The sequence below is a fragment of the Asparagus officinalis genome, chromosome 4, assembly GCF_001876935.1.
Source record: "Asparagus officinalis chromosome 4, Aspof.V1, whole genome shotgun sequence".
Classification (NCBI taxonomy): Eukaryota; Viridiplantae; Streptophyta; class Magnoliopsida; order Asparagales; family Asparagaceae; genus Asparagus; species Asparagus officinalis.
The window spans coordinates 100,759,085-100,831,173 of NC_033797.1; the positions used below are offsets into that span (position 1 = coordinate 100,759,085).

The following is a 72,089-nucleotide window of genomic DNA, read 5'->3' on the forward strand; positions in this document are numbered from 1 at the left end:
AGGGGGTTCCATCTCCACCTTCACGAGATCTTTCCCAGGTCTCCGACTTGCGTGAGCTATTAACAAGAGGCAGGCTAACACAACAAGTAGCCCATTCATGCCAGTGTGAATGGCTCATTTCCGCTGTTCTCTCTGAATGCAGTTGTTGTTCACCTACGCCTAGGCAGTCGGTGTTTAATAGATTGACGAATGTCGCTAGACCTGCTAAACGACAGCGTCGTCACAAAAAGAAGACCTCTGAAATCGAATATCCCGAGGTCACCATCAACATGATCGGTAGAGGAAAAGCCTCACGTTCCGATTCTGACGAGTCACAAAGAAGTAATTCCCCAACTGTTAGGGAAATTTGTGATCAGTTCGAAGGAGTATATAAGCATACTCGGACCCGGACAGGAGCTATTCGCCCGGTTGACTATCAAAAGTTAGCCAAAGGGATTACAACAAGTGATGAACATTCGGCAATAGCCGAATCTCAATCTTCGAGCTCGGTCGGAGCACGAGAAGTTTCTGCGTATATGGCAGGAAACCCCGAGGATATAGCCAAAAGAGTGGACGAACATCACGTCATGCTCCAGGCGCAACAGGAGACACTTCTCCAATTGAAGGACATGTTGGCCCAACTTATTGCTGAAAAAGGTCACAAACCTGAATCTTCCCGGAGGACAACCTCCAAAGGAAAACAAAAAGCGACCGAACATTCGGATCGTGAGACTCTCAACCTGGGATCCTCTTCTGAAGGTGAGAAGGATGTGGAAAAAGAACTGCATCCCCAATACACTAAAATGGATGAACTGGAAGCTCGCCTCAATGCAATCGCCAACAGAAGTGAGCTCCGCAAAGAAGGAGTAATGAGGCCTTATCCTGCTGAGTGGGATATAGCTCCATACCTACCGAAGTTCAAAGCTCCAACCTTGCAACCGTTCGATGGCACAGGATCGCCAAATCAACACATCTACTATTTCAAATCTCAAACTGGAGATGTGGTGGCGAACGATGCCATCCTGACGCGATTGTTCATTGGCACTCTTAAAGGAGTGGCATTTGAATGGTTTATGAAACTGCCTGCTGGATCTATTCAGAAATGGGTAGATTTAGAAAGGCTTTTCCTGGCCAGGTTCTTCGAGGACGATACAGAAGTTTCGGTCCCGACTCTTCTCGCTACCAAACAGAGGAAAGGAGAATCCATCAAGGCCTACGTGGAGAGATTCCGCAGCATGGCATTGCGATGCCCCTCAGGTATGACTCAGTCAACCCTGGTTGAAACTTGCAGGCACAACTTGCAGACTCAACTCCTCGCCCAGATGGGGGTAGCAGAGTGTCGTTCCTGGAGACAATTGGTGTCGCAAGGAGAACAAGCCGAAGAGATTGTAGCTTGGGTGAAAGCCGAGGAAGCTGCACAGCCCAAGCCGCAACAGCAACAACAACAACAACGCAACCAGAATGACGCTCAGCGGACTAAGGGAAAAGAGACTCTAACAGCCGACTACTCTCGAGTACCACCGCCCACGAATCAGGGCAAAGCTCCCAATAAGTAAAAAGTGCCCAAACAGTATTCCTTCAAGGAGGAGCATGTGGACACCTTGTTCCAGCTACTGCGGAAGAACAACAAGTTACAGCTTCCCGAAATTAGGAAGCCAGAGGAAGCAGGAAAGGTAGATGACCCTAATTACTGCCGCTATCACAGGTTTCTGGGGCATCCTACCAGAAGATGTTACATCTTTAAGGACATCCTCCAGAATTTGGTGGACGCCAAAGTGCTTACTCTGAAACCTGAGCAAAAGACTGTCTCTACCAACATGATAGCAGTCCAGTTCGGTGACTTCCCTCCGGTGGCGACCGCAGATGGCGTTGTCCCTATCCACAAGGGAGAAATGCGTCTGAAGAATACTGACTTACACAGTCAGAAAGACAAGGGGTTGATACCCCTCACCACCTCAAAAGGAGAAATCATGTGGGTTCACCCTAATCTAGTGGGAGACCAACAATGGACGAATACCTCGTCCAAGAAAAAAGGAGGCAAAGCTAAGTCTTCCAACATGATTAGCCCCTCCATTACTGAGAATGATGATCACCTCAAGACCCTCACAGATTCAGAGGAAGAGAGGATTGCCCTGGCCGCATACCCAGGAGACAACCCTGGTACGCGGTCTGGAAAGAATTACTTGAAAGACTACGGCCAGAATGTCCAAGAAGTTGAGGAACAACCCCAAGACGCTGGGGGTTTCCCCAAAAAGCCAGTTGATAAGGGGAAACAAAAAGAACTCCGGTTCAACAGGAATCTCCACCAGGAACTCGGGGAGTCGAGCAATCCATTCCAATTCAACGTCATGGCACAGTTGGCCAACATACCGGCCAGGATTACTCTATACGAGCTCCTGAGGTTGTCCAAAACCACCAAAGAAACTCTATACGAGCTCCTGAGGTTGTCCAAAACCACCAAAGAAGCTCTGATCGAAGCGTTGAAGAATACATAGAGCTTCATCACCCAAGTCATTCCAATTCCTGAAGCTTCGGAAGATCAAACTTGTCGGCAATGTCTGCAAGCGACAAGAAGTTTACCTTGTATATCGTTTACTCAAGAAGATATGCAGGTTAAACACAAACACGACAGACCTTTGTACTACACAGGGTATATCGGATCTTCTGAAATCAGTCGTGTCCAGGTTGACCCGGGCTCCGCACTCAGCATTATGCCTTACAGGGTCATGCAGGTTTTAGGGATCCCTATGCACAGGTTGCACACTACCCAGACCACCATCTTCGGGTTCAATGCAAACAGCACTCGACCTCTAGGGAAGATCAAACTCAGATGTCAAATTGGAGACCTCAAATCCGAGGTGACATGCTACATCATAGATGCGGACACGTCTTACAATCTGTTGTTAGGACGACCATGGATACATGCAAATCGTATTGTCCCATCTACCCTACATCAGGTCATGAAATATGCCAATGATGATGGAGAACTTCGAACCCTAATTGCGGAAAAGTATCCTTTCCGAGGGGTGGAAAACTTTCACACCGACTCTGTTTTCTACTTGGAATCTCAGGAGAAAGAAGATGTTGACAGTGGTAATGAAGCTGATGTTGAACCAGATCCTGAAGAAGATTGTCCCTGGGAATTGAACTTAGATGTAATGTGTCAGGATGAGAGTAATAATAATGTACCGAGCGAGGGTGAATGGTGCATTAATGAAGACTTTCTTTTAGCGTACTTGCCTGATGTCTCCTCTAAAAATAAATCAGTAGAGAATGATTCTAATGCAGGTACCAATCCATGGCACACACTGTGCATAGAGGCATCACTTACATTGCCTGTCAAATCATTCTTTGCTTCAGATGAAGAAGCAGAAGACGTACAGAAGGCTTTCTTCAAAGTTCCATCTAAAAGGAAAGAGCAGAAGCCGATCTGTTTTGGTAAAGTCAAACCCGAACAACTCAAACGAGGAAGTTCAGAGGAAGATGACAGAGTTCCCCAATTCCATTACCATGAACCCAATTCTATATACTTAATGAAACAAATGGGGTACAACTTTAATGAGAAACATGGTCTGAACTTCGGGAAAGGTAGGCGAACCCCAATCCGGATGTCTCTAACCCCTGAAGGAAAACCTCCGGATTATTATCAAAAAACCGGAAGGGGCTTAGGTTATGTCACAACTCCCCCTGCCTCAGAAAATGAAACCAGTAATTATCTACATCAGGATCATTCGTCCGGAACCTCTTCTTGGGAATCCGACGTCAGTGTTGGACCTTTCTTTAAAAGTTTGACTGTGAACATGGTTTCAACTAGTCACCCTGATGAAGATGCAGGGGGTGATGAAGAGTTAATTGAGTCAACCAACGATCCTTGGATCAAACGTCTTAACATCCTGTGGGATATGCGTTTCGAACAACGCGAACCACCCACTGAAGATAAGGTGATCCAGGTCAACATGGGAGATGAGTCTGACCCCAAGCCTATCTTTATAGCAGAAGACCTATCATCATCCGAGAAGGAAGACCTTATATCTCTCATCCGAGAATATATAGATGTCTTCGCTTGGAATTATGAAGATATGCCTGGCCTTGACCCGAAGGTGGCCATGCACCGTCTCAACATCGATCCGGATGTAAAACCCGTTAAACAACAACAACGCAGGTTTCGTCCAGAGATCATGGAATCAATTGAGTCAGAAGTTAAAAAGCTTATAGACTCAGGTTTTGTTAGGGAAGAACAACACCCTGACTGGGTGGCCAACATCGTCCCAGTTCCTAAGAAGAACGGTAAAGTCCGGATATGTATCGATTTCCGCGATCTCAATGCCGCCTGTCCGAAAGATGAATTCCCACTCCCCATCACGGATGTTATGATTGACAACACCTGCGGATATGAAAGGATGTCTTTCATGGACGGATTCTCTGGGTACAATCAGATAAAGATGCACCCGGACGATGAAAAACATACTGCTTTTAGAACACCACTGGGGGTGTATTGCTACACAGTGATGCCCTTCGGCCTGAAAAATGCAGGTGCAACTTATCAACGTGCAATGAACACAATCTTTCACGAACACCTACGAAAGAAGATCGAGTGCTACGTTGATGACATAGCAGTAAAGAGCCAATGTAAAGACGATCATCTTGCAGATCTGAAGACAATGTTCGAAATCATGCGAGCACATCAGCTGAAGATGAACCCGACAAAATCGTTCCTCGGAGTTTCAAGTGGAAAATTCCTGGGATTTATCGTTACTTCCAAGGGAATCTCTCTTGACCCAGAAAAAGTGCGTGCCATCCAAGACATGCCACCTCCGAAGAATCTCAAAGAGCTCAGAGGTTTGCAAGGCAGACTGGCCTACATTCGAAGATTCATATCAAATCTTTCAGGGCGCTGCCAACCTTTCTCTAAGCTCATGAAGAAAGGAATATCCTTTGTTTGGGATGCTGAGTGTCAAAGAGCATTCGAGGAGATTAAAAAATATCTCACTCAACCGCCAGTTCTCGTGGCCCCGATATCAGGAAAACCATTCCTGTTATATGTGAGGGCCATGGATCATTCTCTTGGTGCTTTGTTAGCTCAGAACAATGATCAAGGTCAAGAGCAAGCCATCTATTACCTGAGCAGGACTATGATGGGAGCCGAACATCGGTACAATCCGGTCGAAAAAGAGTGTCTCGCCTTGGTATTCGCAATCCAAAAGATGCGACATTACCTAGTTGGACAGACCATTCAGGTCATCTCTAAGGTAATTCCTTTGAGAGTTCTGATGACAAAACCATCATCTCTAAATTGCCGGCTTGCAAAATGGGCCATTCTCTTGTCGCAATACGACATGCAGTTCATGCCTCAAAAGGCGGTCAAGGGCCAAGCACTGGCAGACTTCTTAGCCGATCATCCAGTATCAGGAGCATCTAAGTTGTACGAGGAATTACCTGACGAGGTTGCTGAAGCTTGCGCTACCCAAGAAGCTACGCAAGTGTGGAAGTTATTCTTCGACGGTGCATCTAGAGCAAATCCTCATGGAGCAATCACCGCGGGAGTAGGAGTAGTGTTAATCTCTCCGAACGGCCACGTAATCCCAAGGGGATTCTCCTTAATCGAACCTTGCACCAACAACGTAGCCGAGTATAATGCTCTGCTGTTAGGAATGCAATGTGCGAACTCAATGTTCGACACCTTGAGGCTTACGGTGACTCCCAACTCATCGTTAATCAGGTCCGAGGAGAATACGAAGTTCGTCATGAGGATTTGATCCCGTACTACCTCGCAGTGCTAGAGCAAGCTCAAAAGTTCGAAGGCTTCTTTATCGAATACGTGCCAAGAGCTCAGAATGCATATGCCGATGCTTTAGCCTCTTTGGCAACTTCCCTAGCCTTGCCACCAGAGGTCGAAACAACGATTCCGGTCATGGGACGTAAGTTATACTTTTCCAAGATTCCTACAGAGGAAAACTCAGACGAGACGACGTCAGGAGAAGTCTGTACGACATTTATGGAGTTCGAATCTAGGGATTGGCGATTCCCGTACATCGACTATGCCCCTAAGGAAGCGGCTGCAATCAAACGAAAAGCCCTCCGATTCTATTACGCTGCAATTTCTCAAGTCTTGTATCGTAAATCACATGATGGAGTCTTACTTCGGTGCCTTTCTCGGAAGGAAGCGAAAGAGGCCCTCAAGGAAGCTCACGGCGGAATGTGCGGAGCTCATCAACCTGGAGCTAAATTAGGGGATCGCCTTCGACGAATCGGCTACTATTGGCCGAAGATGTTTTCAGACGCGGTTAACTACGCTAAACGTTGTCACGCATGCCAAATTCATGGGGACTTCATCCATCAGGCGCCAGGAAACTTACACCCTACATCAGCGACTTGGCCATTCGAAATGTGGGGCATGGATATCGTCGGACCGATCTCCCCTCCGACGTCCAAAGGACACCGGTTCATTCTAGCCGTGACCGACTATTTCTCCAAGTGGGCGGAGGCAATCCCGTTGAAAGAAGTCAAGACTTCAAACGTGATCAAGTTCATCAAACATCACGTCATCTATCGTTTTGGAGTCCCAAGACGAATAGTTCACGACAACGGGACACAATTCGTCAGCTTTGGGTTTCAGAGATTTTGTGATAAATTCAGAATCCAAAGTGTTGCATCTACGGCGTATTACCCACCAGCAAATGGTCTTGCAGAAGCTTTCAACAAAACCATAGTAAAGCTTCTCAAAAAGTTTGTTTCCAAGAGCCGGCGCGATTGGGATGAAAGACTCGGTGAATGCCTGTGGGCTTACCGCACAACGGTGAGGACCCCTACAAGGGCTACTCCATTCTCTTTGGTATACGGCTGCGAGGCTGTACTGCCATTAGAAATCCAGATCCCTTCTCTGAGAGTTGCTATTACAACGGGATTAACAGAAGAAGAAAAGCATCAACGACGTCTGCAAGAACTTGAAGCCTTAGACGACAAACGACTTCAAGCTCAACAACAGATCGAGTTGTATCAAGCCCGTATTTCCAAAGCCTACAACAAAAAGGTCAAGGAACGGATTTTCAAGAAAGGCGATCTAGTTTTGGCCAACAGACGACCCATGGTGATGACACACAAAACCAAAGGGAAGTTCAATCCTAATCAGTCTATTCGAATGGAGCTTATCGTCTCATCAACCAAAAAGGAGACAGGCTCATGATGCTAATTAATGGGAAGTTCCTTAAGAGATACTTCCCGTAAATCATGTAGCCCCCTAAACCCCAGCTAAATCAGGCTGGGGGTTGCCTATTTATAATGTAACTGTCTTATATTTCGTCATGTTAACATTAAACCTCTGACGATTGAAATTTTCTAGAATTGTTCTAATAAAGGGAATTTCGATTTCATGCCAGGTTAACACTATACTATACTCATGGCACTTGTTTTATCTTTCGTTGTCCTGAATCATATTTCAACAAAAGAGATGATGAAAGGCAAAATGATATCATTTTCATTCAATATTGTTAAATGTGTATACAAAATGAAGACAATCGAAATGAAAATGATACAAAATTATTCCCTAGCCAAAAAGCGTCCTAAACATCGGGGCTCATCAGTCTAAAAGACTTGAGTTTAGCTTTCAGCGCCAATATTTTCTCCTCACGAGCCTTTTTGACTTCCTCTGTTATCTTGCTCTTGAGCTCCTCTTCATTTGGCGCTGCTTCTGCAATCTCCCGCCTAACTTTGTCAGCAGCAACAAGCTCATCACAATAGCCCTTGAAAAGCCCGTCACAATAAGCAATTAACCCTTTTATGACTTCCATGTCGCCCGCTAATCGAGCAGTTATCTGAGCTTGCTCGATACCAGCACGGGTAAGCTCAATCGCAGTATCCCGAATACCTGCAGCAAAAGTGCCCAAGTCCACTTGCACTTGAAGATGTGCCCCGCGCAGGCGAGCAATACGAGAATCTTCTTCGTTTAGACTCTTCTGAAGAGCTTCTTGCTGCTGTACCTTCAAGGCTCTGGCCTGAGAAAGAGCCCGATCCACTTCTGGTTCGATGGCATCACGTTGTAGCATTGAAAGGAATTCCAGTTCATATTCCAGAACAATAATGCTCTCGCGACAATGTTCAGTCCACAATGTATCCCCCTGGTCCCTAATCTTGGCAAGACACTCCAACAGATGGGGTTCAAAGACTTTGAAACTCACGTCCCCGAGACTAACGACATCAATGGTCATCTGCATCCAGTACTCTAATTGCTCGACGAGCTTCCTTAAAGTTTCCGAGCCTGGGGGTGGAGCAGTCGGCGGATAAATAAAGCAATTCTCATAATCAGTGCGAATGGGAGTGCGCGTAGCTTCAGATGGTGCCGACTTTATGGCGTCCCCCATCAACTTAGCTCTCTTGGAATTCTTAGCTGCAACGGGTTTTCGTTTGCGAATTCTTCTATCGTATTCGCCTACCTCTTCAGCGGTAAGAGCCTTCTTCCCTGAAGATCTCAAGGGGCGGGGTCTAGAAGGAGGTGCTCCCTCAAAAGCCTCTTTAGTGTCCTCTTCTTCAGAAGGCTTAGCACCTCGATTCCCGACGCCTCTCGCTCGCAGGACAGATAATCCTCTATCCCTGGTAGTCGAGTCATGCCGGAACCACTTCTTGATTTATAAAGTTCTCGGATTTCGTTTATACATGAAGTATAAATGTCATATTCTGGGATTAGAGAAGCTTTATCAAACCAATTGCGGAAATCTGCTACAGTGGAACAATTAGGTGGCAGATTAGGCAGAGTAAACTGCGCATGAGTTCCTCGGGCAATAAAGAAACGCCAAGCACGAGCTCCTTCATACAGATTCCCGATGTGAGCTAATTGTGGATTAGGATTACCATTACCAACGTAAAGCTGGTCATATCCGAACTGTCGGGCAAAACGTGAAGGAACGTAAGGCTCAATTATGCATCTTTCACCTATCCTAAAAACCAGGTAACCCACTCTGATAGTGAGAAGCCACTGGAAAGTCCCTGTATTTAAAAGCGAGGACCCTTCAAAGACTACATCGCCAAACTTTGGAACGTCTTCTTCGACCCCATCGAAGCAAGGGCGACAGCAAAAGAGATCATAACTGGCTTCCGAAGACAAAAGTTGCCTAGCCCGGACTATGAAGAGATCATAACTGGCTTCCGAAGACAAAAGTTGCCTAGCCCGGACTATGTATGCAGTCGTCCATGTGACTGGCTCAAGCCGTTGCACGAAAGGAATGGAGGTTTCGCTATCATGTATGATCCCTGTCATCAAAAAGGGACAATGCAGCACAAACCAAGCCACTAAATAAGTATAGGGCATTGGTGTGCGGGGTTGGGGAGTTTTCCAAACCTTCCTCCCGGCAACGTTCATCTCCTTGACTTCTAGGAGTTCAGAAATCAAATCCCGCAAGCCTCTCTGCAGACAACCCGTCATCGCAGGAAGAAGACTGAGAGGTCTTCCGTGAGCCAGGAGAACGGCTGGGTAGACAACCTCCACCAAGATTGATTCAGCTGGCTTCGTCGGCACGACACACCGCTTCAACCATAGCATCAAGAAACCAGCAAGGAGGGCTGTTTCAGAGATAGGAATTGCGGCTTGATGATGAAAACTTTCGAATTCACTGTCAGCTTCAAATCCATCTTCCAAGCACGTGTTCCTATAAATGGCGTTAGGAGTTTTGATGCGAGCTTTTATACTCCTAGCAGAGCTTACAGCAAGACGGGTCACCTTTAAACCCTTCTGACCCAAGTTCTGGAATAAGTAATCTGCCCAAGCAGTATGCATGAGACCACCCCCACGCATCCCGGCGACCTGAGCGCAGATGTGGAAATGACACAGCAACTCCCAAAAAGTGCTGTATATCTCTGGATGAGCAGTCTTTAGGAGGGAGAGTTCCTCGGTAGTGGGAATAAATTCTTCATAAGGCGTTTGCCCGAAAGATAGCCCTGATATTGCATGCATTTCATGGAGAGCAAATCCTAACTCCCCAACAGGTGTGAAAAAGGTGCAGCTATCCGGATTATACCGCTCCAGCATAGCGAAGAAGCAGGGATAACTCCGAGTGATCCCACATCTAGTAGCCTGTACTGGTATAGTAAGGCCAGACTGAGCAAGAGGTTCTTTGAGCTCCTTAAGAACAAAATCTACCATCCGAGTCCACCAGCCATCCTCTCCGGAGAATAACCAGCCAGGAGAACGGAAGGCTTGTGTAGGAAATTCGCCTCGGGCAGCAATAAACTGACGCATGAAAATGTTCACTGGAAGAGGGGTCTCCTGAGCGAAGCCCTTTTTCTCAAAACAACCAGGTCTCAGACCTTTGAGTTGTCCGCCAATCTGAACACGAGAGGATCGACCAGATCCAAATGAGATGTTCTCTCTCTCCTTGACGAGATCGAAGGCCAAGCCCCTGTGACCACCAACACTCAAGAAGTAGGAAAGCGGGTACATTCTCTTCATGCTTGGAAGGAAGAGTAAACGATCATCGACTCTTCGCAGCATCCGGGAGTCTTCTACATATCCGACTCGTCCATCAGCAGATATATGGTCACCAAATAAAAATGAGGGTTTGACAAATTGATCCAAACCCGCAGGAGTTTCTAGATCCAGATCGGTGATCAAAGCCCTAAGGGTGGAACACTCGGCAAATCTAATTAAATGTGTCCGCTCCAAGCTCGGGAAAGTGCATAAAGGAAGTTCTCTGCGAAGACCAAAAGCTTTCCCCACTTCTGGATCATCAGTGTAGTTGAAATGCTGCTCCGGCAGAAGGGGCACATTGGGAAAAAGCACTGTAAAATCAGAAGCAATAGTTAGTAGCAGAAAGAGGTTGCTAACATGAAATAAAAACGAAGAGTAAATTCTACGTGTTAAGCTCTAATACAAGAGCCAACCCTTGTATTAATACTGGAACGCAGAGGTCAAACCATGCGTTACAACACTTGAACGCAGAGATCAAATCCTGCGTTACAACATTTGAACGCAGAGATCAAATCCTGCGTTACAACATTTGAACGCAGAGATCAAATCATGCGTTACAACACTTGAACGCAGAATTCTAAGCCTGCGTTTCCAATTTTTAACACGGAGTCCTAAACTCTGCGTTCCCAATTTTAACATAGAGAATTAACTCTATGTTTCCTAAACGCAGTCTTAAGTCTGCGTTTCCAATTTGTAACACAGAGCCGTAACTCTGCGTTTCTGATAGAGAACGAGTCATCTTCCTCGTTGAAGAGAACCCATCTAGGGTTTTCAGAAAACTTATCGAAACAAGTTGCCATGGCCACTGCTTACCACAGCACCGAGGCCCATGTGACAGCGACATCAACGCTGAAGCACTTGTCAGAACGGCAACATCGCCGGTGCTCTCGGTCGGCGACGTCTCCACAGCAGCCTTGCCAGACTTCTTGGAACCCACACTCATCCTCCTGGGCACCATGCGGATGGTTAGTCGTAGAAGATGGAGTTCTTCGGAGAATCAACCGAAATTAAAACGAGAAATCTCGTTCTTGGAACCAAGCAAGGCAAAAGAGTCGAATGACTCTTGATGTGACCTTACGAGTTTATTTATAACAGCCGTCGGGCTGTTAAATCAGTTCGGGACTCTAAGAAATAATCCTAACTGAATCTGAAACGTGATTTTCCACGTTAAAGAATAAGGTCGGTTAGATTTTAACGCAGAGTTACCTCTGCGTTCAAATTTTTCAAACGCCAAGTCTAGACCTGCGTTGTAATGGTTCTCAACTTTATGTTTCGAACCCCCAACGCAGAGGTCGCCTTGTGCGTTGTGATTATCCTAAACAAAGGATCCACCTTTGTATTTTTGAACATGATACTTATTCCTAAAGTTCATGAACTCTTTTTGTATGGCATCGTTAAACTTCTGTATTTCCTCAGCAGAGTTTAAATCCCCGTCAGGTTAATATTACACCTCAGACGGATGTCATCCCCCACAGAGCTTGAATTTAGTTTACATCGTTGTAATAGTAATTCCTCTGTCAAAATCCACTTATTGATTCTCATCAAGGGAACATAGGTATCCAAAATCATTCAAATCATGATCAATTTACTAATTCTCCCTAACAGAGTAGTAAGTGTTCAATTTATCGGCTCTCCTTAATAGAGTGATGAAATTCTCAAAATCTTGTTCGAATCACAAGTATCACAATTCAACGCTCCGATGGTAAGATATTTAGCAGTCCTCCCTAGTGAGACGCTACAATATTCTTTCCCCCACAGATGTCACGTTAACACTACACCTCTGACAAAAATCGACTTATCGATTCTCTCCAATAGAGCGATAAGTCCTCAAAATTGCTTCTATAGCAATATTCTTCTTGTCACGTTAACACTACACCTCTGGCAAAAATCCACTTATCGACTCTCTTCAATAGAGCGATAAGTCCTCAAAATTGCTTCTATAGCAATATTCTTCTTGTCACGTTAACACTACACCTCTGGCAAAAATCCACTTATCGACTCTCTCCAATAGAGCGATAAGTCCTCAAAATTACTTCCATAGCAATATTCTTCTTGTCACGTTAACACTACACCTCTGACAAAAATCCACTTATCGACTCTCTTCAATAGAGCGATAAGTCCTCAAAATTGCTTCTATAGCAATATTCTTCTTGTCACGTTAACACTACACCTCTGGCAAAAATCCACTTATCGACTCTCTTCAATAGAGCGATAAGTCCTCAAAATTGCTTCTATAGCAATATTCTACTTGTCACGTTAACACTACACCTCTGACAAAAATCCACTTATCGACTCTCTTCAATAGAGCGATAAGTCCTCAAAATTGCTTCCATAGCAATATTCTTCTTATCACGTTAACACTAAACCTCTGACAAGAATCCACTTATCAACTCTCCCTAATAGAGTGATAAACCCTCAAATTACCCTGATTGCGGATAAACCCTCAAATTACCCTGATTGCGATTGCTCGCATGTCAGAGTAAAATCATACCACTTACAAAAATTAATCTATTGACTATTCCCAATAGATCGATAGATTCCTAAATCTCTGTTATGTTAACAGTCCATCTCTAACAGTTCAAACCTATTTGAACCAGTTAATTCTTATGCAAAGGAATAACTAGTGTTCATTTCCCCCCCAAACAAGTTAAAATTTTTCAGAATTATCTTAGATGATTGTAAGGGAAAATTTAAAGAATTGGGCATTTTCCATATAGTTGCATTGTTGCAAATCAGAACACGACACATGCAATGAGAAGAGATAAACCAGAATCACTCTCTTATATTATCATCAAAAATATTGAAGAGTGATACAAAAACCCTGTTCTTATCAAACAAAAAGAACATTACATGATTAAGCCTCAGTAAAAGTGAAATACACGAGCCGGGATTTAATAGCAGATAGTTTTTCTTCGTGAGCGGCCTGTACCATCACTTCGGCTTTCTTCCTAAGGGTGCTTTCATCCAGCACAATCGCATTAGCCTGCTTCTGGATAAGTTCAAGGTCCTGCACCGCTGAACGATATGTGGCATAAGTCTTCACACTTTCTAGTGTGAGCTTTTTTAATATCTCTTCCTCCCGCGCAAGTTCAGCTTCGTGTCGAGCCAACTCTACCTTGAGACGATCAATTTCCGCACGGGATGTCTGTATGGCAACTCCAGAAGCGTCCACAGCATGTTGCTTCTGCATGCATTGCCCCTGTAAGGATGCAATCTCAAGCTCTCTTTCAGTGATGGCCTCTTGGAAGGTTTCGTGTTGGCGGGCCGCTTCAGCTTGAAGATTATCAAAGACTAAAGCAGCCTGAGTAGTAAGACCAGCTCGATGCAATTCTTCCAAAGCCCTCAGATCTTTTTCCAACCGAGAGACGCCTTCAGAGCAATGCTGGAACAATCGAGCGTCATCCAAATATCGAATGCCGTTCAGGGAGTGCATGAGTAGTGGTTTGAAAGAATCGAATGTAGCTCGTCCAGCACTGATTTCCTCAATCGCTATCTTCATCATATCTTCCAATGGTCTTATAAGAACCTTTAGGATGGAGGGAAGGGCCACTGGACTTAGCGTCTTCACCGGAGATGACGGTGGGGAACTTAAAAGCATAGACCCTGATGCAGAAGCAATCGGTGATGATCGTGAAGAAGTGGGAGAAGCTATGGTGATATCCAATTGTGAGGGACTGGAAGGTAGAGCCATAAGTGCCCCTGTTTGGGTTGAGCTTAGCACAATCTCTGTCCCCACAGATTTAAGAGGAATCGTCAGCGAAAGAGGTTCCTCTGGTAAAGAGCTCGTTGTCACCGGCATTGATTCAGAGGGAGGAACATCTACTGCTTGCGGGTGGGGAGACGACGACGTGCCAGCAGCCTCAGGAGTTGGAGAACCTACACAATAGAGCAGTAAGTATAAAAGAAAGAAACACCAGAGAAATTAAAGTGTGTAATTTCTACCAGTAGGGTAAAAAGGAAGATAACCAGACGCCTTGTCAGAAGGTGATGGTGGTTGATCCGCCCAATTATAAAAATCATCATCATCGCTTTCATCATCATCAGCATCCCCATGGTGAGACGAGCTCCCATAGTCTAATGGTTCGTCATCGTCAGCAGCTGAAAGTTCAGGAGAGCTCGCGTGAGTATCCACCTGGGTCAGTCGGCCAGTCGTGGGACTGGGAATAATAGTCCCCGAAGGTGGCAATAGTACAGAGGAAGCGGGAGACTGACTCTCATTAAGATTAGCAGGCTCATCTATCGCCAATTCATTTGTAGGCAGTTTATCCCCTTCAGATGGAGACGTTGCAGGCGGTACCCTTGTAGGCGAAACAGCAGCACCAGGAGTCTGATCTGGAAATGGTGAGATATCGGGATCCATTGCAGAAGAAACCCCCGTATCCCCAATTGGGAATTCATCTCCACCCTCTGCTTGATCTAAGGGATGGTGAGGGAAAAATTCTTCAGAAAACGTAGATCCCCCAGAGTGAGGATCGGCGCGATCAGGACAACTTGCAACAGTTGATTCCTGCTCTTCTCCTCCACCGACAGATTTAAAAGCATCCGCCATTAGCCTCTGAGCAGGAGGATCTACCAGCAGCTTTCTACGAGTACGTTTCTCGTAGTGAGCTTCTTCTGTTTCAGAGAGAGCCCTCTTTCCAGTTGCTTTGGCTCTCAAAGCTTCAGCAGCCGTAGGGCTCACTACCGGGGCATTCTCTAGTCCCATTTCTTCTTCTCCTTCTTCAGCTGCATCCTCAAAGTGTAAAAACTCGTCTATCCCTTTCAGACGAGATACACGACCACCTCCTTTCCGAGAAGAATACATCTTCCTAATCGCACGAAGGCCTGAGGTGTACAGTTTGTAATCTGGCATCGTAGAAGCCGTATGATACCAGTTACAGAAAGCCACAGAAAGAAGAGAATTAGGCGTTTTGTGGGGTAATCTGAAGGTAGCCCCAGTACAACCTGCGGTGGAATAATACCAGGCTCGAGCTCCTTCGTATATGTTGCCCATAACTGAAAGCTGGCTCCTCGGATTCCCAACATACAGTTGGTCGTATCCGAATTGGCGAGCAAATCGATATGGTTGATAGGGCTCAATTATACATTTGTCATTTTGCCTGAAGAGAAGATAACCAGGTCTAATATTTAACAGCCAGTGGAAAACTCCCCCGTCCAAACGGGTAAAACCATTAGGACCAGCGGTATCTTGAAAGACCTGTCCATATCCTCCACCCTTAAAATCCGGGAAGCAGCGGAAGATGTCGTAGCTGAGGTCTCTCGACAGAATCTGACGGACCTTCACTACGTAAGTGCCTATCCAAGTAGCTTTTTCTAATCTCTGCACGAAAGGGATGAAGCCTTCATCCGTAGCAGAGGGAGCACTCATCAGATGTACACAATGTGAGACGTACCAAGCCATTAGATAAGTATACGGCAAGGGTACTCGAGGATTGGGAGTCACCAAGCTTTTCGTCCCTTCAGAATCTATCTCTTTCACTTGGATAAACTCGAGGCACAGTTCCCTCAAACCATGTTGTAAACAACACGTCATGGCGGAAAGTAGATTTATGGGTCTCCCATGTGCTAAGAGGACAGCGGGATAAGCTACTTCAATCATCACAGCATCTATGGGCCTGGTAGGGACCACACACCGCTTCAGCCACAGCATGAGAAAACCCGCTAATAATGCCATATCAGAGATGGGAGTGGCTGCCTGGTGATGGAAGCTCTCGAATTCAGTCTGTGCTGGGAAGTCATCTTCTATTCCCTCGCTGACATAGTGAACGGTGGCGTCATTGATCAGAGCCTGGATGGTCTCAGGGGTGCTCGCCTCCCGACGAGACACAGCGGCATTCTTGTCAGACAAATTTTGGAAAAGATACTCGGCCCAGGATAGCTGTTTGATACCACGTCCTCGTGCCCCCGTCAATTGGCCGCAGATTTGGAAATGACACATCACCTCCCATAGAGTGTCATATACCTCGGGGATCGTCTCCTTCAAGATCTTCAGCTCAGTTGATCTAGGAATAAACTCTTCATATGGTAGGTCTCCAAAAGGAAGACCTGAGACATCAAACATCTCATGCAGGGCGAACCCTAATTCTCCTTCTGGTGTGAAAAACGTACAAGTCTCTGGATTGTACCGCTCCAGAATGGCAAAGAAGTTATATGGACTAAGAGCTATTCCATGTTTAGTAGCCATAATAGGGCAAGCAAGCCCAGATTGAGCTAATGGTCCCTTCAATTCTGCCAACACGAATTCTATCATTCGTGCCCACCATCCTGCTTTGGTGGAATGTACCCATCCAGGAGCTCGGAATACTGCAGTTGGGAATTCTCCTTTGGCAGGAGCTCGGAATACTGCAGTCGGGAATTCTCCTTTGGCAGCCAAAAACCGTCGCATGAAAGTGTTAGCTGGACTAGCTGTTTCTCCCAAAGGATATCCTCGTGAGAATAAGCAGGGTTCCAAAGCCGACACTTGTCGATTATAACCAGCGGTATTCACACCCTTGTGAGTCAGAACCCCAACAGCTACCCCATCTTGCTCTCTCACCAAGTCCCAATTCATGTGACGGGGAACAGAAGCACATTGGTAGTAGGAGATGGGAAACATCCTGTGCATGTCAGGGAGGAAGAAGCGACGATCACCGATCTGCCTAAGCCATTTGTAGTGACCGCCGTGCATGATCCCTTTTGAAATACTGACACGATCTCCAAATAAGAAAGCTGGCTTGGTGAGTTTCTTGCGAGACCCAGTCTCAAACTTAGCGTCCGTAACTAAAACCCTGAGTACATCTGTATTTGGATCTGAGATCAGGGTGACACGATCTTTGTCGGTGTCTTGGAATATTGGGAGTTCTTGACGCAGATTGAATTGCATATTAAAGTCTGCACCTCCCCCATGCCCAAAGTGATGGCGAAGATTGAGAGGTTCGCGGGCGTAAGGCACTGCAAAAGAAAGAAATATTCAATCAGTCAAATAAAGGAAATTTTATTTGAGCCCATAAGAAAGAGAATTATCAAACGCACAGTTCAGATCTGGCGTTAATTTTCATCAACGCAGAGGTCAAACTCTGCGTTAAGTTTTCGAACGCACAGTTCAGACCTGGCGTTAATTTTCATCAACGCAGAGGGCAAACTCTGCGTTAAGTTTTCGAACGCACAGTTCAGACCTGGCGTTAATTTTCATCAACGCAGAGGTCAAACTCTGCGTTAAGTTATCGAACGCACAGTTCAGACCTAGCGTTAATTTTCATCAACGCAGAGGTCAAACTCTGCGTTAAGTTTTCAAACGCACAGTTCAAATCTGGCGTTAAAATTTCATAAACGCAAGGGTCAGGCCCCTGACGTTTCGAATTCAAAACACAGAGTCCTAACTCTGCGTTACAATAACAAAACGAGTCATCTTTCTCGTTTGCAAGAACCCATCTAGGGTTTTTCAGAGAACTCGCCGAAGCAAGTTTGACGACAGTACATCCAAGGCTTTAAAGAACTTGTCGAAGCAAGTTTGACGGCCAAGAAGGGCGACACTTACCACCGACGGGTGGAACCTGAAACGGCGGCGCTGCTGCAGCAGGAGATCTGGGGCGAGGAGTGGCCTTTTTCTTGGAACCCATGGAAGAGGGTCGGAGAAGACGAGCGGGGTCACCGGAGTTGAAAACGAAGAGGCTTCGTTAAAAATCTTCCGAAAGAGAGGAGACAAAAAGTCGAGTGACTTTTGATTTGACCCTTAGCGGTCTATTTATAGACAACTATGAGCTGTCAAATCGGGTCGGGATCATAGGCCCAAATGCCCGCCAAATGTGGCCTGTGCGCCTGTGATTCTTGAGCTTCTGAACGCAGAGTTCAGCTCTGCGTTATAATCCGCCTGTGCGTCTGCATTAATGGAATTCTTAAACACAGAATTTAACCCTGCGTTTCGGTTCGATAACGCAAGAAATCTATCTGTGCGTTCTAATTCAATCAGATGAATTCCTCTATGTTTATAGCCAAGACATGGCTTCAAATAAATAGAGGGAGGCTAATGTCAGCCATCAAGGCGACTAAAGCCAAGAAGAAAAAGGTGACTCCACTGAAGAGTCCATTGGATGAGTACAATTAGATTACAATTAACCAAGTCTGACAATGTCTTCTAAATTTTGGGGTCCAAAGTATTCCGAAAATTCGTCCCAGTCAACCGCGAACTTTCGAAAACTTTGGAGGGGGTTCTGTAGGCTGTCTAAAAATCACAATAGATAGCCGATCCCTATCAAGCCCTGATAATGGAAGTTACAATCAGACGACTTTCTAATCACTACATCCGCAACCCTACAACCGCTACAAACACGGTCTCATTTCTGAGATGATTGATCTTGATGGCTGCGACAACAGCATGACTAATATTATATTAGCAACTATTAGAGATGCTGATGAGCAGTGTAATGATTTCAGAAATAAAAGGTTGGACTTAGTTGGTGAGTCGCTTGGTAGAGAGCTGTGGGCAAATATTCACCTTCAAAACACTATGGATGTTGATTCCCGTCAAGCTCTCGCAACGAAAGCTACAATCAAATAGCTTTCGGGTCGACAGTCGAAAGGGGCAAATAGGAGATTTTTCGCACAGAGTGAGAAGAGTTACAATTGGACGACGCTTCCGACAGCTGATGAAAACCCTATTCAGTGGCCTTCACAATCGATGGTGAGAGTTACAATCTGACGACTCTCATATCCTATAACATGCAAAGATCAATAAGCAATGGCCTTTGCAATGTCATAATAGACGAGGTTACAAGTCAACAACCTCTATCAAACGCAGAAGGTCACTTCTGCGAAACGCACACAACTTGTGCGTTCGCCAGCAAATATCTAACTCTGCAACGCAGAGTTAAAGCACCAAACGCACACATAACGTGCGTTCTTCAACAGACTCAACTGTGTGTCCCAAACTCTGGACGCAGAGTTGAACTTCAACGCACCAGCGACTTGTGCGTCTTAAATCTCTAATAGAGATTTAACTCTGCGTCTCAAGCCTTGGACGCAGAGTTAAAGCCCAGAACGCAAACTGAGGCGTTTTGACTTGTTCAAACGCAAGCTGAACGGCCTCAAAACCGTTATCCCACGTTCTGAGGGATCTTCGCCCACGCAGGAGTGGATTTAGGGGTTGGTTACAACCCTAACCCCCCTATAAATAACCGACTTACTCAACTGAGTAAGGGGTTGATCAGTTTCTAGCAGAAAAACCGCATAGGGTTGAGGTAAGCTGGCATCAAAACCACCTAAGGTCAACAAATCTCAGCAGTTCAACAGCAGGAAGAAGGAGATCTTTTGAAGATCAAAGAACTGATCAACGATCAGTTAATCAAATCTCGGAGGATCCCTTCATCAACGTCATAATACACTTGGCAATTAACCGAATTTTCGGTTCCAACAACTCTTTCACAGAGTTTTAACTCGCTCTGAGTTTATTTCTGAAACTCATTTAAGAGTTCGTGATTCTCTCTTTTGTAATCGGAATCCAAATTGTAATCGATTTTGAGAGGAATACAAGTCAAATTTTTCTTTCATTGTCTTTTTACTGCAAATTTCCAACAAACAAGGTGGATATCGTTGATGAGCTCAGTTCAGTACTACATGAGGTAGTGCGTTGATATTCCACATGTACAGGCCATTAAGTCGGATTTTAGGAGGCTTGATCCAGCTGTCCGTCCCGCACTAGAGTACGATGAGGCTCGCGTGTCGTATTTCTAGGATGCCTATTTGGTAGTCCGTCCCGCACTCATGTTACGTACTGATATCGCGATGAGACTAATGAGACATGTACACAGTTCAGGATATCTACAGGATAGTCCGTCGTACTGAGACAATTACTTGATAGCCTAAGTGTGGCAGATGTCGGTTATGAATACGACCTATCACTAAACTATATGAGCGAGATACTTTACTTTTAAAAGCATACAAAATTATGTGTTGGTATTTTATTCTATCTCCCCAGTGATACTGGAAGATATTATAAATACGATGTATTGATGTCTTAATTCTTTTACTGCTTTCTTTACTTCTTAGTTAGGATCAATGATTATAGATTCACAACTTGAGACATATGGTATATATATGAGGATTTCCTTGTTTGGATTATTTCGCTCGACGTACCAGTCTCGTGTTGTGGACTTTCAATTGTTGGTTCCATTAGATTGTCTTTTCTTAGTTCGGTATTAATGTTTAGATATCTACAATTTGAGACTTATAGTATATACATGAGGGTTTTCTTGTTTTGATTATTTCGCTCGACGTACTACATCTCGTGTTATAGGTTTCTAAATGTTAATCCCACTTAGATACGAGGAAAATGAATCTAGATAGACTATGCTTAGTAGATAGAGTCGTCACTCCATCTAGCAGCCCTTCCCCTGGGGACGGGTGGAGATAATCTTATTGTAGCGCTCTGACGCTCTTGTTGTTATTCTTTTTCTTTTAAATTACTTTTCAGGTAGTTCGAAGTGTTGAATATCATGTCTCCATGATATTATTTTGATGATAATAATTTATACAATGTGTGTTATACAAATGCACTAACTTTTATATGCAGCTTTCAATATCAAAATATGAACAAGTGCAAGTTGAGTTCAAGGCATTATGAAGTGAAGAAGATGAAGAACATATGAGATAATGTATTTTACATTTTCTTTACTTAGAATTATTGTACAAGCCTTGATCACTCACACACACACACACATAAATATTAGAATACACTAACACATGCTTAGTGTGTTGGTTAACTATAGAAATCCCCTATGTTAACCATTAGAGTTATAGTTAATAATTGAGTATCAAAACATTTAAGTCATATTTTTTTTACTCTTAGTAGTCGACTAATTAGAATAGTAGTCGACTACTCATGTATATGGCCTAAAAATAAGTTTATGTCAGTTTACAGTATAGTCGACTAATTTGAATAATAGTCGACTACTCAAGCTTATGACAGAAATATAAGTTTCTGTTATTTTACAGTATAGTCGACTAATTGACTTTATAGTCGACTACTGAAGACAAAATACTTTTTTTAAGTTTCTGTCTAATTACAGTATAGTCGACTAATAACCTTTATAGTCGACTACTGAGAAATTTTCTGACTTCACAGAGTCTGTTTAAACTCAGTGTAGTTGACTATTCTGTCTTGTAGTCGACTACAGATACAGTTTTTCCAGATTTTAAAGTTTGAATTAATGACTGTTTATAGCCGTTTTTAAATGTTTTTAAAGTTCAAATAATTGTCTTTTCAAGGGCTATAAATAGGTTATTTGTTCAGAAAAAATGCAGAGACTTACATACTCATAAGCTTTGATCTTTGTGCATTTTTCAAGTGTAAAATATTCAGATTTTGAGAAAAAAGAAAGTTTCTGAAATTGCCTTTGAACATCATTCAAATATTTATTGTTTAGGCAATTTACAGAAGTTAGAATCATTCCTAAGCCACTACTACACTACACTACAAATCAAGGCTTATAGGAATTGAAATTGTTGCTTCAAAAGTTCTCTCGGTTTGTGAGAGGTGTTAATCTCTTGGTTTAGAGATTGATGTGCAAATTGACAAGGTGTTTGTCAATTGGTGTTGCAATTTGCAGGGACTTACAAATTGGTCAAGTTTACTTTTGATTTTGTAACTTTATTCAAAATCATAGTGGAAACTCTCAAGTGGGATTTGCTTGAGGACTGGATGTACACCGGATTGGTGGAACCAGTATAAAACTTTGTGTTTGTGTTTGTGAATTTCTGAGATTGCCATTTTTCTTTGCAATTTATAATCTACTTTGCATAAATTTTAAAAGAATACTATTCACCCCCCTCTAGTGTTCTAGTGTATCTATTTCAGATCCTACACGAAGTTTCGGAGAGCCGCATGGTGACGGAGTTCTGGCATAGTCGTCGTCGCGTATTTTTACTTGTAGAGACTCCACTGTAGTTTTGAGTTTTATCTAGACATTAGAGTTTCACTTTCATATTGTAAAAGTAATGTGCCTTAGTACGATTTTTAGTTGATTCATGTTGAGACATTTTCATTATTCAGATATCAGATGTATTATAGTTGAGACATGATTCTTTTTATCTATGAGATATCTCTTCTATATCATGTCTATTACATTTATTCCCTTTATTTTGCCTGTTTTGTATTTGTACTTCTATTTGGTTCCACTAGAGGATATTACTGTGATTGGTAAAATATGTTTATGCACAGTGTGGATGTATAGCAGGTTTGACATCTCTGGTTTCACCTTAGACTGCAGCATTGTGTGAACCCAGGGGCGTCACAAGAGGTGGAGGTAGTGCTCGCCCATGCGATGATGGGGGCTGAAGTGGTGCCATCACTCCAGCTGTTGCTAGCTTTAGGGTTAGGGTTTAGGGAGGGGGATGGGGGTTGGAGGAGGCGGCAGCGATGATGGCGTTGGCAGCAGTGGCAGAGGAAGGGTTAGGGATCGTCAGAGTTGGGGAATCTTGGAGAAAATGGTAAAAATTAGGGATTTGTACTGGTGGGGGTGTTTTATTAAGGGAGGTTGGTCAATTTATTGAGGGGGCATCAATGTCATTTAATGGCTTACAATAATGCCATCAGCCATTTTTTAACGGCTGATACATTTGGGAACCTTAGGGTACTTAAATGTATGGGTAGTAAAATTAAGGTATTTTTGTGTAAACTTAGAAATACTTAAGGTGTTTAAAAGTGTAATTTACGCTAAGAAAAGACTAAATTTCTAATTGAGGTGTGCTACGAAGGGGGCCAAATTGGCCTTTCACCTTGATGTTTTAAATTAGGACAAATTTTCAAAACCGACCCTTTTTTTAAAAAATATTTCCAAAAATTAAATGTTTCAACAATATTTGTCAAAACCGACCTAGTTTCAGCCATTAGGCTGAAACTGGGTTAGTTTTGATGAAATAAGTTCCCAAACTTCACGGGACTTGAAGTCCCGTGAAGTTTAGCAGCCATTTAATTAAGCTGCTAAACTTCACAGGACTTGAAGTTCGTTTCAGCTCTGAAGTTATTTTGAACTATGAAATTTCACGGACTTGAAGTCCCGTGAAGTTTAGCAACCTAGTTAAATGACAGCTAAACTTCACGGGACTTCAAGTCCCGTAAAGTTTCATATTTTTTTTATCAAAACCGACCTAGTTTCAACCCGACGGTTGAAACTAGATCGATTTTGATGAATATTGTTGAAACGGGTCGTTTTTTGAGAATATTTTTGTAAATGAGAATGTTTTAAAAATTTGTACTTTAAATTAACACTCTCGTGGGTCCCAGATCAATCGAGGGAGTCGAAATTCCCGGTTCCAAATTGATTTTCTCGTTTCTCATCTCTCTCGTAAATATTGAAAGCGATGTAGTCTCGGCCTCGTCTCCCCTCTCCTCGGATTTTCTCGATCGAGGTAACCAAAATCAACCAAGCTCGAATCCTCCCCAATTTCTTCCTTCAACTCCATCAGCAATGCATTGCTGCTCTCGGTTTGGGCCTCCTCTCGCCGTCGTCCTTCTCCTTGTCGCCGCGGTCTCGGCCTCCGCCTCTGAGTCCGATCACAAGGTAATTCTCTGATTCGGTCCAAATACTCGAACCCTAACCTTTGAAATCTCGCGAAAAGCTTTAGCCTTCAGATCGGCAATGGTTGTTCTGTGCTTCTTTCGCCAGATCTTTGGCGACGTTGACATTATTTGTTAGCCCGATACGTTTATTTGTCATACATTAAGCCGTGGAGAGATCGGTTTTGTGTTGTAGCTTTAGCATATGGCAAAAGATCCAATCTTGTTTCATGGATTGTTATTAAGTGATCAATATTTAGTTAAAACTTTCAATATGGTCACTAGTTTAGCTTACTGTTGGCGAAATAATCTTCAGTTTTCCCTTAATGAATTCCATATAAGTTCTAATGCCTTCTGTTTATGTGATTTGTCTTTCTTCTCCTGTTTAATGACTTGTGGAAGTCTTTGAGGAAATCACAGGAACTATAAGAAAAGCGCTGCAAAATGAACGCTTAACGTTAACAATTTAAAATTGTCTGAGATACCCGCCTTCATTTACTGTGCACATTAACTGTAGACCATGCATAGTCATGTATGATAGTAGATAAAATCTCTTGTTAAGAGGTTAGCTGTTCTGGATATATAAAGGATTGCCGTGCATCTGTTCTTCATCTTCAAACAATGGCCAGATGGTTACCACACCATTGATACGGCGAGAAGCCCCACATATCACAGAATTGGTGGAAGAAGAAGAAGAAGATGAAAGCTGTAGTATTTTCTATCTCATACTTTCGTGTATCTCTGCATGTGTGTTTATAGGAAAGAGAGACTCTCAAATCCTAATCCAAATGGGTTTAGAAACCTGGTTCAAATAGAACCAAATCTCCTCTCATGAACCACCCACTCAATTTAGGCTCCCCCTATCATATGTGCCAACATACTCCCACTCGCACAAATGAGTGGATGTCGTCTATTGCTCTCTAAGCCGACTACCTGAGTCGACTCCGAGAGTCGTTGACTCTCGCAGTCAAAATTACCATTTGATTCTCTTTCATTATCAAATCCATGTCCATACGTGCAGCGTGGACTGTTGAGAACCTGCAAGCGTGTAGCTTTATACTTAGATCCATTCGGATCAATATGAAGATCTCCCTAAAAACAAAAATACACAAACACAATTATAAATGTGCGGTATCTCGTACCTCAGATCAGATCAACCATGTCTATTCAAGTGATTTTGATTCCTTGAAAAAGAGTACATGAGCACCCAGGTTTGCCCTTGATTTATCGCATTTTTATATACTGCCCCAGCATAAGTAAGAGTTGGCCTTGCGATGCAATTAGGAGACATGTCAATTCATCTTCCTCTAATCCTGAACAGTTGAGTGTGTTAATCACTCGCCTTATTGACACTGCCCAATACCAGTCGATAACTCACTTTATCGTCGCATTATCGCCGATAAACATTCAAAAATAATATATGATTTAAAATCAAACTTATCATAGCAGAAGGCCCTCAAAACTGATAAATCGCTGATAATATCGGTTTATCAGCCAATATTTAAAACACTGGTAGCAATTATTGTATTTTTTTCCACCAAGTTAATAGCTGAACCTACCTGCCTTTGTTTAAATATTATTTCATAGGTTCCAGTTCTTTCTTCATTTCCTATTATGCTTTCAATTTATATGTTTAATCTGAAGGTGAAAGTTTTTTTATGCTCCAAAAAAAGATTGGACTTTATCTTTTTTTCTGCTGATAAATTTATATAAAAATATCTGATTAATACTAACAGCTGTAATGACTTTTATATGCAGTACCAAGTTGGTGACCCTATAACTCTCTGGGTTAGAAAGGTCGGAGCTTATCACAATCCTCAAGAAACGTACAATTATTACAATCTTCCATTCTGCAAGCAATCTGAGCATGCTACACATAAATGGGGTGGACTTGGGGAGGTTCTGGGCGGTAATGAACTTATTGATAGCCAAATCGACATAAAATTTCAAAGTATGCAGTCTCCTCTGTTTGTCATTTTAACTCATGACCGAGGGCACATTACAATGTAAATAACATGGGTTTATGTCTGATTGAGATGTATATTCAGGAAACGTTGAGAAGGGTTAGATTTGCACCCTTGAACTTGATGATGCCACGGTGAAGCGCTTTACTGATGCGATAGAAAACTCGTATTGGTTTGAACTCTTTATGGGTATGCTATAAGTTTGATACATATTTTCTTGGATGATACTGTGTCTGAACTATGAAGTTGTTGATCTAACAACTTAGGTTTTTTCTTTTTATAGATTTAATTTTTATCAATTATCTAATATATGCTTACTCTTTGTTCTCTTTCTTTGTCGGTGTGATGTTCCAGATGATTTGCCTTTGTGGGGTATGTATTTGTTGTAATCTTCTCTTATTTATTTATTTATTACTACTGTTGAGCTTACTCTGACTTACCGTTTGCTGTGTCGCTTGTGCTTATTAGGCTTTGTTGGGGAGATGGACAAAAACAATAAAAAGAATCATTATCTTTTCATACACAAGAATATTCTTGTGCAGTATAGTGGCAATCAGGTTCTTAATAATTATTAACTTATAGCATCTGCAATACTTGTAACATTGTTCTCAAGGGTTGAATTCTTCCTCTAAGCAGATTATTCATGTCAATCTCACACAAGAATCTCCAAAACTCTTGGAAGCTGGGAAAAAAATAGACATGACATATTCAGTCAAATGGTCAGAAACAAATGTAACATTTGCACATCGTTTTGACATTTACTTGGACTATCCTTTCTTTGAACGCCAGGTAGTTTTATACTCTTCAACGCTTTTTCCCTACTATTTTTACCTTCTATCGCCTAACTTTCGGATTTTTATTTTTCTACTTACATGAAGTGATAGCATCTGTTGATTATTTCGTTGTTTCCACATTTTTTTTTGTTTTCACAGATTCATTGGTTTTCCGTTTTCAATTCTTTTATGATGGTTATTTTCCTCATGGGCTTGTTATCCATGATATTGATGCGAACTCTTAGAAATGATTATGCAAAATATGCTCGTGAAGATGACGATCTGGAGTCTCTGGTGATTATCTTATTTTGTATGAAAAGAGAAGGGCCATAGTTCTTGCTTATGTTGGTAATGGATGGACGTACATTATTCTCAATGGTATTTTATGTGGTTGCACTTTTATCAGGAAAGAGATGTGAGTGAAGAATCTGGATGGAAACTTGTCCATGGTGATGTCTTTCGACCTCCTCAAAACTTAGTTCTTATTTCTGCTCTTGTTGGCACTGGTGCTTAGCTCACATTGCTTGTTCTCAATGTGGTTCTTTTAACAATCATTAGGATGTTATACATCGGATATGCTTCTTAGCTTCTTATCACTGTATCAAAACCAATGTTACCCATCTTTCATGCTTATAATTGCCTTGGTGAGAAATTCTGGCATAGTAACTTCAAGTATGTTGACAGGTAGACATGAAAACTTTGGTACTCGGCCACTACCAAAACTCTGAAGTTGCGGTGAGGGTTGGTTATAAACCCTCACCACAACTTCAGAGTTTTGGTATAATGGTTGGGTCCTCTAACATGGACTTTCTTTTTTTTTAATCTCTCTGGAGTTTCATCTTGAGCTTTGTACTTGACCCTGTTTTCATATATACTCTAATGAGTTGCTTAATATATGTTTTCTCATTGATGAATTGGAGAATTTTTATAAGAATTAGATTCGTAGCTGCGAAAGAATGTGGGTGTGTCCACCCATTGGGCATATGCCACCTGATTGTAAGGTACATTTAAAGCTCTTAATTAGGAAACTTTTGATGAGTATTTGTGTTGCATGTACCATGGATACAACTACATGGAAACAAGACAAATCAGAAAAATCTATAAAAATGTATTGATGCATGTCTAACATGTAACAACCTCACAATAGAAATGCCCCTGGAAGGACAAGCAGCAAACCTTTTGCGTCTTTTGTCTTTTTCTTGAAGTCTTTCTTCCCAGTCTCATCATTAAGGATTGTTAAACATGTAGATATCTCTTGTTTGAATGCATAAACTTTTGGAGTTTTAATAATGCCAGTAATATGTTGTAGGGCTATAATTGGATAGTACACAAATCAAATATGACATTTGCTGCATCCATCTTTTTTTAAATTTTAGATACATATTAGGGTATAGCCATATGGCTGTAGTTCAGTGAAGAAAACTCATCCATTCATCAAAATCAGATGCAAATGAAGATTGCACGTGAGAGAATCACATATTAATCTATGTCTAATATGAATTATATGAGTAGAACATAGAAGTGTATAGGTCATGTGATATAACTGTTGTCTAGATGCATCACAGTCTCTCCTATTAAAACCGACCAATGTAGCTGATACACCCACAAATCTTGGATTAGACCCATGCCCATTCATATCAATTAGTCTGCATTAGAAGAACTACTAGTTGTTCCATTCAACATAAATATATGGATGCGCATATCCTCAACTGACTTTTTGCCTATGTCCATATCCAACACAAAATAGAAATTGCTCGACATACTTGATACAAACATTATTATGTGTATCAACATTCAATGGGATATGGACCTATATATATGAATGTATGTATGTATGCATGTATGTATGTGTGTATGTGTGTATGTGTTTAAGTGTGTCTGTGTGTGCGCGTGCGCATGTGTCTCTGTGTGTGTGTGTGTGTCTGTGCGCGCGCGCGCGTGTGTGAGAGATATCTTGAATCTTGATCGATCTGGATGATTAGTGGTCACAACTATAAATTTTAGTCGAAGGGTTGATGATCCATTTAGATCCATAGTCAGTGGTCACAGTCGTAGGTTTGATGATCCATTTAGAATACACCTGCTTGTTGGTTTGCTAACTAATCATTATGGTTTTAATGTGAAGGTTTGTGATCTGAAGTAGGGTTAACATGAAGTCTGGGTGAGTGTTCTGGAGATTAGCTGCTTATAAGTTACAACTATGATGCTCACTGAGGTTAGCTAGATTCTAGATGCCCGATATAATTACTTCTGCTGGACTTTAAAGTCAGCAATTAAATTTCCTGGTGTGCTTATTATTATTATTATTATTTTGGGAATTGCTTTCCTTTCAAACTGCAAATTTGATTAATCAGCCTGTAGAGATTTACAATCCCGTATAAATCCCATATACCAGTAAATACAGCGAACTTTCGTTTTTCCACTGTAAATGTAGTTCACTTTCATTTTCCCCTCTCAATTTGCTTGAACAGCTACTACTTAGGATCATCTTTGTTAACAACATTACGAGAAGAGCATTTGATCGTGGTTTTCCATTGTTAGATTTTCTACTAACCCATCTATTTTTTTGTCCAGGCGAGGAGCTATTGTCACGACCTTTATAGTGTGCTATGCTTTAACTTCATTCATTGCCGGTTACATAAGTGGTGGTCTCTACTCACGCAATGGCGGTATGCATCTTCACTAAGTTCATTGTCATCGTATTTTCAACTGAAACGTGTAAATCTTTAGTTATACTATATTTGCAATTTTAGTTAAGAGAAATTATGATCAAGTTGCTATTATGATGTTTATCTACTCCCTTAAGGTGAATATTTTAACATTGACAGGCAAAAGCTGGATAAAGTCGACGATCCTCTTAGCATCTCTGTTCCCATTTTTGTGCTTTGGAATTGGCTTCCTACTCAACACAGTTGCTATCTTCTATGGGTCACTTGCAGCTATTCCTTTTGGAACAATAGTAGTTGTGTTCATACTTTGGGCTTTCATCTCTTTTCCCTTGGCACTTCTAGGAACTGTTGTTGGCAGAAATTGGAGTGGTGCTCCAAATAATCCATGCCGTGTGAAGACAATTGCACGTCCTATCACGGAGAAAAATGGTATCTCATACCCTCTGTTGTCTCGCTCATGGAAGGCCTGTTAGATCTAAACCAAAACTTGAGATCTAAAACCATATAGCCATGATTAATTCAAAGAGATTAACAAGAATCTAAAAGAGCGGAAGCTTATACCTGAATCCATAGATTGATCTTTATTTTGGGTTTTGGATCTTCTAACCTTAGGGTTTTCTCTAAATCTGAATTTCTCTCTTAGATGGGGGTGAAGAGAATTAGAGAGTGTAACCCTAGGTTAGGGACCATAACCCCTTATTTATAGATGTTGTACTTTTGTAATTTAGCCCCTCAATAAATCACAATTACAACCTGGTATCTGCACATATAACCCCATGACTTATTTAAATACCGAATTAACCCAAATTAATTGATCACTTTAGTGGGTTATCCTGAAAGATAACAATACACATTGATTAATCATATGTGCCCACAATTAGATTTATTAGATTAAATCCAACAATCTCCCACTTGGGCACCATATGATTCCTTAAATTGTGTATAACCTTATGAGCTCAAAAATTGCTATCACTGAAAAGGTATTTCCGAACAATCTCGTCCATTGACTATATCAATATAGGATCAAAGCGGCCTTCGTCACATTTATCGTGACTCGACCCATCAATGGTCACATATACCAATACAATCAAACGACATAGATCAATCATGGATGTGCAGCATGAAAATTACATGCAATGTGATCAGTACATGTCTATTTTCAACTGGTCCTCCTTAGTGAGGTCAAAACCAAACATAATGTAACAGAGTGTCTTAACTGAAAACTTTATTCTGATCAGACAATACAAACAAACATAAAGCACCACAAATACAAACTCCCACTAAAACATAATATCCTCAAATAATACCACACCCATATGAGCAGTATGCTCATGAAAGACCTTAGGTGGCAATCCCTTAGTAAGAGGATCAGCTATCATGGAGTTTGTCCCAATGTGCTCTATGGATATCTGTCCACTCTGTACCCTTTCTTTCACAACCAGGAACTTAATGTCAATATGTTTTGACTTAGTTGAGCTCCTGTTGTTATTGGAATACATTACTGCAGATTTATTGTCACAATATAACCTTAGTGGTCTTTCAACATTTTCCAAAATGCGCAGTCCCGTGACAAAATTTCGCAGCCATATTCCCTGATTGGATGCCTCATAGCAAGCTACAAATTCTGCTGCCATAGTGGAGGAAGCTACTAGTGTTTGTTTGACACTTTTCCATGATATAGCTCCTCCTGCTAACATATAAATGTAGCCTGATGTAGACTTCCTGCTATCTTGGCATCCAGCAAAATCAGAGTCCGAATACCCAATGACCTCTAATTTCTCTGATTTTCTGTATGTGAGCATGTAATCTTTTGTTTTCTGAAGATACCTCATAACCCTTTTGACTGCTATCCAATGATCCATACCAGGGTTGCTTAAGTATCTGCCTAACATCCCAACAATGTACGCAATATCCGGACGCGTACATACCTGAGCATACATTAGACTTCCTACAGCCGAAGCATAAGGAATCTTCTGCATTTCCTGAATTTCAAGGTTACCTTTAGGGCACTGATTGAGACTAAACTTGTCTCCTTTAGCAACAGGGGTGTCACCTGGTCTGCAATCTTGCATGCCAAACCTTTTAAGTACCTTATCGATATAGCTCTTTTGTGATAATCCAAGAATACCCCGAGAGCGATCTCGATGTATCTGGATCCCTAATATAAAAGAGGCGTCCCCAAGATCTTTCATCTCAAAATTCTTTGATAGAAATCTCTTGGTTTCGTGCAACATGCCTATATCATTAGTGGCAAGCAAGATGTCATCCACATACAGAACCAGAAAAATATACTTACTCCCACTGAACTTGTGATATACACAGTCATCAACAATGTTCATCTCAAAACCGAACGAGATAACTATTTGTTGAAACTTATGATACCATTGACGAGGAGCTTGCTTGAGTCCATAGATGGATTTCCTTAATTTGCAAACCATATTCTTTGGGTCTCCTGACACAAAGTTTTCTGGTTGCACCATATAAATCATCTCATCAATGTCTCCATTGAGAAATGCAGTCTTAACATCCATCTGATGTAACTCAAGATCATAATGAGCAACAAGTGCCATGATTATTCTGAAAGAGTCTTTCGATGAAACCGGAGAGAAAGTCTCTGTATAATCAATGCCTTCCTTTTGAGTATAGCCTTTAGCCACAAGACGCGCCTTATACCTCTCCACATTACCGTTTGCATCCCGCTTGGTTTTAAAAATCCATTTACAACCAATTGGTTTTGCACCTTCTGGCAATGGGACAAGTTCCCAAACCTTATTGTCTTGCATAGACTTATACTCTTCATTCATGGCATCAATCCACTGTTGAGAGTTAGAACTTTTCATGGCCTGAGAGAAGTTGATTGGATCATCTTCTAACATTCCACTACTTTCCTCATGTTCTTGGAGAAATACAATATAATCATCCGGAATAGCATTTCTCCTTTCTCTCGTGGATCTCCTTAATGGCACTGGTTCTTGAGGTTGTTGAGTTTGTTCTTCTGGAACAGGGAGTTGTTCAACATTATCATCTTGAGGTTCCGGATTTACTTCTTGAGCAACAACAGGTATAGGAACCTGAATATTGTCAAAAGTAACTGTATGGATTGGATCTGAAGCCAATTCCTCCTCAAAACTAATGTCTCTAACCTTATTTCTCCCCCCAAACTCAACATCCTCAAAGAATGTTGCTGTTCCCGTCTCAAAAATATTCCTTATAGTGGGATCATAAAACTTATAGCCCCTAGAGCGATCAGGGTACCCAATAAAGTAGCTGCTAACTGTTTTGGAGTCCAATTTCTTTTCATTTGGCCTATAAGGCCTTGCCTCAGCTGGACATCCCCAAATATGTAAATGCTTTAAACTGGGCTTTCGACCAGTCCAAAGCTCATAAGGTGTTTTAGCAACTGCTTTACTTGGTACTCTATTCAGAATGTAAGCTGCTGTCTTAAGTGCTTCTCCCCAGAGTGACTCTGGTAAAGAAGAATGAGCAATCATACTTCTTACCATATCCTTAAGAGTCCTGTTTCGTCTTTCAGCTACACCATTCATGCTAGGTGAACCCGGCATAGTGTACTGTGGGACGATACCGCATTCCTCTAGGTATCTAGCAAATGGTCCTGGACGTTGTTCACCTGAACCATCATATCTACCGTAGTACTCACCACCACGATCAGATCTGACGGTTTTAATTCTTCTGTTGAGTTGATTCTCAACTTCAGCTTTATAGGCTTTGAACATGTCCAGAGACTCAGATTTTTCATGAATAAGATATAGGTGCCCATAACGTGAGTAATCGTCTATGAATGATATAAAATATTGTTGACCATTCCAGGATTCCGTAGGGAATGGCCCACAAATATCCGTATGTATCAATTCTAAGACATCCGAAGATCTGTTGGCACCTAATCTTTTCACTTTGGTCTGTTTTCCCTTGATACATTCAACACATACGTCGAAGTCCGAAAAATCAAGGGAATCCAAAATGCCATCAGACACAAGACGCTCAACTCTACCTTTTGAGATATGACCTAAGCGCTTATGCCATAATGTCGCCGAATTTTCCTTATTTAATTTACGCTTAGTACCACGTGATTCCACATGCAAGGATTCATTGTAAGAAGCAATTGTATCAAGCAAATATAGGTTGTCATAAATAATCAAGTAACCGGTTCCCACAACATTTGAATTAAAAGATAAACTGGATTGACTGTTTCCAAATGAACAAGAATAACCTAATTTGTCCAATACAGAAACAGAAACCAAATTCCGTCTAAAAGACGGTACTACAAAAGTATCTTTTAAATCCAAATAATAACCAGTTCCTAACAACAACCTAAAGTGCCCAATTGCTTCCACATCTACCGATTGTCCGTCGCCCACAAAGATGTGTCTTTCAACATCACTTGGCTTTCGGTAGCTCAGGCAACCCTGCATAGAAACACTTATGTGAGTAGTAGCACCAGAGTCTAACCACCAAGTGTTTCTAGGTACTGAAGCTAAATTAACCTCAGAACAGACCAAAGCAAGGAACGTACCCTTATTATCACGCCAGGCGAGATATTTTGTACAGTCCTTCTTTACATGTCCATGCTTCTTACAGAAGAAACAACCCTGATTATCCTTATGTTGTTTCTTCTCAACTGGACCCTTAGCAGCTTCCTTATCATTCTTCCTTTTCTTGCCCTTATCCTTAGAGGCATAGGCCAAATGAGCACTTTCTGTCTTATCTTGCTTCAACCTGTCTTCTTCTTGCACACAGTATGAAATGAGCTCATTTAGAGTCCATTTCTCCTTTTGACAGTTATAACTGACCTTAAATTGGTTAAACTGTGCAGGAAGAGACAACAAAACCAGATGCACTAATAACTCGTCACAAAGATCGAGTTTAAGTGCCTTAAGCTTTGAAGCAATATGAGACATTTCCATAATGTACTCCCTGATATTTCCTTTGCCCTTATACTTCATTGAAATCAAGCGAGCTAAAAGCGTGCTTGTTTCTACCTTATCGTTTTTCGCAAAACGCTTCTCAATTTCGGCAAGGAAATCTTTAGCCTTAGTAATCCCTTCGGATTCTATGCCCCTGAAGGCTTCCGGAACGCCGCGCTTAATGATCATAAGACTCATGCGATTTGAACGCTCCCACTTCTCATGCTCCTTCTTTGCATCAGGAGTGCTATCCGCATTGAGAGGTTGGGGTTGTTCAGTTCTTAATGCATAGTCAAGATCCATGCAGCCAAGAACAATTAATATGTTCTCTTTCCAAACCTTGAAGTTTGTCCCATTTAGCATGGGAATTGAGTTGATGTTAGCAGAAATTGTTGCAGCAGATGCATTAGCTGAAATAAAACAAAAATGCTCACATCAATAACCATAATCAATAAAATTCAAATAATGACAATCCCCATCCAAGATACCGGCACAACATTAATATCAAGTCTTTGGACAGTAATATTAACTTGTAAGTGATACCTTGTTGCAATGATCAAACATTGACAATAACTCATGTCAAATAATGAAACTATCTTTGGATCGATTCATTATTCACATGTAAACCTTATAATTGTCACACGCTTATCATCGCAGATGTGTATACAGTCTAAATAAATATTAACCTTCCTTTGGGCCGATTAAATATTTACACGAAAGCATACACACAAACATCTCACATTCCTCATGAACAATCTACACAAGAGAGGTTACTTTGGCAACTTCTTGTTTCAATTAATCAATTGGAGTGAGAGACAACCTTAATACCTTAGTGTCATAATATTTGAATTAAATAATTGATTAAAAACCAAATTAGATTTAAATTAAAAAGTTTTAATTTAAATCAACTGAATTTCCAAAAACTTAATTGGGGTCTCACAGCTTAATTAGGGCCCATAACTTAATTGAATAAATTAAGTATACCAAAGTGGACCCATGAAAAGCCGAGGCTTAACCATAATGAACACGAAGTTCCCTTAACTTCGAACGCGAGGTTCGACTGTATTGAGTACGAGACTCACTTAAGCACGAACGCGAGGTTCGTCTGAAAATGAACGAACGCGAGGTTCGTTTGATAAAAGAACGCGAGGTTCAACTTGGGAACACGCACGCACGAACCCTTAGGGTTTCAAATTGAAACCGCTGCCGACAAACCCAAAAATCTTTGATTTTTTATTTTCAAAACAGATCCAGAATTGGAAAAAATTGAAGAAAAAATAAAAATAAAATCCGAAAAATTCCAAAAAGTTACTGTTCACCGGCGATTTTTCAGTTACCATACATCCGAAAAAACTTTACTGTTCACCAAAAAAATTTCGTTACGGTTCATCCGAACAAAAAATTTACTGTTTATCCGAAAATTCATCCGAACAAAAAATTAAATCTTTAACCAGAGATTTAAGATCAAAAAACCCAATAAAAACTTAAATCCCTAAGAATTAATCAAGGTGGCTCTGATACCACTTGTTAGATCTAAACCAAAACTTGAGATCTAAAACCATATAGCCATGATTAATTCAAAGAGATTAACAAGAATCTAAAAGAGCGGAAGCTTATACCTGAATCCATAGATTGATCTTTATTTTGGGTTTTGGATCTTCTAACCTTAGGGTTTTCTCTAAATCCGAATTTCTCTCTTAGATGGGGGTGAAGAGAATTAGAGAGTGTAACCCTAGGTTAGGGACCATAACCCCTTATTTATAGATGTTGTACTTTTGTAATTTAGCCCCTCAATAAATCACAATTACAACCTGGTATCTGCACATATAACCCCATGACTTATTTAAATACCGAATTAACCCAAATTAATTGATCACTTTAGTGGGTTATCCTGAAAGATAGCAATACACATTGATTAATCATATGTGCCCACAATTAGATTTATTAGATTAAATCCAACAAGGCCCGCTTCCATTTGGTAGCATATTCATTGAGATGTACTTTGTCTACTCTCTCTCTCTCTCTCTCTCTCTCTCTCTCTCTCTCTCTCTCTCTCTCTCTCTCTCTCTCTGGGAAATGTACAAGTGTACAACCTTATTTTGACTTTTTTCTTGCTATTATTTGATGGAAGTAGAATACATGATAGTTTTAAGGATTTGAAATGTCACATCTTCTAGTAAAACAACTTCACTATCATTTACTCCATGTGTTTTTGCTATTAAAATCCTAATCTGATTACCTAATAACTTGATGCATGGCGATGCTCGGCAGGCGTACTATGTCTATGGTTTCATGCTACTGGTTTTCGCGATTCTCATAATCGTCATTGTCTGTGTCACAATTATTGGCACATATTTCCTGCTCAATGCTGAGAATTATCATTGGCAGTGGACAACTTTCTTTTGTGCTGCATCAACTTCCGTCTACGTTTATCTCTATTCCATCTATTATTACTGTGCGAAGACTAAGATGTCTGGTTTCTTCCAGACCAGCTTCTATTTTGGTTACACTCTGATGTTCTGTCTTGGTTTAGGAATGCTTTGTGGCAAGTATTCTTCTCCATTTATGTATTTAGAGAGAAGTCTTCATTGCTGTTCTATGCTTAGAGTAATCCTACTTGTAATACCTTTTTTGCTACTATGTTTGCACTCAAGTGTATGAGAAAAGGTGTGGTGTCATTGTATGTTGACTTGAAATCTGTGATAATATAAGTGTCTCCATTTTTTCATTCTAATAGTAGAACAAAGCAATTTACAGCTAGTAGCAACATAATGACTTCTGGTACATAACAGAAAATTTACTTATTTCTTTTTCTCTCCATGAGATGAGCCCAGTGCACAAAAAATTTCCAGGTGCTGTGGGTTATCTGGGCGCCACCTTGTTTGTAAGAAGGATTTACAGGAGCATCAAATGTGATTAACGACATCTTGGGCGCCACCTTGTCCGTAAGAAGACCCAAAGGAAATATGCATGCAGCGACATTTTGGGGGTAAATAGAGGCCTGCATTGCGTATCTGTCGATGCCTGTTCAAATTGGGTCAGAGGTAAAAGAGGCCTGCTTTTCCATTTTTCCTGGCTATAACCTGTAATTAAACAAGCTTTCTGAATAGCACATGAATAGTTGCTATATGTAGAGTATATCTAGATATTTGTAGAAAAAGAACATCGAGCTCCACGTGTTATGTAAGCTTTTTGGTGCTTAGTTACAAATTTTTGCAGGGCGTGGACGTCAATGAAACGGATACATGTACTAAGGTCAGACTCACCGCAATCTCTCAGTCTATTTTCTCCTCTCGTTTTCTTTTCTTTCGTTAGTACTCTTCAGGTTGTGCTCAATTATTACTTGCATTTTTCTCTTTACTTTAAGACCTTGTCATGAACGAGGGTCAGTGTGAGCGATGATGCCATTCATATATTCTGCAAATTTTCTTTCCTAGTAGGCTTGGGCTAAATATAAGGAGCTTTGGTCATTGATAAGATTTAAAGAGCTTTGTTTCTTTGATTGGGTTGAAGGAGCTTTGTTATTTTTCCCCCCCATTGACATGCTTTTTTAACTTTTTAGTTTGTTGATCTACTCATGATCTGTTTCCTGTCAGAATATGGGGGAACATTGTCAATTCTGTGAACTCTCCCTTTGTTACACCTGAAAAATTCAGATGAGATGAGCCTTCAAGGGCCATGTATAATTAATCATCATTTGCTCAAAATCCAGAACCTTTGTCGTAGTTTTTTGTTCTGTTTGTAAGCAGATCGTCGCCAATATCTATCGTGTCTCTAATGCTAGAAAGTATTCATTGTTGACGGCCCATAACAATTAATGTGCACTTAAAGAATATCAAACCCTGAGATTTGTATACGAATTCCAAAATTCTATGATCTAAAGACTTAACATTCATTTTGGGTGCACATTTAATTCTATAGCTACGGTATTTCTTCAATTCAAATCTGTGCGTCACAGTGACCAAAGTTGCTGCGCTCTCATTTTCATATGATTGCTGCCTTTCTTGACTTTTTTTCCATATAATAAATAGTCAAGCCCTGTTTCCAGAATTTTAGCGCTAGCTCTTGGTTTAGCAAACACTAGCGCAGACCAAAGCGCGCTGTCTGCGTCTGCGATTGTGTCGGTATTGAGGGACACATACAAGGTCCCTTGTCTTTTTTAGTACTGTGATTGCTGTGGTTGTCTTTTTTGATTGGCGTTTTATTAGTTCTTCAGCCATTGTTGTGATGTTAGCTACGGTTGGTTTATTTGGTGACATTATCCCCAAATTTAAGCTTCCACTCCTTTTCTCCCCCTCGTTTCTTTTTCTTCTCTTTTCTGAAGATAAGATGTTTTATAGGATTGGTCTGTTTCAGAGGAATGATAGGGAAAATTATTTGGTGGCTGGGGTGATTTTATTTGGTATTCTGGGGGTGCCTGAACGTTGCAGCAGCTCACAGGTTGTCTTTGGACGACTTTATGAGCTCTGCAGCGCTGGCGCTTCTCCCGATGACTACTGAACATGATGGGAGTGAGCATTGAGTAGTCATTTAGTTTAGTTCGATCAAGTGGGTGATTTGCTCTTGTAGGAAAAACATGGTCAAATATATTTGGACTCTTAACTCAGTTTAAGGGTGTTAATCCTTTTGAAGTCAATTTGAATCCAATTAGATTAACCTAGTTATTTCAATTTGAATCCTTGTAGCGTGTATGTTGTATCCATCGAGCATCTGTCCTAGGTTGGAGTTGGACCCTACTGGATGAGTCAATACGGAGATTTGTTAGGAGTATCTCGCATACCCGCACAATTAAAATGTGGGTATGTTCTACCCAAACCATGAGATTGAATTATGAGAAACCTAGTTTGCCCATAAATCAATTGTCTCTCTAATGTTGTACTCGCTCCTTGGAAAATGATCCCTACTACATTGACCTTTCAAACAAAATATTTCTATCCGAAGAAATATTACCGTTATAATTCCGGAAACTATTTACCATCACTCCAAGGGTCATCTCATCTAAGGGTCATCTCATCTAGATCAATTGAGAAAAGCAAAAAAGAGATCATGTCACGCATGACATAACTAGTTAGTTAATTGCCCACTTAGAAAGTAGAAGGGGGGAACAAAGAAAAGGCTAAAGCACCATGCTATATTGAAGATATCAACAAAAATCAACATGGCAAGCTTGTCTTTATTAGTTAGGCAAGAGGAAGGGAAAGATGAGCCACTTCCAAACAATATATATATAGCCTTAAAAAAGATGATGGCGTGCACTTGCTCTCCTTCATACACCTACATCAATCAAACTCAAAAAAAAATGAGAAAAATCTTCTCCTTTTCACAAATCTTTATACCACTCATTTCAATGACACCTCATATTGCCACAGAGTCCACTTGAGACCACCCATAGCTTTTAGAAGAAGGCAATAATGTAAATTTTATTGGTGGATTGATTTATTGTGTTGTGGTCCTACAATCCACTAAAGATAATGGCTCAATATATATACCTAATAGTGAATATTGTCTCGTTATCCTCCCGACTTCAAATTTATGCCCAACCCCCCTATTGCTGCCTCTGCTTAAAGGAGTACTAATAGCTAAAATTGACAACCTTGATATTTAGTGATTATGCTAATAAAAAAGTTTAGAAGAAATAAATGACTAATCCTATGTAGTATAACATATGTATATTCAATTAAGCTTTCTCATGAAAGTTCAATTGTTTCACCACCTTCCTCTGTTTGGTTTGAAGGGAAGTGAAAGAAAAGAAAATAAAATTAAAATGAAGAAGTCTTCACGGCTCTGGGGGTATCGCCGGCGCAGATGAAGCCGAACGCCATCGCGACCCTGGTAGTGTTTATGGTGATCTGTCATTGGCTGGCGATAAAGCTATCTTTGAGAGTCCTGGGCCGCATGGTGAGTGTCAAAGTGAACCAGACCGAGCCCCATTTCCACTTCCAAATGGTGGGCAAGTACAAGCTCATCACCAACCTTCCTGATTTGAACAATGACTAGAAGGAGAAGTTTGTATGGGTCATGGGGGACTTGGACCTGGGTTGTTCGAACTGGCCCAAGATAAGGAGGGAAGCGCTGATGGCCAGTGATCTGTCTGACGCCGAGAGGGAGGCTCTAGACCAAATCAAGGCGTACGTTGGCCCTCCCAGGGTGGAGCATTTACTTGACAACTCGATCTTGCGGGTTGCCAACATATCTGTCATGCCTCCCTCCATGAAGGACCAAGAGAGGGATTCGACTCTGATCCTAGGGACAACGGAATTAGCGATGGCGCCGATAGCTCCTCTAGCCGACCCCCAGGAAGGACCATCAGCAAGGCTGGAGGAAAGCGTCCCCCGAGACTTGACCCCATGGAGGGCCGAGATGACTGGAGGTGGACCCTTCTGGACACAGCTCGTCGCACAAGTGAATGGAGGAGACCGCGCGGGGCTTTGTAAAGAGGCCAAGTATCTCGAGCGGTCGGCCGGAGGTGGCCGAGACTGACATCAGTCTAGGTGGAGGGGGTCGGCCCAAAAGAGCAGACCAAGGCTGCCCCGAGAAGGAAAGTTAGGGGGCGAGGCGAGATCCTCCGGCAGACGAATGAGCGGGCATCCGCCGGCCGCACTGAGCCATCCCGTCGTTAGGGGAAAGAGCTAATCGGAGAGGAGATGACTCCTCCCGTAGGATTGGAGTTCCCTTACCCTAACCACATCGTGGAGATTGAGGAGGAAGTATGAGATAGGATGACGCAGTACCTCATTGGGTCCTCAGGGGTCAGCCCTCAATTTGGTCAGGAGCCCTACCTAGAGCACCACTACAAGCCTACCCACCATCTCGACATTAGGGGGTCTATCGCTCTTATCTGACTCAGGTGAGAGCAGTGGAGCAGCTTTGGCTTCCCCGAGACGAGGAGTTCTTGAGAGGGGTTCTCAATGCTGGTCTCCATCAAAGCCTTCGAAGCTATTTGGTCCAAGGGGTGTTGGTAGAGTAAGATATATTTGGTCGGATGGAATAAATCTGAACTTCTTATCTTAAACTCTTAGGGGAGGTAACTTTCCTGAGGGCTAGCTGAGGGGACGGCTCAGAACGGGCTACGGAGCCGTCAGGCCCAAGAGCTTCTGAGATTGAAAGGCTTAGGCGAGAGCTTGACAAGAGAAACAATAAGGCTAGGAGGTTGGATGAGGCCCTCTAGGAAAGGGACCGTGCTAAGGTGCAGGTCGACGCCGAGAAGTAGTCGGCGTTGCATGCAAAGCGTCAGCTAGACGAGGAGCATGCACCGCTCGTCAAGCTTCAAGGGGAGGTCTCTTGCCTACATGAACTCTTGGCCATGGTCCAAAGCCGTAGCGCCTACCTCGAGTCTGAGCCTTACCACGAGGAAATCATAGAGGAGTATCGCTAGGGCCTCACCGGAAAGACAGAGGTGGCGATAGACTGCAAGGCTGGGTAGGACTACTGTTGGTAGAAAATTTGGAGTAAAAGAAATGAAAGAAAATTTTGATTTAAATTATCTCGATCTCAATTACAATTGGATTTCGATTACAAAAGAGAGGAGAATGATCTGGATTCTCCCCTTTGTTTAAAACTGGGTTCTTCTCGGTAGCGATGGAGTGCCTCCTTCGAATGCTTGCGTCGAATATACTCTCCGTTGACGATCCGACTGTCTTGTCTCGTAGGAACAATTAACTTATGTGGTAAGTTTGATGGTTAACTCTTAACGAGTTTAAGAACTCAGAACGAGTTAGAACTCTGTGAAAAGAGTTGTTAAAACCGAATAATCGGTTAATAAGCCAAATGGATTTGTTTGTTGCTGAAGAATCTGATCTCCTAACTACCAAGAACTCTATTGTGCTGATTTCGTAGATAATTTGATCTTCGAAATCTGGCCGAAATCTCCAATCTCCCAAGAATTTGCCCTTAATCTTCAGAAGATCCAAATCTCTGCCGAAAAATTCCAACCTCCGAACCCCTTTCTCTGTTGAATTTGTTGAGGTTTTATAGGAGGATAAGGGATTGTAACTGCCCCCTTAATCCTCTCCTGTGTGTGCGTGATTTTCTCAGATCATGGGAAAACAGTTCTGAAACCGCTCGACTCATGTTTGAATGAGTCAAACGCTCAATTTGGCGTTCAAGACCCTAACTCCGTGTCTTAGAATTGAGACGCGGAGTTGGGTATTGACCGAACCTAAAAAACGCAAGGGCCACTCGCGTTTCGCTTATTGCGGTTTGAAAACGCGGGAGTCGTCTGCATTTTAAAAATTAGAACACGAAGATGAATTTCACATTTAGAAGGGGTTAGTTGACTTGTAACCTCTTCTGTAGAGCGTTGCAAGGACCATTATTCAGTAATCCTCGCTTTAGCTGTTATGGGGTGTGAAAGTCATCAGATTGTAACTCTCACTGTTGATTGTGAAGACCACTGAATAGAGTTTTCATCAGTTATCGGAAGTGTCGTTGGATTGTAACTCTTCTCGATCTATATGAAAAGTCCTCCATTTACAGCTTTTATTTGTCGGCATGAAAGTCATCTGATTGTAACTTTCATCATTGAAGTTTGATGGGGATCAGCTATCTATTGTGATTTTTAGACAGCCTACAGAATCCCCTCCAAAGTTTTTGAAAGTTTGCGGTTGACTGGGACGAATTTTCGGAATACTTTGGATCCCAAAATTTAGTTGATTGATTGTTCACTCCGTCTGATATGAAGACATCGCGAACCTGGTTGTCGGAATGTTGAAATTCTGTTTCCTCAAACCAAACAAGGTAACTTTTGAGTCTTGATGACAATAAACTTAGTCAAACAAGCTAAAGCCCAAGTCATTGCTGATGACGCAGACAAGAGCGATGATGACAACGATTTTGTCTGGGTCTTTGAGATACTCTACTCAATCTGCGATGATGTGTGTTCATTAGATTTCGTCTGGATCCTTCAGATACTCCACTCGATCTGTGATGAGGTGTATTCATCGGATTTCGTCTGGGTCCTTAAGATACTCCACTCAATCTGCGATGAGGCCTATTCATCGGATTTTGTCTGGCTCCTTGAGATACTCCACTTAATCTGTGATGAGGCGTGTTCTTCGGATATCGTCTGAATGTTCTTATAGACATTGATGAACAATCGAAATGCACCTTTCAGCTTCATTGATCTTGGTGAGAATGTTAAGCCATTTAGAAGAATGAGTTGTGTGCAGCTCCTGTCTTTATTAATCTTAGTGGGAATGTATATCCACTTAGAAGAATGAGTTGTCCGCGGCTCTTGTCTTCATTAATCTTAGTGGGAATGTTTAGCCACTTAGAAGAATGAGTTGTGTGCGGCTCCTGTCTTCATTAATCTTAGTGAAAATATTTAGTCACTTAGAAGAATGAGTTGTGCGCCGGATTGAGCTTGACGGTTTTAGCATTGTTGATTGTAACCTATCTGTACTCGTCCAAGAGGCTACATAACTGCTTGTCATACGCCAGTTTCTTCTCGGCTTTGGTCACCTTGATAACTAACATCAGCCTCTCTCTATTTATTTGAAGCTGTGTCGTAGCTTCTGCTGTTGAGATGTTGTTTTTGTTGTGGTCAAAACGCGTGGGTGAACTCTGCGCTTGAGGATTAGAACGTGTGGGTGAACTTTGCGCTTGAGAATTAGAACGCGTGGGTGAGTTCCGCGTTTGGAAGTTCAACCAACTCGAACGCTGAAATCGCGTTTGGGCAGGATTTTAGCCTAGAATCCCGTCCCGATTTAACAGCTCACAGCTATCTATAAATACACTGCTGGGGGTCAAATCAAGAGTCATTCGACTCTTCTTAAAATTTTAACAAAAATTTTCATTCTTATCTCCGGCGAAAACTATTTCTCTTCTCCATCGACCGAACTTAATGGCACCCAAGAAGAAGGTTGTCTCTCGATCTTTCAAGTCAGTCGCCGTCACGGCTCAGGGTTCGTCGCCGTCCACGTCGGCCACCAGCGTCGTGGCTCAGGCGGGCATGTCGCTGGCTCAGCCCCCTTTAATTGGTGGTGAGTATGACCTTCATGGTCGCCAAACTTGCTGCGGCGAGTTTTGATCTTTGAATCAACGAGGAGACTCGTTTCAATAACGCGAGGCTGGGACTCTGTCGTTTGGTTTTTTCGACATGGGGCTCGACCTCCGCGTCTGATTTTTTCGATGCGAAGTTTGACTTCCGCGTCTGATTTGTTCGACGCGAGGCTCGATCTCCGCGTCTGATTTGTTCGACGCGAGGCTCAATCTCTGCGTCTGATTTGTTCAACGCGAGGCTCAATCTCTGCGTCTGACTCGCCTTTGCACTGTCTGACTCTTTTCTTTGTTTTGCAGTGCATCATACCAGCGAGCCTCTCCCTTTTCGCTGTCATTTTGGGCATGAAGGTGGCGTGGATCAAAACATGACATTCAACCTACGCCAAGAACTCCCGGTTTTCAGGATTACTGAGAAGAACCGTGTGGAGATGATCACTCAGGCTTCTCCTGAAACTCTTCGGATATTGGTTACGGAAGCTAAACTTGAGAGCCTAAGCCATAAACTGCTAGTCAAACCAGGATTTCTCTTTGGGGATTTTGTTGACTTTGAAGCAGGTGTCACTTATGACGAAGACTACAAACGGCTGAGGAAAGTTGGAGACCGTAACCTTTTCTTGCCCAATATGGAGAGAATGTTCCCCATATCATATTTCCAGTGTGCCTCCATCCCAAGGCGTATGGATTGGAACCTTGTTAAGGAGCAAGATGGAGTTGTTCTTAGAACTTTAACTTTTCAGGGGGTTCGTATAGTGGGTTATAACAGACAGGTGACAGCTTTATGACCAGGCTTATTCGCTAAAGAATACCTAATCAGTGAAGTGGCCAGTCTGGCAAATACATTTGTCAAGAAGTTTATGGCGAAGAAGGGAGAATTTCCCACGCAAGGATTTAGAACTCCTGGCTGGGTTCATTCTCCGATGACAGGGTGGTGGATCCGGATGACCAACTTTGTTTTGGAGGAGTTGTAGACACCTCTTACTCAAGCTGGGCTGAAGATTCCGGTGCGGGATACTAAATTCAAGATCATCCAGAGCCACTTTCATTTCTTCTCTATATCAGAGAGATACAATCCCGAGACCTGTACCTTCTTCACTCCGATGAGGGAGTTAGGCTTCGCTCTTCACGAGATGCATGACATCTCAGACCTTCTTCTTAGGGATTTACCATATGAAGAATTTATTCCGGGATCAACGGAACTTAAAATTTTGAGAAAAATCAGCCTTGAAGTTTATTCCACCCTTTGGGAAGTCATGTGTCACTTCTACATTTGTATGCAGCAGACGGGGGCTCGAGGAGGCGGCATAAAATAAGTGTCTTAGGCGGAGTATTTATTTCAAAACTTGACAGATAAGGGAGCGTCGGTGACTAGATTGCCTGCAAGCACTTTGGAGGAGATTCAGGCCCGAATCGATGCTGTGACCTCCCATTATACTAACAAAGCCAAGGAGGACGTTTTCCCGACTCATACAGAGTTTGAAAGCTTCCACTATCAAGCTCAGATTCCCATCTCAGACATGGTACTGTTGGCGGGATTTCAGATGCTATGACTCAAGTGATGTGTCGTCCCCACCAGGCCAATTGATGCTCTTGCTGCTGAGGTGATTTACCCAGCTGTTCTTTTGGCACACGGGAGGCCATTGAATCTTCTTTATGCCATGGTAGGCAGCTTGCAGAGCGGGTTACGTGAGTTGGCTGTGGACTTTGTGAATGTTATGGAGGCAGAGTCTGGCGGCAACAAGACTTTCAGAACTCCCAATCCTTATTTGATGGCTTGGTACGTGCTTCATTGTCCTCCCCTAATGAGTGCAGCCTCTCCTCCAAGTGACTCGTTCACTCTATTTGTGCAGTGACTGGAATCTGCAAAGTGGGTGGGGAATTATATGGTTAGGATTCGCCAGATCCTGTCGTGAGACACTAACTACCACATCTTCCGCTATTTTCCTGACTTTGAAGGTGGGGTATATGGAGCGGAGTATCAGGATGTGGCAGGTCCTAATAGATTCACCCAACTGAACGGGGGTGTTTTTCATTGGCTCCTCTCCATCAGGCTAGACTACTTGATTTTCAGGCAGGACGACAAATGTTTCCTTGAGCTTTACCAACCCTATAGGTTTGCTCAACAATTTGGGTATGATCAATTGTATGTTGGAAACCCTCGACCTCAGCTCTCGATTGTAAGCAACCTGTATGAAGGGGCCAGAGCTTGGTACTATTCCGTGGCTGGTTGTACCAAAGCTATCTTCAAGCTCCCCCATAAGACGCCCAACTCCTACACCTCCATGGGTTTCTTCAATTGGTATTCTGCTGCTTCTTAGGTCTCTGGCTACAACTTGAATACGTCTTGTCTGAAGGAGATCAGACGTATGTATGCTTCGAAGAAGGGATCTAAGACATCTCATCTAAGAGGGATTGACGAGTTCTTGTCTATTGAGGACCCGTCTGCTGGACAAGAAGAGGAGCAAGTAGCTGAGCCTGCTCCAGTGGAGGAACCCCGAGTGATTGATTCTCCCATGACAAAAGCAGCTGGAAAGAGGAAACTCTCAGCAGATAAAACTGGTCAATACGATAAGCAGACCCGCCAAAAGTTAATGGTTGGGTCTCCTCCTACTAAAGGCCAGCGGAAACCAAAGTTGATGGCCGACGCTATCAGAGCTGCAGAAGAAGAAGAACAGCATGAATCTTCAGTTGTAGGCCTACCACATAGAACTGGGCTCCGTTTGCATGGTCCGGCCTTATCAAGTGAAGCTTCCTCTTACCATCCTTTCGAGGATAAAGTGGGTGAATTAATGGCTACAGATGCAGAATCTGCTCTAGCAGTAGACCCTTCTAGAGCTCATGTGTTAGAATCAAAGGGCCGTGAAGAGAATCTATCCCCTCCTCCTTCAGCACTAATGCCATCGGCTGGCGGTTTAAGTCCTAGTCCGACAACGGGACTTATGACTAAATCGGCTCCGAGTCTTCAGCTGTATGTGATGATGAAGAGGAAGTAGATTATGAAGCCTCCTCGACTGGTGATGCAGCTGGTGAAGATAGAGGTAATGAGGATGCTAAAGTTAGCAACATGCCAGGTGATGGCGAGGAGGATGAAGAGCATGATTCTATGGATGACATCACTACTTTCGATAATGCTCCTAAGGTCCCATCCGATAAGGCATCTGGTTATCTTCCTTTCCACATCTTCGCTAAGCCTAGTTTACTTTGAATTCTTCCGCACATTCTTTCCGTGTTTCGACCCTTTTTGCGTGCAGGTTCACCTCCTCCTGGGACTACTATCGTCACTCCTCCTTCGGAACAGCAGATCGTACATGTGTCAGCTCCTTTGCAAGAGTAACCTTTGCCTGGCTCATCCATGACAGTTATTTCGCTGGCAGCATTGCCCGGGACTACCACTGTAACTCCTCCTCTGGAACAACAGCCCGTGCATGTGTCAGCTTCTTTGCAAGAGCAACCTTTACCTGGCTCATCCACGGCAGCTGCTTCGTCGGCAGCATTGATGAAGATTTTACTTACACCAACAAAGGTAGGACCAAGCACATCTCAGGCGAGGGCAATGATAGCTTTAACCTTAAGTCCTTCCCACTTGGACGTTTCTTTTGCTTCTGCGACTTCTACACCCAGATCACTTATTAGTCCGTATTTTGATACGTCCACTTCCAGGGTCGTCGAGTCGTCCTCAATTGCTATTTCTAGCCTGACAGATGCTCCTGACTTCCTCCATATCTCCCTGGGTTATTTGAATAGTCTCGTAAAGAAGGTGATTGAAGTTGTCATGACTGGTTAAGACCGCTTTGATTCTTTTAAGTCTCTCTTAGAAGCAGGCTTAAATGGAGTTAAAAGTGTGAGCAATGCCCAATGCTTTGAACGTTGTTCGGAGGCCATTTCTCACTTAGAAGCACATCTCAAACACTTAGAGGCCCTCGGTCATGTAGACATTCAGACATAGATCATGTCTACTTTTGCTGACCTCCAAGTTGAGGAAGTGGCTCGCCGTGAGGCAATTGAGCGGGGTCTGGCTGAAAAAGAGCTTCAAGTTACGCACTTGCAAGATCAGAGCAGTCTGAGACAAAAAGAATTGGAGCTCTCCCTGAGACAAAAAGAATTGGAGCTCTCCACTGCTTCTCTGGACCTCATTAGTACAAAACTCATCGAAGCTGAGGCGGAAGTGCTGAGATTGAAGGCTCAGCTATCTCGTGAAGAAGCCGTTGTTATCATAAAGAAGCTCAGACTCTTGAAAGAGCGAAGAAGGAGGTAGCTGCTGAAGTAGCACCCACTGAGGACGAGCTGCGGAGGAAGACTGAAGCTGTTGTACGGGCCAACCATGAGGAAAAGCACTTTGATGTTAGATCCTAGAGGGGGGGGGGGTGATTAGGGTCTTATGCTAATCTAATCCGATTATATGCCAATAAAAACTAATTAACAAGTTATCCTTGCAAGTATGAAAGACAACAAGAATATAAGCTAGGATAAGCAATATGAACAATGAGATATAGCCTATATGTTGAATATATATATGCAAGGATATATAAACTAACACAAAATGATATATCCTATCAAAGAGATATACAATATGATATATGTATATGCAAGGATATAAAACTAACACAAGGGGTAAACTATATGAACTAAATAGTGGATCATATAAATAATGAGCTATGGACAATGGCGATATAAGATATGAACATAAATATAAAAGAACGTCAAAGCACACTCAAACACAAGATATGATCACGGAGTTCGGACCTTCCGTCCTACGTCTCCGCTCCCCACTCCCGGGTAGAAATCCACTATCACAACCGGGTTTTCTACGCTCACCCGAATAACGTTTACACCCCACAGTGTCGGTTTTCAACGCTCACCGATCAACGTCACTCCTCACAATCGGTTTTCTAGTTCACCGAAAACTTCACAACACACTCGGTTTTTTAGCTCACCGAAAACCTTACAACATTCACAATGTAACAAATATAAATTTGTTCTCTATAATAGATGAGAACTCAATTTAGCACAACTCAATGTTATAATCTCTCACAACCCTAATATAATATGTATGCAAATACAATAAGCTCAAAGTGGATGGGTGTAACAATGAGTAAATAAAATCAAATCAACTAAACTCAAATATAAGATCTAGCTTAAGAACAATGATAAACAAGTATATAAATGTAAAACTAGAGTTTGAGTTTAGAAAACTTCTCAATTGATAACAAGATGGAGAGATGGAGATTGAAGCCCAAACAAGAAGATAATCTCCTCCACTTGTGAAAACCAAAACAACTTTAAACCAAACCCTTAAACAAGCTTAAAACAAGCTTAAACTCTTGTTAAAATCTTTTAAACCATTCTCTTGCTTACTTATAAAATCTGAGGTAAGGGGGTATATATATGAAACCCCAAAGGAAAGAGAAAACCAAGAAAAAGACCAAAAACTATTCTGCAACGACTCTAAGAAAATAGCCGTTGAGATTGATCTAACACCGCGGCGGTCGACCGAAAATATTCGCGGTCGACCGCGATTCAGATCCCAAACTCAGAAAACAGACAGAGACTTCTTCGTTTTAGGCACATATGCATTTTTAGAAGTAGAACATAAATAATCATTTATAAAGGAAGCAGTATTATTTTGTATGTTCTTTACTTCTAACATGACATTATCTTTTTCATGAGTTAACTTGGCAAAGTTTGAAAGCAAAGAATCATGATCCGATTTTAATTTTTTATTGTTTTCTTTAAGGATCACATTTTCATTTGAAATAGTTTCAAACTTAGATGCTAACAACTCATGATCGGATTTCAAAATTTCATGCTTGCTTTGTAAATTAATAAAATCATTTTGTAATTTCTTGTAGGCATGCAATAGTTTTTCACTAGCACAAGCAAGTTCATCACTAGATAAATCATTAGTGGTTTCGAACTCGCAAACCTCACTAGGGCTATCGCCTAGTGGCCGTGTGCATGATGCTCCATATGAACTTGAAGTGGGATCCTCCAAAGCTTGTCGGATCGCCTCCAAGTCTCCTTGATGTGCTTCTATAAATATCCATAAGGTGTAAGCACTATCAAAATGAACAAACTTGTTAGACATAGATGAATTAAAAGCATTTTGTAAATATTCTAACAAAATATTGTTCATTGTAAACATACGATGATCATTCTTATTCCATTTGGATTTCTCCAAAGTGGGCACAATATAAGCATCATCTATAATTTCCCATAAATCAAAGTGTTTAGATTGAACAAAGAGTTTAAATCTAACACACCATTGGGCATAGGAAAAATTATCTAATCTAGGAGCAATATTAATGGCATAACCTAAACCATGCATATCCATAATATAAAAGTCAAACAAGACACAAATAAAGCTCAAAATTAGATTAGCACAAAAAGCTAACTTGGATCTTTAACTCAAGGCGATTAGACCTTAAATCAAAGAGCACCAAGCTCTGATACCAATTGTTGGACCCTAGAGGGGGGTGATTAGGGTCTTATGCTTCCCCCTTTTTGATGATGACAAACAATTTACAAAAAGAAATATATGCATGAAGGAAATGAATATATAATTTATAATTCACATGCATATAAACAAGAAAGAATATACTCATAATATTTCTCCCCATTTGATAACATCAAAAATGGGACAAAAGAATTAAGAGAGCGAAAGCTCCCCCTATCAACAAGCATAGGTGAGTATAAAAACAAACATAGAAAAGGGAATAGCTCCCCCTATCAAAATGCCATATAAAATATATGAAATGAAGATCATGGCAAACATATGTGAGCAAGCATAGATGGAAAGTATGCTAAACACAACTCACATACATAAAGACAAATGAGAACATATATAAATATATCAAAGTAAAAAAATAGTGTCTCATATCAACGAAAACATAAAGATCAAAAATAGATTTATGAAATCAAAAGAAAAGGAACATGAAAATCATGTAAAAGGTTTTCAAATAAAGACATATCAACCAATGAAATCATAAATCACAAGTAAATCATATAAGAACATAAAACCAAATCATCATTGATCTTAAAAAAAATCAAGTAAACATGATTTTGGGAATAAACACCCAATAAATCCGGAGGGTTATATAAGTACAAACCTCTCATCAAAACAAAACAAATAATCATGAAAACAAAAGATTTTATCAATTAAAAATTATTTTCATATAAAAAGATTTCAAAGCATAATTTTCAAAACCAAGACAAGGAAAAATAAAAATACTAAAATTCTTGGTTTAAAATCAAATTTGTTTTGGTACCCAAGAACTCTTGGTACCAAAAGATTTAGGGACATGACCCCTATCATTAAAGCTCAAAGCCTATCATTTAAGCTCAAAGCCTTAGGGTTATGAACCCTCTTAGGCATATATGGTGCACTAACATGGTCAAAACAATATTCATTCAAATGACCCTTCCGATTGCAATTTGTGCAATGAAAGAGATCCATTTGTTTTTGTGGACCATTAGCTCGTGCACGGGAATCATTTGCAAATAAAGATTTTCTTTTAAAATTATTTTGCAAATGAGAAACATCATTAAACAAAGGTGGTCTTTTTGGAGCAAATTGTAAATTTGGAGCATTTTGCAAATCAAAACAAAATTTAGCAAGATGTCCAAACCTACCACAAACATCACATTTAAAAACATGTGATCTACTAGATACATTTGGCAAACATGATTTTCTTTTTAAATCAAAACAATATTCGGCCAAATGACCAAAACAACCACAATGATCACACTTATACACATGAGCATGCTTATGATGAATAATGGGTGCATGTGTGTGTACATGTGATGAAGAAGCTACATGAGATGCACAAGGAGCATTGATATTTTTATGTTTGTGTGCATCATAGCAAAATTTAGCTAGATGGCCTTTACGGCCGCAAATAGAACACTTATAAACTTTGCTATATATGTGTGCATGATGAGTAGATGATGACTTAGACTTGGCACACATATCTATAAGCCTCTTATGATTATCAAAGCATATTTTTAACGTTGAATCTAAAGATGAAATGCATTTTTTTATAAGATTCAAATCTTCATTTTTAGGCACATATACACTTTTAGAAGTAGAACATAAATAGTTATTTATAAAAGAAGCTGTATCATTCTTTATGTTCTCTACTTCTAACATGGCATCAATCTTAGCATGAGATAGGCTAGCAAAAGATGAGATCAAATTTTTATTTTCCAAATTTAATAAGTCATTGCTTTCTTTAAGCATAGTATTTTCATTTTCAATGACATAAAATTTGGACACTAGCTTCTTATGATCGGATTTTAAATTATCATGCTTGCATTGTAAATCAACAAAATCTTTATGCAATTTGTTAAAGGCATGCAATAATTTTTCACTAGCACAAACAAGTTCATCATTGGGTAAATCATTAATGGTTTCGAACTCGCAAACCTCACTAGGGCTATCGCCTAGTGGCCGTGTGCATGAAGCTCCTTTAGAACTTGAAGCGGGATCCTCCAAAGCTTGTCGGATCGCCTCCAAGTCCCCTTGATGTGCTTCTATAAATTTCCATAAGGTGTAAGCACTATCAAAAGAATCAAGCTTGTTAGACATAAATGAATCAAATGCATTTAATAAAAATTCTAACATAAGCTTGTTCATAATAAACATCTTTTTATCATGTTTGCTCCACTTGGATTTCTCCAACGTGGGCACAATATAAGCACAATCAATGATTTCCCATAAATCGATATTTTTAGATTGAACAAATATTTTGAATCTAAAACACCATTGAGCATAAGGGAAAGCATTGAATTTAGGAGCAATACTAGAATCATAGCCTAAACAAGATGCATCATTCATATCCATAATTTGTAAAAATATGCAAGCAAGATACAAATATAATCAAAACAAGATTAGCACAAAGAGATAACTTGGATCTTTAACTCAAGGCGATTAGACCTTAAATCAAAGAGCACCAAGCTCTGATACCAATTGTTAGACCCTAGAGGGGGGGGAGGGGGGGTGATTAGGATCTTATGCTAATCTAATCCGATTATATGCCAATAAAAACTAATTAACAAGTTATCCTAGCAAGTATGAAATACAATAAGAATATAAGCTAGGATAAGCAATATGAACAACGAGATATATCCTATATGATGAATATATATGCAAGGATATATAAACTAACACAAAATGATATATCCTATCAAAGAGATATACAATATGATATATGTATATGCAAGGATATAAAACTAACACAATGAGTAAACTATATGAACTAGATAGTGGATCATATAAATAATGAGACAATGGCGACGCTCCCCACTCCCGGGGAGAAATCCACTATCACAACCGGGTTTTCTACGTTCACCCGAATAACGTTTACACCTCACAGTGTCGGTTTTCAACGCTCACCGATCAACGTCACTCCTCACAATCGGTTTTCTAGTTCATCGAAAACTTCACAACACACTCGGTTTTCTAGCTCACCGAAAACCTTACAACACTCACAATGTAACAAATATAAATTTGTTCTCTACAATAGATGAGAACTCAATTAAGCACAACTCAATGTTACAATCTCTCACAACCCTAATATCCTATGTATGCAAATACAATAAGCTCAAGTGGGTGTGTGCAACAATGAGTAAAATCAAATCTAAACTCAATATAAAACTAGCTTTAATAGAAATGATAATCAACAAATAATTATAAATAAAAGCTAGAGTAGAGTTTAGAAAACTTCTCAATAGAAGACAAGATGGAGAGATGGAGATTGAAGCCCAAACAAGAAGATAATCTCCTCCACTTGTGAAAACCAAAACAGCTTTAAACCAAACCCTTAAACAAGCTTAAAACAAGCTTAAACTCTTGTTAAAATCTTTTAAACCATTCTCTTGCTTACTTATAAAATCTGAGGTAAGGGGGTATATATATGAAACCCCTAAGGAAAGAGAAAGCCAAGAAAAGGACCAAAAACTATTCTGCAACGGCTCTAAGAAAATAGCCGTTGAGATTGATCTGACACCGCGGCGGTCGACCGAAAATATTCACGGTCGACCGCGATTCAGATCCCAAACTCAGAAAACAGACAGAGACTTATTCGGTCGACCGATGCCGTTGACCGATGGAAATATCGAGCTCTCGGTCGACCGCACCGGTCGACCGACAAACTCTCTGCTGCCCACTGAACAAATAAACATATGAGCGGTCGACCGAAGCGGTCGACCGAAATCTGATACTACAGAAAACTGGTTTTAAAGCTGATTTTTGAGACTTTGGAAAATTGTTAAAAATAACAAATGAAGTCCAAAAATAATAAAACTTTGGATGTTACAAAAAGAATTTTCCAAATTGCATTTCCCATTTGTGAAAAATCATCATTTTGCAAAATAGTTCAAAACACGAAAATGTAAACATGTGAATTTTGATATTTTGGCTAAACCATGTTTTGAAATTTTGCACAATGATTATATAGACTTAATAAAATATGTATATGATTATTGTTAAGTCCAAAAACTAAGAATACAGAATTTTCAGAAAATTTCATATTCTATGCAATGATTTCAAAAACACAATAGTAAATATAAAATATATGATTTCATATTTATAAACATGAAAACTCAAAAACACATGTATGTATATATATAACTATATATATGCATAGAAACCAAAACTTATGTATATCTATATAACTATATAGATATACGGAGAAACCAATAACTGTGTATGTATATGATATTGAGCTTAGAGTATCTAGCACACATAATATAAAATCTAAACTAGATTACCCAAGCTTGATCTTGATCTTCATTGTAGCTCAACTTGGTACACATGCGGATGAAGCTTGAACTTGATCTTTAACTTTGAATTGCAAGGCTTCACCGATATTCCTCATCGTTGAAGCTCTATTCCATCTATCCTCCAACTCGTTGTTTGCCTAGAATAAATACGAAAACACAAACACTAGACAAACAACATTAGTTGTAAATTGTTTGTTAAACATCATCAAAACAAGAAGGCCAACACTGACGACCTTCGTAATAACTGATGAAAGCTCTAATCAACAGCCTTCATAATCAACATCGGGAGTTACAATCTGACAACTCTCATATTTTCAAAAGAGCCAAGACAAAGATTACAAGATGACGGTCTTTGCAACGTTCGAGCAAAAGAGACTACAAATTGACGGTCTCTTCATATTAGAATGCAGATATCTCTCAAACCGTAAGGAATTTATCCCAGATTCAAAATGCAGAGCTCGGCGTTCCAAATTCCTAGAAGCAAAACACAGAGGCCCTCCCTACGTTATAACATCAAAACACAGGGGTCGGACCTGCATTACAACATTAAAACGCAGAGGTCGGATCTGCGTTGCAACATCAAAATGCAGAGGCCCTCCCTACGTTGCAACACCAAAACGCAGAGGCCCTCCTTACATTGCAACATCAAAACACAAAGGCCCTCCCTGTGTTACAACATCAAAACATAGAGGCCCTCCCTGCGTTGCAACATCAAAATGCAAAGGCCCTCCCTACGTTGCAACGTCAAAACGCTGTTAGCCTTCTTGTTTTGATGATGTTTAACAAATAATTTACCACTAATGTTGTTTGTCTAGTGTTTGTGCATTTTTATTTATTGTAGACAAACAACGTGTTGGAGGATGGATGGAATAGAGCTTCAACGATCATATCCAATGGAGGTTGGCAGAATTGTGGAGTGAAGCAACGTACAATTCAAGTTAAAGATCAAGTTCAAGCTTCATCCGCATAGTGTACCAAGTCAAGCTTATTGAAGATCAAGATCGGCTTGGGTAATCTAGTTTAGGTTTTATATTATGTGTGTTAGATACTCTAAGCTCAATATCATATACACACACGTATTTGGTTTCTATGTATATATATAGTTATATATATACATGCATGGTTTTGGTTTTTATGTTTATAAATATGAAATTACATATTTCATATTTATTATTGTGATTTGGTTTAACTACTTAGATATGAAACAAATATATTTTCATATACATACTCATATGTTTCATTTTCTATTGTATTTGTAAAAATATTGTATTCTTAGTTTTTGGATTTAACAATAATCATATACATATTTCTTTAAGTCTACATAATCATTGTGCAAAGTTTCAAAACACGGTTTTAGCCAAAATGTCAAAATTCACATGTTTACATTTTCATGTTTTGGCCTATTTTGTAAAATGATGATATTTTTCATTTGGGTAGTCCTTTTTGGAAACCAGTCATTGTAGCATGTTTATTATCATGTCTATAATCATTCTCCAAAGTTTTATATTTTTCTGAATTTATTTAATATTTTTAAACAGGGTTTTTAAATCAGAAAACTGTTTCCAAACTTTATTTTTCATATGTCAGTTCACGGCCACGGTCGACCGCGCCTGAGTCTTTTGCAAAGTGAACAGCAGAAACTTTCGCGGTCGACCACCATGGTCAACCGTCAAAGCTAAATATATATATATATATACGAAGAAACCAATAAATGTGTGTGTATATGATATTGAGCTTAGAGTATTAAACACACATAATATGAACCTATACTAAATATACCCAAGCTTGATCTTGATCTTCATTGTAGCTCAACTTGGTACACATGTCCTAAACTAAATTACCCAAGCTTGATTGGTCTTCAATAAGCTCTACTTGGTAATCTCGCGGATGAAGCTTGAACTTGGATCTTGAACTTTGAATAGCAAGGCTTCACCAACATTCCGCCAACCTCCATTGGATATGATCGTTATGGCGCAATCCATCCATCCTCCAACTACGTTGTTTGTCTATAATAAATAGGAAAACACAAATACTAGACAAACAATATTAGTGGTAAATTATTTGTTAAACATCATCAAAACAAGAAGGCCAACATTTGATGCCAAAGCTCGACTTGCTTCTTTTGATTTGACCTTGTAAATACTAGACAAACAATATTAGTGGTAAATTATTTGTTAAACATCATCAAAACAAGAAGGCCAACATTTGATGCCAAAGCTCGACTTGCTTCTTTTGATTTGACCTTGTATTATTCTTTTTCATAAGAACAACTCTGTATCACTTTCTTTTGGCTTCTGAATAAAAAGTGATATTGGTTTCTCATTATTTCTTGCATATGTCATGTTTTGATCTTGAAGCAATAAAATCACGAGAAATGTCAGAGGTGTGATCCTAACTTAGCACAGATTTCCGTGATAGATCTGATTTAGAAAATTTTCCTTTTTATCATTTGAGATAACTCCAGAAAATTTCTAACTGCTGGGAATAAATACTTTATTATTCTCCCAGAATAGGGTTGACTAGTAGAATTCTTCCTGTGTTCCGCTTTTGCTTTAAATACTGAAAGAAATCTATAAGTGCCAGAAGCGTATTATTAACTTGGCGTGAATTTTCCCCTAGAGTGAAATTCACAGATTTTCCTTATTACCACTAGGGATAATTCTGGAAAGAGTTTAACCCGCTGAGGATTTTATGAGAACACTTCTTATGTAGAGGGATAAAAAGGTTCAAATAAGGGGGTTTGAACTGTTAGAGGTATGATGTTAACATAACAGGGAAAATGTTGTGATCTGGGCCACTTTGAAGACTTATCGCTCTATTGAAGAGAGTCGATAATTTGATTCTGTCATAGGTGTGACAGGAAAAATATTATAATCGGGGAAATTTTGAAGACTTATCGCTCTATTGAGGAGAGTCAATTGCGATCGGGGTAATTTTGAGGACTTATCGCTCTATTGAGGAGAGTCGATAAGTGGATTTTGTCAGAGGTGTGATTTTTAACGTGACAGAAGAGATATTACGATCGGGGTAATTTTGAGGACTTATCACTCTATTGAGGAGAGTCGATAAGTGGATTTTATCAGAGGTGTGATTTTTAACGTGACAGGAGAGATATTTTACCGTTTTGCTAGGGAGGATTGCTAAATGTTTTATCATCGGAGCGATGAATTGTACTATTTGTGATTTGAACAAGCTTTGGGGAATTTTATCATCCCACTTGAAAGGAAGTTGATCAATTAGTTATTTGATACTCTGCTGAGGAGAGTCGGTAAATTGACCAAGATTTGAATGATTTTGGAGATTTACCGTTCTATTGACGAGAATCGATAAGTGGATTTTGACAGAGGAATTATAGTCATATTGGTAGTGATGGTACTAAAATCAATCTCTGTGGGGATGATGATCGTCTAAGGTGTAATATTAACCTGATGAGGATTTAGATTCTACTGAGGAGATACAGAGGTTTAACAGCACTCTGTTAAAAGAATCCATGGACTTAGGGAATAAGTGTCATGTTTGAAAACACCAGGGTAGATTCTTCATTTGGAAGAATTGCAACGCAAAGGTGACCTTTGCGTTTGAGGTTCGAAACGCGAGGTTAAGAACCCTCGTAACGCTGGTCTGGGCCTAGCCTTTGGGGGATTTGAACGCGAATGTGAACTTCGCGTTAAGATTAAAGTCTTAACTGACTTTATCCAAAAACGCGAAGTACTGCGTTTTGAAAAATGGTTGGGATTCTCTCCTAGAATCTCATGCCATCTTAGCAGCTTGACGGCTGTTATAAATAAACCCGAGTGGTCATGTTAAGAGTCATTCGACTCTTTCCATTTTTGGATAGTTCCAAGAACGAGAACCCTCGTTTGATTTCGACAAGATTTCCGGTGAACTCGATCCTCTTTGATCAACAACGTCTTCTTTGACTGATGGCACCACGAAGAGTGAGTTCTAGCTCCAAGAAAGTCGCTGAAGCAACTTCCGAAACGTCGTCGGCTGGGGATGCTGGCGGTGTTCTTGTTCCTGCGGGAATGTCATCATCACCGTCGCCGTCGCGGGGGCCACCCTGTCGTGGTAAGTGGTGATCAAAATAACTTGCTTTGACAAGTTTTCTGAAAACCCTAGATGGGTTCTTGACAACGAGGAAGATGACTCGTTTCTTGTTTAATGAAAACGTGGAGTTAGGACTCTGTGTTCATTATGAAACGCGGTGTTGACTCCAGTGTTTTGAATTCTAAACGTGGTTCTCGGTCTTTGCATTTGGGATTTACAACGCGTGTCTCGATTCTCGCGTTTTGATTTACAACACGAGGCTCGACTCTCGCGTTTGAGATTTTTAACACGTGGCTCGACTCTCATGTTTGAGATTTTCAACACGAGGCTGGACTCTCGCGTTTGAGATTTCAACACGAGGCTGGCCCTTTGTGTTTAAGATTTGACATGCGGGCCTTGATCTCCGTGTTTCTAGTTTTGTATTTATATCAACAATTTGTTTTAGCTGCTAATCTTTGCTTTTGATTTTACAGTGTTCCTTCCAAATGTGCCGCTTTCGCAGGAGCATCATTTTGGGTATATTGGCGGCCTTGACAAGAATAAAGTTTTTGGCCTTTGTGGTAGAATTCTATTGTGCACTTTCTCTGACTCAGAGAGAATGAGCATGCTCCGATTCCCCCGATGCTCTACTCTCAGAGCTTTGATCACCGATTTAGACTTGGAGACCCCTGCCGGCCATGATCAATTTTCTAAACCGGCGTTCATATTCGGAGATCATATAGTAGCTGATGACCGTTTCATACATGCAGAAGATTCAAAGCTGCTGCGGAGAGTCAATAACCGCTTCCTCTTCCTCCTAAATATGAAGAGGATGTATCCACTCTCCTACTTCTTGAACGTGAGCTGTCGCCGAGGTTTGACTTTTGACATAGTCAAGGAGAAAGAAAATGTGTCGCTTGGATTTGGTCGACAAGCTCGCATACGAATCGGGGGTCAACTCAAGGGTTTGAGGCCCAGCCTATTTGAGAAGAAGGATCTTGCTCCAGAGGTGCCACATCTAGCGAATGTCTTCATTCGCCAATTCATCGCGGCTCAGGGTGAATTCTCTACGCAGACGTTCAGATCCCCAGGATGGGTTTGTTCTGGAGAGGGAGGTTGGTGGACCCGGATGATGGACTTTGTTCTTGAGGAGCTTAAGGAACCGCTCGCTCAATCGGGTCTCACAATCCCAGTGTTAGCTACTCGACGTGGGATTGTGCAAAGTTATCCTAATTTCTTCGCTATGTTTGAGAAATATAACCCGAATAGCTGTATGTTCTTCACACCTATAGGGGAGTTAGGTTTTGCTCTCCATAAGATGCAAACGGTATTGGGGCTGCCATTCGGTCGGATGCCCTATGAAGAATTCATCCCTACTATCGAGGAGCTCTCCATTTTGAGGGCGGAACACCCAGAAGTTTATGTTACTTTCTGGGAGTTGATGTGCCACTTCCATATATGTGCTCAGGTCATTGGGATGCGCGGAGGGGGTATTTTGCATACTGCGTGGGCGGACTACCTTTTTCAGAACTTAAGTCAGAAAGATGAAGCTGTATCCCGTCTTGCTGCCATTTCTCCTAGAAGCGCTAAGTCTCGAATTAAGGCTTCTAATGCTGCTTACGAGACGGATCACATGGAAGATGACTTTGAGGCTGGTGTCACATTTGAAAGTTTTCACTACCAGGTCACAACTCCTATTTCTGACATGGCTCTCCTCGCTGGCTTCTTCATGATCTGGTTGAAGCGGTGTGTAGTACCATCGAAGCCGGTCGAGGGGATATTAGCTGAGGTTGTATACCCAGCTGTCTTATTAGCTCATAGGAGGCCAGTGAGCCTCCTCACTGCTATGGTAGGCTGTGTACAGAGTGGCTTAAGGATGTTGACCTCTGAGCTTGTCAGTGCCTAAGGAATTAAGGCTACTGGGAGGAAAACTAGGAAAACTCCCCAACCACGAGTACCAGTGCCATATACGTACTTGGTGGCGTGGTTTGTGCTGCACTGCCCTTCGTTGATGACGGGGGCATCTGAAGGCGATGACGTTTACATTCCCTTTGTACAGAGATTGGAGTCGGCCACGTGGGCTAATACCTACATAGTCAGGGCTCGACTGCTTTTGTCTCAAGAAGACACTTACAGAATTTTCTGCTGTGCTCCTGACTTTGATGGAGCTGATGAAGAGAATGCCAACTTTACAGATGTGCTTTTCGAGTGCTCGTCCTCTTTGGAAGAAGGCACCTTCAGATGGCTTCTCATGATCATATTAGGCTATCTGGTCTATCGCTTGAGAGAGAAGTGCATCATTTAACCTTACATGCCTTCTCGATTCGCCAGACAGTTTGGATATGATCAGCTTTATGTTGGCAATCCTAACCCGGCATTGGCTCAAGTTGGGAACTTGTACGAATGGGCCCGCGTGTGGTATTTCTTCTCTGCCGGAGGGACTCACGCGCACTTCACCTTACCCAACTCACTGCCTGGCTGTTCCACCGTTGCGGATTTCTGTAATTGGTTTAATGAGGCTTCTCGAATCCCGGAATACGATATCTACACTTCATGCATAAATGAGATTCGAGAATTGTATCGATCGAGAAGTGGTTCCACCAAGACTCGTTTATCGGGGATAGAGGAGTATCTATCCTGTGAACGAGAAGCGGTCAGAGTTGTCGAAGCCCCAAGGGAGTTGCCCACCATTGAACCTTCTGAAGAAGAGGTTCCTATAGGGACTGAAGAGGGATCATTAATTGTTGATCTTTCTGAAGAAAAGGCAACCGAGGAAGTTCCTGAGGAAGCGTCGGCACTTGAACATCGTTCTTTGAGATCAGGTAAAAAGGCCCTTACTGCGGCAGAGGAATGCGAATATGATAGGAGAATTCGCAAGAGAAATCCTGTTGCTGCCAAAAACTCTAAGAGGGCCAAATTGATGGGGGACGCAATGAAATCTGCACCTGTTACGCGCTTGGCTGATAGGGAGGACGAAATGCTTCAATCGATCCCTTCTATTCCTGAGGAGGCGGGAGCCGAAGATATGTTGCCCTATTGAGGGTTTAGAATCCGCTTCTCCTCCTCTCATCCGGGACCAGGGTATACATGAAGTCCATCCTTCCGAGGTTGTTCCTTCACCTACTCAGGATGAGTATACGGGTCTGATTTATCCAACTGCTCCTCCTCCACGTTCGAGAGCTTTGAAGAAACTGATTGAAGAATTAGAGTACTGGATACAGATGACTATTGATGTCGTCAGTCTTGGGGGTGCTTCCTTTGAGGATTTTGAACCTATCCTGACTAAGTGTTTAGATAAAATCAGGGATAAGGGTGATGTGTCATGGGCTGAACATTGTAAGGGGAGTGTCATCCTCTTGGAGACAGAGTTGGCAGCTTTCAATGAGCTGCAGTGCACCAATCTGGAGTCTGAAGTGAAGCCGGCTCTTTCCTTGGCTACAATCTTGAAGATGCATCATCAAGAGATCCTTCGCAAGGACTTGTCTGATAAAAAGGCCCACATAACAATCTTAAGGAAGCATCATACTCAAGTATATACTAATATCAATGGTGTTGTTTCTGAAATTCATGCCACTGAAGAAGCTATTGCTCGATTAGAAGCTGAGTTGAACCAGAAGAAAGCCCAGTTGGCTTAATATGAGGATGTTAGAAAAGGACTTCAGCTTCAAAGTGACAAAATTTTAAAGGATTTTCGCAACACACTCCAAGCATCTGAGAGAATTCGAAGAGACATTGTTGATGCTGCCCCTGTTGAAACAGAACTCAAAAGGGAGATTGAAGAACAAGTCTGAGTAGCTCACGAGAAGAAACTTTCTGCCTTCAAGTCCATGCTAAAGTCCCTTAAGTTGATGAATCCTGATGCTTAGATTTTGTACTGTTTTTGGCTGGGGAATAATTTTACATCATTTTCATTTTGATTATTATCACTTTATATTCAAATTAACAATATTGAATGAAAATAATAATATTTTGCCTTTCATCATCTCTTTTGTTGAATTCTAATTTAGGACAATGAAAAGTAATGCAAATGATGTAAGTGTAGTGTTAACTTAGCATAAAATCGAAATTCTTTTTATTACCACTTAGAATAATTCCAGAAAATTTCAATCGTTAGAGGTGTAGTGTTAACATGACGACATACAAGACAGGAAGATTAAACATTTATTCCTGAAATACACTCTAAATCGACAACCCTCAGTCTAACTTGACTGGCATTTGAGAGAGAAAGAAGGGGACTACATGATTTATGAGAAGTATCTCTTAAGGAACTTCCCGTTAATTAGCGTCATGAGCCTATCTCCTTTTTGATCAATGAGGCGATAAGCTCCATTCGAATAGACCGATTCTATTACGAAGGGTCCCTCCCATTTGGGATTGAACTTCCATTTGGTTTTGTGGGTCATTACCATGGGTCTCTATTACGAAGGGTCCCTCCCATTTGGGATTGAACTTCCATTTGGTTTTGTGGGTCATTACCATGGGTCGTCTGTTGGTCAAAACTAAATCACCTTTCTTGGAAATCCGTTCTTTAACCTTTTTGTTGTAGGCTTTGGAAATCTGGGCTTGATACAACTCGATCTGCTGCTGAGCTTGAAGTCGTTTGTCGTCTAAAGCTTCAAGTTCCTGAAGGCGTCGTTGATGTTTCTCTTCCTCTGTCAGTCCGGTTGCGATAGCGACTCTCAGGGAAGGGATTTGAATTTCTAATGGTAGTACAGCTTCGCAGCCGTATACCAAAGAGAACGGCATAGCTCTTGTAGGGGTCCTTACTGTTGTGCGGTAGGCCCACAAACATTCGCCGAGTCTTTCGTCCCAATCGCGTCGGCTCTTGGAAACAAACTTTTTGAGAAGCTTCATAATGGTTTTGTTAAAAGCTTCTGCAAGACCATTTGCTGGCGGATAATATGCCATGGATACGACACTTTGGATTCTAAACTTATCACAAAATCTCTGAAATCCAAAGCTAACAAATTGTGTCCCGTTGTCGTGAACTATTCGTCTCGGGACCCCGAAACGGTAGATGACGTGATGTTTAATGAATTTAATCACATTCGAGGTCTTGACTTCTTTTAGCGGGACTGCCTCCGCCCATTTGGAGAAGTAATCGGTTACAGCCAAAATGAACCGGTGTCCTTTGGAAGTCGGAGGCGAGATCGGTCCTACGACATCCATACCCCACATTTCAAATGGCTAAGACGCAGACGTGAGATGTAAGTTCCCTGGTGCTTTGTTTGGTGGAAAATTTTGTAATGATGAAAGAACTGTATCTGATTTTATTCTCTCTAACTGCTTAGAAAAAGAATGATTACAACTCTCAACTCTCGATTACAATTCGGATTCCTAATTACAAAAGAGAGGAGAATGAATTTGATTCTCCCCTTTGTTTAATTCTGGGTTCTTCACGGTGGCGATGAGATGCCTCCCTCGAATGCTTGCGTCGAGTTTGCTTCTCGTTGACGATCCGACGTCTTGTTTCACTGGAACATGATCTTCTCCTCATGATTTGACGTTGTGGAGAACTTGCGTGGCAAGTTGGAAACTATGTACGAGTTGATTGATCTTAATCGTAATTGGTTAGATAAGCCGAAGATCTCTTCTTTGCTGCCAAGGAGAGGGATCCAAAAGCCAGCCCCAAAGATCCAGTCTCTATTGCTACCAAGAAGTTCCAACAGACCGAACCCTTGAACTGAATTGATTTTTAGTTATTTATAGGGGATTAAGGGGTGTAACCACCTCCTTAATTCGCTCCTAAATGGGGCTAATGGGATGTAACCGCCCCTTAAATCACTCCTGAGTGGAGTTGTGATCCCCTCAGATCGTGAGAAACGGTTTTGGAACCGTTCAGCTCGTGTTTGAACGAGTCAAACGCAAAATCCGCGTTCTGGTGTAAATTCTGCGTTTAAACGCAGTGTCTGAAAGTTTGAACGCATTGTCTGAAAGCTCGGATACAGCGGTTGGAAGCTGCGTTGGCATCTTGTTGGAAGCTACGTTTGGCATCTTGTTGGAAGCTGCGTTTGGCATCTTGGAAGCTGCGTTTGGCAGCGGATGGAAGCTGCGTTTGGCAGCGGATGGAAGCTGCGTTGGCAGCTTGTTAGAAGCTGCGTTGGTAGGATTTAATAGCTGCGTTTGGCAGCGGATAGAAGCTGCGTTGGCAGCTTTGGAGGCTACGCTTCAGCTGCGTTCGTGGCTATGAACATGGTGCGTCTTGATGCTGGTTCACGGGGAGGACTTCCACGTCTTAGTTTGAAAAGACCGTCGATTTGTAGTCTCTTTCTGTCAGAACGTTGCAAAGATCGTCGTTTTGTAATCTTTGCTTTAGCTCTTTGATATGTGAGAGTCGTCAGATTGTAACTCTCGATGTTGATTGTGAAGGCTGTTGATTAGAGCTTTCATCAGTAGTTGCGAAGGTCATCAGATTGTAACCTTCATCAGTCTGCGTGAAAGTCTTCAAATTGTAACCTTCTGGAAGTCGTCAGAGTGTAACTTCCATCATCGGTGTTTGATGGGGATCAGCTATCTGCAGTGATTTTTAGACAGCCTACAGAACCCCCTCCAAAGTTTTCCAAAGTTCACGGTTGACTGGGATGAATTTTCGGAATACTTTGGATCTCAACTCTGATCTCGGAGCTGTTGATTCCTTGTCATAAGGAGTTGTTCTCTGCACTTGCTTCGAAGGCATCTTGGTTGAAGGGATTTACCACGTAGGACCTGTGTGAAGGTATGCGCCATAATCCTGCTTCTGGAATGTGGGGGTGAACCTTGCATTTTGAACTTGAGATGCGGGTCTCACCCTTGCATGTTGAATTTGGAACACGGGTGGGACCTCGACGTTCAGGTTTTTGCATCGCGGGTCTGGCCTCAACGTTTTGACTTAAGACATGGAAGTGGCTTCCGTGCATTTTTGACTAAGTCTTTGAGACTTGTCTTTGGCTCATCTGTTTTAAGTCTCGGCTCACATCCATTAAGCTGATGGGCCTGCAAACGTGCATAGGATTTTTGGCAAACCCTCAGCCATTAACGGATTTGATAAGCCTTTACCGACTACCGTTTGAATCGGGCTAGCATGTGGATTGTCTAGGTCCGTTCCACATGTAACGTTGTGCTAAGAGAATGAACCCTCCTAGACTTTATGCTATGATTTTGAATACATAGACTTTGCCACTGTTTCTTCTAGTGTTATATTTTCACTTGAAACACTAAAAGAAAATTAGAAGTGCCAGAGGTGTAGTATTAACTTGGCGTGAATTTTCACTTAGAGTGAAATTCAGAAACTTTCTTTATTATCACTAGGATAATTTCAGAAAATCTCTAATCCACTGGGGATTTTATAATAAAAACTTGCTATTCTTATTGGAAAATGATTAACAAGTTCATTAGGGGGGTTTGACTGTTAGAGGTGTGATGTTAACCTAACAGTATTTTATGGACCTATCGCTCTATTGAAGAGAGTCGATAAGTTGATTAACGTGACAGGATTGTGTTGCGATGGGAGCAACTTTGAGGACCTATCGCTCTATTGACGAGAGTCGATAAGTTGGTTTTGTCAGAGGTGTTTGATATTAACGTGATAAGAGAATGTTGCGATCTGAGCAACTTTATGGACTTATCATCCTATTGAAGAGGATTGATAAGTGAATTTTGTCAGAGGTGTGATATTAACATGACGGAAATTTATGTTGCGATGAGAGCAACTTTGTGGACTTATCATCCTATTGACGAGGATTGATAAGTGGGTTTTGTCAGAGGTTTAGTGTTAATGTGACAGGATTTATGTTGTGATTGGAGCAACTTTGTGGACTTATCATCCTATTGAAGAGGATTGATAAGTGAATTTGTCAGAGGTTTAGTGTTAACGTGACATGATTTTTGTGTTGCGATCGGAGCAACTTTGTGGACTTATCATCCTATTAAAGAGGATTGATAAGTTAATTGTCAGAGGTGTGATATTAACGTGACAGGATTTGTGTTGCGATCGGAGTAACTTTATGGACATATCATCCTATTAAATAGGATTGATAAGTGGATTTTGTCAGAGGTGTGATATTAACATGACGGAAATTTATGTTGCGATGAGAGCAACTTTGTGGACTTATCATCCTATTGACGAGGATTGATAAGTGGGTTTTGTCAGAGGTTTAGTGTTAACATGACAGGATTTGTGTTGCGATTGGAGCAACTTTGTGGACTTATCATCCTATTGAAGAGTATTGATAAGTGAATTTGTCAGAGGTTTAGTGTTAACGTGACATGATTTTTGTGTTGCGATCGGAGCAATTTTGTGGACTTATCATCCTATTGAAGAGGATTGATAAGTTAATTGTCAGAGGTGTGATATTAACGTGACAGGATTTGTGTTGCGATTGGAGCAACTTTGTGGACTTATCATCCTATTGAAGAGGATTGATAAGTGAATTTGTCAGAGGTTTAGTGTTAACGTGACAGGATTTGTGTTGCGATCGGAGCAACTTTGTGGACTTATCATCCTATTGAAGAGGATTGATAAGTGAATTTGTCAGAGGTTTAGTGTTAACGTGACATGATTTGTGTTGCGATTGGAGCAACTTTGTGGACTTATCATCCTATTGGCGAGGATTGATAAGTGGGTTTTATCAGAGGTTTAGTGTTAACGTGACAGGATTTGTGTACTTGTGATTTGAACAAGATTTTGGGGACTAGTGTCTCGCTGGGGAGAATTGCTAAATGAGTAATTTTGAGGACTTATCATCCTATTGACAATGATTGATAAGTTGATTGTCAGAGGTGTATTGTTAACGTGACAAATTAGGAGTGATGCAAGCTGCATTCATACTCTGTGGGGGTGATGATCATCAGAAGTATAATGTTAACTCGACGATGTGAAAGATTCGTTACCCTTAATCCACTGGATTCCAAGTAACCAACCCCCAGTCTTGATTAAGACTTAGTAGGGGAATAAAAAGAGATAGACAAGGCATATCACCTAGTGGGGCACTATCCATGAAGTCGGAATAGAGGCACATCACCTGGTAAGCCATTATCTGATGAGTTTGACTATCAGAGGTAACTGTGATAGTTTTGTGGACCCGCCATCCTATTTGAAGAGGATTTATAGGAGAATTTGGAAGGAATGGACTATCAGAGGTGATCATTAACGTGATAGTTTTTTTGTAGACCCGCCATCCTACTTGAAGAGGATTGGTGGGGGAATTTGGAGGAAATGGACTATCAGATGTGACTGTTAACGTGATAGTTTTTGTGGACTTGCCATCCTACTTGACCTCTGATAGTCAACAATTACCTCTGATAGTCAACCTCGTTAGATAATAGCCCACTAAGCGATGTGCCATGTCTCCTTTTTCCCCTACACTTGTTCAAAACTGGGGGTTGGTTTATTTGTAGTTCATTGGATTATGAGTAATAAATTTTCCGAGTTGTCATGTTTAATAGAATACCTCTGTCAACCACGAAATCCACCAAAACTATCACGTTAATGATCACCTCTGATAGTCCATTTCCTCCAAATTCCTCCACCAATCCTCTTCAAGTAGGATAGCAGGTCTACCAAAACTATCACGTTAATTATCACCTCTGATAGTCTATTTCCTCTAAATTCTCCCACCAATCCTCTTCAAGTAGGATGGCGGGTCCACCAAAACTATCACGTTAACCGTCACCTCTGATAGTCCTTTTCCTCCAAATTCCCCTACCAATCCTCTTCAAGTAGGATGGCGGGTCCACAAAACTATCACGTTAACAGTTACCTCTGATAGTCAAACTCATTAGATAATGGCCTACTAGGTGATGTGCCTCTATTCCGACTTCATGGATAGTGCCCCACTAGGTGATGTGCCATGTCTACCCTTTTTTCCCCCCTGCACGTGTTCAAGACTGGGGGTCGGTTGGAACTTCTTGGCAGCAACAGAAGAGATCCTTGGGCAGGCTTTTGAGGAGATCGACGTCATCCCTCAGCAACATTCGGCAACAGGAGCTTTCTTCATCCTTGGCTTATAGACCGATTTCGGTTAAATCAACCCTTTCATAGAGTTTCAAACTCGTTCAGAGTTCTCCACAACGTTAAATCGTAAGGAGAAGACCACGTTTCAGTGAATAAGGATATTCGGATCGTCAACGGAGAGCAAACTCGACGCGAGCATTCGAGGGAGGCACTCCATCGCCACCGTGAATAACCCAGACTTAAACAAAGGAGAGGATTTGCATCAATCCTCTTCTCTTTTGTAATCAGGAAATCCAATTGTAACTGAGATTAAAGGAATACAAATCAATTTTCCTTCGTTTCTTTTACTAAAAATTTTTCCACAAACATGCTTGATGGATAAAGTCACCATGAATTTGACATGAGTGACAATGTTTGGCGTAATCGACTGCGTCTGAGAGAATCTTTGGCCAATAATAGCCAATTCGTCAAAGGCAATCTTCCAACTTAGCTCTGGGCTGATGAGCTCCGCACATTCCGTCGTGAGCCTCCTTGAGAGCCTCCTTTGCTTCTTTTCGAGAAAGGCATCAAAGTAAAACTCCATCATGTGATTTACGATATAATATTTGGGAAACTGTGTCGTAATAGAATTGGAGGGCCTTTCGTTTGATAACGGCCACTTCCTTAGGATTATCAGGCAAAATCCCGTATAAGATATAATCGATATACGAGAATCGCCAATCCCTGGATTCAAGCTCCATAGAGGTTGCGCAGACTTCTCCTGCTATTGTCTTGTCTGAACTTTCCTCTATAGGAAGCTTGGAACAGTATAGCTCATGTCCTGTGACCGGATTCATTGTTTCAGCCCCAGGTAACAATGCTAATGAAGTTGCCAACGAGGCTAAAGCATCTGCATAAGTATTCTGAGCTCGTGGAATATATCCAATGAAGAATCATTCAAACTTCTTAGCTTGCTTTAGCACTGCAAAGTAGTACGGGATCAGATCCTCATGACGCACTTCGTATTCCCCTCGGACTTGATTTACGATGAGCTGAGAGTCACCATAAGCCTCGAGATGTCGAATATTAAGCTCTTCACCAAATTGCATTCCTAATAGCAGAGCATTATACTCGGCTACATTGTTGGTGCAGGGCTCGATCAGGGAAAATCCCCTTGGGATCACGTGACCGTTTGGAGAGATGAATACTACTCCTACTCCCGTGGTAATTGCTCCATGAGGATTTGCTCTGGATGCACCGTCAAAGAATAATCTCCACACTTGCATAGCTTCTTGAGTGACGTAAGCTTCAGCGACTTCGTCAGGTAATTCTTCATACAACTTAGACGTTAATGGCACCGGGTGATCGGCTAAGAAGTCTGCCAACGCTTGACCCTTGACCGCTTTTTGGGGCATAAATTACATGTTATATTGTGACAAGAGGATGGCCCACTTTGCGAGCCGGCAATTTAGAGATGATGATTTCGTCATCAGAACTCTCAAGGAATTTACCTTAGAAATGACATGAATTGTTTGTCCTACCAGGTAATGTCGCATCTTTTAGAGTGCGAATACTAAAGCGAGACATTCTTTTTCGACTGGATTATATCGATGTTCGGCTCCCATCATGGTCCTGCTTAAGTAGTAGATGGCTTGCTCTTGCCCTTGATCATTGTTCTGAGCTAATAAGGCTCCAAGAGAATGGTCCATGGCTCTCACGTATAACAGGAATGGTTTTCCTAATATTGAGGCCACAAGAACCGACAGTTGGGTGAGATATCTCTTAATCTCCTCGAATGCTCTTTGGCAGTCTCCATCCCAAACAAAGGACACTACTTTCTTCATAAGATTAGAGAAAGGTTGGCAGCGTCCTGAGAGATTAGATATGAATCTCCGGATGTTGGCCAATCTTCCTTGCAAACCCCTGAGTTCTTTGAGATTCTTCGGAGGTGGCATGTCTTGGATAGCATGAATTTTCTCTGGATCAAGAGAAATTCCCTTGTATGTGACAATAAATCCTAGGAATTTTCCACTCGATACCCTAAGGAACAATTTTGTCAGGTTCATCTTCAGCTGATGTGCTCGCATGATATCGAACATTGTCTTCAAGTCTGTAAGATGGTCACCTTTGTGTTGACTTTTCACTGCTATATCATCGACGTAGCATTCAATCTTCTTACGCAGATGTTCATGGAAGATGATGTTCATTGCACGTTGATAAGTTGCACCTGTATTTTTAAGCCGAAGGGCATCACTGTATAGTAATACACCCCCAATGGTGTTCTGAACGCTGTATGCTTTTTGTCTTCAGGATACATCTTGATTTGATTATATCCGGAGAATATGTCCATGAAAGACATCCTTTCATATCTGCAGGTATTGTCAATCATGACATCAGTGATGGGAAGAGGGAACTCGTCTTTTGACAAGCTACGTTAAGGTCACGAAAGTCGATGCATATCCGAACCTTACCGTTCTTCTTGGGAACTAGGACAATGTTGGCTACCCAGCCCGGGTGTTATTCCTCTCTAACAAAACCTGAGTCTATAAGCTTTTTAACCTCTAACTCAATTGCTTTCATGATCTCTGGATAAAACCGGCGTTGTTGTTGTTTGACGGGTTTTACATCCGGATCGATGTTGAGACGATGTGTGGCTACTTTTGGGTCAAGGCCAGGCATATCTTCATAATTGCAAGCGAAGATATCTATATACTCTCGGATGAGAGATATAAGGTCCTCTTTCTCAGAAGATGATAGGCTTAGGGTCGGATTCATCTCCCACGTTGACCTGGATCACTTTATCTTTAGTAGGTGGTTCGCGTTGTTCGAAGCGCATATCCTATAAGATGTTAAGACATTTGATCCATGGATCATTGGTTGATTCGATTAACTCTTCGTCACCCCCTGCGTCTTCATATGGATGACTAGTTGAAACCATGTTCACAGTCAAACTTTTAAAGAAAGGTCCGACACTGACGTCAGATTCCCATGAGGATGTCCCAGATGAATGGTCCTGACGCAAATAATTACTGGTTTTATTTTCTGAGATAGAGGGAGTTGCAATTTGTTGTTCTTCTGAAGTAG

General features: G+C 41.3%; 1 pseudogene; it reads left to right on the forward strand.

Moving 5' to 3' along the window:
• On the forward strand, positions 23,754–37,507 carry LOC109837908 (annotated as a pseudogene).